Source organism: Heteronotia binoei, chromosome 9, assembly GCF_032191835.1.
Source record: "Heteronotia binoei isolate CCM8104 ecotype False Entrance Well chromosome 9, APGP_CSIRO_Hbin_v1, whole genome shotgun sequence".
Taxonomy (NCBI): domain Eukaryota; kingdom Metazoa; phylum Chordata; class Lepidosauria; order Squamata; family Gekkonidae; genus Heteronotia; species Heteronotia binoei.
In genome coordinates, this window is record NC_083231.1 from 80,282,773 (window position 1) to 80,354,861 (window position 72,089).

At 43.6% G+C, this 72,089-nt stretch overlaps 2 protein-coding genes and 1 pseudogene across 2 annotated transcripts in view; 1 reads left to right on the forward strand and 2 right to left on the reverse strand.

Moving 5' to 3' along the window:
- Positions 1-2,195: 2,195 nt before the first annotated feature.
- On the reverse strand, positions 2,196-46,748 carry REC114 (REC114 meiotic recombination protein). The gene is made up of 7 exons (XM_060246851.1): positions 46,617-46,748; positions 25,332-25,504; positions 24,849-24,938; positions 21,709-21,792; positions 18,940-19,152; positions 14,133-14,177; positions 2,196-2,772 (listed from the first exon to the last, which is right to left on the reverse strand). Exons 2-7 carry the CDS (start codon positions 25,494-25,496, stop codon positions 2,611-2,613), a joined length of 759 nt encoding a protein of 252 aa, XP_060102834.1. The 5' UTR covers positions 25,497-25,504; positions 46,617-46,748; the 3' UTR covers positions 2,196-2,610.
- Positions 35,041-39,199, reverse strand: LOC132577459 (kinesin-like protein KIF22; annotated as a pseudogene).
- A 17,213-nt stretch (positions 46,749-63,961) lies between the features above and the next one.
- The window catches only part of MAD2L1 (mitotic arrest deficient 2 like 1), an 8,453-nt gene continuing 325 nt past the window's right edge, over positions 63,962-72,089 (forward strand). Inside the window, exons 1-5 of the mRNA XM_060246852.1 lie at positions 63,962-64,314; positions 67,336-67,482; positions 67,989-68,109; positions 69,803-69,906; positions 70,931-72,089. The exon at positions 70,931-72,089 is cut by the window's right edge and continues 325 nt beyond it. Coding sequence (XP_060102835.1) covers positions 64,242-64,314; positions 67,336-67,482; positions 67,989-68,109; positions 69,803-69,906; positions 70,931-71,103 — 618 coding nt within the window. The 5' untranslated portion in view covers positions 63,962-64,241 and the 3' untranslated portion in view covers positions 71,104-72,089. The remainder of the gene's footprint in view (positions 64,315-67,335; positions 67,483-67,988; positions 68,110-69,802; positions 69,907-70,930) is intronic.

The following is a 72,089-nucleotide window of genomic DNA, read 5'->3' on the forward strand; positions in this document are numbered from 1 at the left end:
CCTGGGACAGCCCAGTCGCCTCTGCGCATGGCGCGTATGGCCGCCGATACACTACACCCCTCCCCCCCTGGTTAATAGTCCTTAAGGTACGCGGGAGGTCGGCGCTCTCTGGTGGACCTTCTGGGGAGGTCCGGTGGAGGCGGCGCGGCTTCCACTGCTGGTGCATCGGTGGGCCGTGGTGTGGCCGGAGGCTGCGGGTCTGGTTCCGTTGGTCTCTCGGGCTCTGTCGGTCCCGGCGCTTCGTGCGGCGGTGTAGCCGGTGTTGCGGCCGCGTCCTCTGGTCGGCCCTCGGTTGGCTCCTCCCCGGATCCCCAAGGGTTTGAACCACGCCAGTCCTAGCAGGGTGGTAAGCTGGCACTTTACCACCAGGATGTCCAGCGGGCCGTAGAAGGACCCCCGCTCAACTTGCACACGCGCCCACCCTGCGATTTGCACCGGGTTCTTCTGAAAGTCCCGGAGTATGAAGTCCGCCGGCCTTAGTTGAAGCCGCTGGCGGGGGCACAGTTTCCTCAGGGTCTCCTCTGCTATAATGGAAATGGAGGAACCTGAGTCCACCTCCATTTGGCAGGGGTTCCCTTCGATGAGGACCGCCATTTTAATTTTGTCGGGGGTGGCGAGGGGCAAGTTCAGTACCTGAAGGGACGTGGAGTCTGTGGAGTGGAACTCCGCTGACTCGTGATGCGTGGTCGGCCTCCGGCGGTTGGGCTTGGCTCGGCAAGCCCTGGCAATGTGGCCCATCTTCCCGCAGCTCTGGCAGTCCCAGGTCCGGTACTGGCAGTCTCTCCGGTCATGGGGGTCGCCGCAGCTGGCGCACTTGGTGGCAGGACCCCTCTCCGACGCTGGTGGTCGATCGGGCGCTCGGGGGCGTTGGGCTGCTCTGTTGGGTGGCCCAGCGGGGCGACGCAGCTGGTGGGCTTCTCCCTCCTCCGGGCGGTCGTGGTCCAGCTCCTCGTGGTGGACGGCGTCTGTCCGGGCCTTGGGAAAGGTCCTGGAGGTCCTCTCGAACGCCACTGCTTCGTTGAAAGCGCTCTGGAGGGTGAGCTCTTCCTTGGCGAAGAGCTTCTGCTGGAGCCTCTCGTCGCGGAGGCCCCACGTGAAGCGATCGGCCAGGGTGTCTTCCAGCTGGGGGAAGTTGCAGTTCCCGGCGATCGTGCGGAGGGCCGCCAAGTAGTTGGCGGCCGATTCTCTGGCAGCCTGGTCCCTTCTGTGGAACAGGAACCGGCGGGCCACCCGTGAAGGCTGAGGCAAGAAGTGGCCGGTGAGGAGTCTGCTGACCTCAGCGAAGGACTTCTCCGTGAGGCGGGCGGGGGCCGAAAGACCCTTGGCGATCTCGAATGTGGCCGCCCCGCAGACACTCAGGAGAATGTCCCTCTTCACGCTGTCCTCCGTGACCTTGTTGGCCCTCAGGTAGCATTCGACCCTTTCCAGGTAGGACTCCCAGGCCTCTGGATTCACTGGGTCGAACGGCTCAACGTGGCCGGTGGTTCCACCCTGGTTGGCCATGGTGGCTGCGGCGGCGGTCGTGGTCGGTGGTGCCATTGGTCTCCGACGAAGCCGGTGAGGCTAGCATCCCATCCTCGTCGCCAGTGTAACGTACTCAGTCTGGAGACGCGAGTCGGGCAACATTCTTTATTCGGAGCACGTTGCAAGAGAGAGAACACGCGGGCCGGGTCCCGCTTATGTACAATCCCCGGTACAGCCTACTGTTAAACTTCCCGCCACAGCTGGTGATTGGCGGGGGATTTCGCGCCCCACGCGGGAGGCGCCTGGGACAGCCCAGTCGCCTCTGCGCATGGCGCGTATGGCTGCCGATACACTACACCACCCAAAGACTGTGACATTGCTCTCTTAATATACCCTTTTCTTCCAGAGTCCAGTATGAGTACCATTGTTGATCTACATAATTCTCACACTGGTAAAAAAGGTAGGAAAATATTGGCTTCCAGGTAAAACAGCTGCTAGAAAACACAAATAAGACTGAAAGCAGCCATGTGGAATCATCCAATGAAGCAATAGCTAAAGTAGCTAAAAGGAATGTTTCTGCCGAGTTCACAGAACAGTGGGCTTTGTCTTTAGATCCATTCATAGGAAGACTCTTAACCAAGGTGATTCCCAAATGAAAAAGCAAATTAAAAACCTTGGTTTCAAATGCAGTTTAATAAAAATGGAAAACAAATATACAACACAATGTCAAGGGTTCAATTCCAAATTTCAAGTACAGATTATATTTCAAAACTTTGGTTAACATACAGAAAAAATAATGAGACTGAAGAACAGTGGATCTATATGCTTAAATGTAGGTCTGACCCAATCAGACAGAAATAAAAAGATAAGGAACACAAGATCCATACCATTTCCCTGCAAACATTTCCAAGGGCTTTTTTCCCACTCCCAAAAAACTTTCAATTACAGAAATATTGAGAAGAAAAGCACACAGTGGCTATATTGTGAGATTACTGCACATAGGGAGAAGAATTCTCTACTCCTCACCTGTGCATCTTTTTATAAAATACAGCTTTAATGAAGTCTGGATTTAGGTCTGTTTCTCAACTATATAATCATGCTGGAGTTTATTTTTAATACTGTATTTCCAGAAATAATAATTATTCCTTAACCCTCTGTAATTTTTTTCAGCTGCTTTTCCACTTCTTCCACAAATGCTGGAAAGCTCTGATCCAAGAGACATAAACGAATGAAACTGCCTAAATTTTCAGCACTCCATACAGATTGTTGAGATGCGAGAGGAAGTGCAAAACCTGATGTCAGTAAATCCTGCAGAAGCAACCAAATGTGATTAATTTCATTTTTTAAAAAAATCCAGAGCATTTAAAGGATTCTTTATACATATAAAATAGTATCTTTCAGTTAGCATTTGATGCTGACTACTCTTCTCTTGATGAAATAAAGGTGACATGCCAACTTTTGTGTTATGAAGTATACCTTTAAAACCATAGCTATTAGAAACACAATCTAGTTTGGACAATTCAACTAATTTATGACGATTTGCTATGGTTGGTTGCCCATTGCTCTTGTCTACTCTGTAGGGGGTTTTTTTAAAGTTTGTCCAGCATTGTTGTCAAATAGTTCTTTCACTAAGACTCAAGCCCCTGCAGGTTTGGGGGGGTGGGAGGTGGGATGGAATTTTCAGATTTTCCCATCACCTACATATATCTATGGGCTCCCAGATTGTTATGCTCATTTATATAATGTAGAACTTGAAAACCTGTTTCCTTTGCCTAGTTTATACCAAAAGATTGGTAAGACTGGGCAGCGTAGGCTGCTTCAAAACCGCACAAAGCCCAAAATGTCCTGATTTACAATTTTTCTCATATAATTTACAGGAACGACCATATAATATACTTTGCAACATATCCTAACATTTTACAGGTTGTACTCCAATAGAAGTGATTTTGGGAATAGCCAAACAATATCTTATACAATAGTGGTAAAGTCATCACCATGAAGAAACTGCCTTATCATAAGCAAATCAGAATGCAATGCCAAAGATTAATGCAATGGCAACAGTTATAAATGCGTATATTTCTACTCACAATATCAGAGTTGGGAAAAAATATAGAAAAGATCAGCTAAAATGATCAAGTGGATAGAGCTATCTGATTTGATTTCTGAAATCAAATCTCACTGAAAAAAGTGTATTTTTTATTCCAGAGGCAAATGTAATGGCTATCACCAGAGACCTTCCAGAGATATCTAGCTAACTGCTGTTGGAAACTTCTGGATCTTAATCTGATCAGTAACACAATTCCTACAAGTTCAAAAACAATCCATGAAGGAAAACTGCATGCTACCACATTCTGGAAAATGTTACAATAATTGTTTTTAGAATCCTATAATATGCTTCTTAAATGTGGGATTGCTTTCACAAAACCACTATAATGAAAACCCCAAGAGGAAATGTCAAGCTATAAGTGTGAATTAACTCCATATTAACTGCAAGCAGCAAGCATTCATGAAGTGGTGTAAAAGTTGAAAAGAAATGCAAAAAAAAAAAAAAATCAACAACAGATATAAGGGAAGAATCCCATTCCTCGCCATGAATTGGGGATGGGAAATGCTTTGGCCAATACCCCTTGATCATCAAGGAATGAAAGAGGTAAGGCACACAGTGGCCATTTGAAGCCTCATTTGCTCTGGCCCAGAAAGAGTGGGGAGGCAGTACTGAAGCCTGTCCTTCCTTCACTGCTAGGCTTTTGCTTAGTGTAATGTATTCAGAGACGAGACGTGCTGAAGGCAACATGTTTTATTGGATGGTACATCACAGAGCGGGGCAACGCTGGCCGGGACCCGCTTTATATACACTCAGCCCAGAACGGCCCCCCTGCTGGCCCAGACCAATCCTGGCCAGTCAAACTTCTTGCCACAGATCTTGATTGGCGGAGTCCTTTTGGCGCGCTGCGCCGAGTGACCAGGGAATTCCCCCTGGTCACCTCTGCTGCATGGCCGCGCGGTGCTTAAGCACAATACACTACACTCCTCCCCCCCTAGTTCAAGTCACATAATCCTGCAAGTAGGCTGGGGCCCGGCGTTCCTGGGTTGATCGCCTTGGGGTCGCATGGGGCGTTGGGGCGGCCCCCGCAGAGGGGCTCTCCTTTTGGCGATTTTCTTCCGGCAGCTGGCGGGCCACCTCTGGTGGTGGTTCTGGGTCGGCCGGTCTCAGGGAATCGTATGATGGCAGGGTCGGTGCCGGCGGGGCCGCTTCCAGTGGTTCTGTTGTTGGCTCGTTCCCGCTTGCTACTTCCCCAGCGCCTGTTGGCTCTTCCTGCACGGTGTGGCGGTGCAGCTGGTCGATGTGCCTCCGTAGGATCTGGCCCCCCTCCGTCGACACCTCGTACGATCGGGACCCCGTCACTCGCAGTACCTGGCCTGCTACCCATTCTGGTCCGCTTGCGAAGTTCTTCACATAGACTGGGTCGCCTGGGAAGAACCCCCGCGCTGCTTCCCTGACCTCAGGGGAGTTGCGGATGTCGGTGGCCCATCAGTGCAGCCTGTCCAGCCTGGTTATCAGTTTCCTCCCCATCAGTAGTTCCGCGGGGCTTGACCCTGTTGTGGGGTTGGGGGTAATCCTGTTGTGGAACAGGAAGGCTGCCAGGCGATGGTCCCAGTTCCCCTGCACGATGCGACCCAGGGCCTCTTTGGTGGTCCGCACCATGCATTCTGCCTGGCCGTTGGTGGCCGGATGGAAGGGGGCGGATCTAATGTGCTGGATGAGGTACCGACTGATAAACTCCCAGAATTCCTGGGAGGTGAATGCGGTCCCATTATCCATGACCAGGGTATCGGGGATCCCGTGCGTACAAAAGACCCTCCGCAAAACCCTGACAGCCGCTGCTGTGGAGGTGGTTGCAACCGGGATCACCTCCAACCATTTAGTGTAGGCATCGACCAGGATGAAGAATATCTGGCCCTGGTATGGCCCGGCAAAATCTAAATGCAGGCGGGACCATGGCCGCCTGTTGGACTCCCAGCGGTGGACGGGGGCGCTAGGCGGATCGGGCCGGGATTCTTGGCAGGGTTGGCACCTTCTCACCCACCCCTCAATCGCCTCATCCATGCCTGGCCACCATACGTAACTGCAGGCCAGGGCTTTCATTCTCACAATCCCTGGGTGGGTTTCGTGTAGGGCGTCTAAAACTTGCTTGTACATGGGGGGGGGGGGGGGGAACCACCACCCTGCTGCCCCAGAGTAAGCACCCCTTGTGAGTGGATAGTTCATCTTTGCGTGACGCGAATGGCCTGAACACACTGTTCACCTTGCCCGTAGGCCACCCCCTCCCCACCCAGTCCAGAACCCGTGCAAGGATGCGGTCCCTGCCTGTAGCCTGAGCCACCTCGTCGGCGTGGAGCGGCCACTCGGGCAGAGACTCTATGAGCATCACCTGGTGGGCTGGGGTGGGGTCTGGCTCCATCGAGGGCAGCGGCAGGCAGCTGAGGGCGTCCGCGTGTCCCATGGCTTTGCCCGGGTGGTGTACCAAGGTGTAGGAGTAGGAGTTAAGGAATTGGTTCCACCTCAGGACTCACTGGGACAAGATTTGTGGGGTCTGTCGGTCGGGGGCGAGGAGGCCCAGAAGCGGCTTATGGTCCGTGGCAATGGTGAAACGCCTACCATATAGGTAGTTGTTGAACTTGTGCACCCCCGCCACGATTGCCAGAGCTTCCTTGTCGATCTGAGCGTAGTTGCGCTCCACGGGGGCTAGGGTTCTTGAATAGTACGCCACCGGAACCTCCCTCCCGTCCGGGAGTTGGTGCCCCAGAACTGCGCCCACCCCGTACGGGGAAGTGTCGCAAGCCAGGATCAGCGGCAGGGCTTCGTCGAAGTGGTGGAGCACAGCGTTGGAGACAAGGAGGTCCTTGACCTCCTGAAAAGCTGCGGCTTGGCGCTTTCCCCAAACCCACGGGGCTTGTTTATCGAGCAGCCGGTGGAGTGGCTCCGCTATTGCCGCCTTGTGGGGCAAGAACGAATGATAGAAGTTCAACAACCCCAAGAAACTTTGGAGCTCCGCCTTACATGTGGGGGCTGGGGCTTGGACGATAGCCCTGGTTTTGTCCTCCGTTGGGTGAATCCCCACTGCGTCCACGGCGAACCAGGAACTCCACCCGCGGTACCCCTAGCAAGCATTTTTCTTTTTTGACTTTCAGCCCCGCTGCTTGGAAGCGGCTGAGGACCTCCCTCAGGCGGCTGCTGAATTCCTCTGCGTCTGGGGTGGCGATTAGAACGTCATCGAAAAATGGCTGCACCCCGGGGATCCCTTTAAGAAGAGAGTCCATTATACTCTGAAAGAGCCCTGGAGCTACGCTAACCCCAAATTGTAGCCTCCGAACCCTAAAAGCTCCCCAGTGAGTTACAATGGTCTGTGCCTCGGCAGTTTTGGCGTCGACCAGTAATTGCTGGTACGCTTGTGCCAAATCCAGCTTCCCAAAAATTTTGGACCCTGCTAGTGCCGCCAGTACGTGGCTGACCACTGGGACGAGGTAAGGGTTGTCCTGGAGCGCTTTGTTGATAGTGCACTTGTAGTCAGCGCAAATTCTCACCTCCCCATTTGACTTCACAGGTGTGACTATGGGGGTTTCCCAGGCCGCATAGGACACTGGTTCTAAGACTCCCTGGGCTGTGAGGCGGTCCAGCTCCGCCTCAATCTTTGGTTTTAAGGTGAACGGGACCCGCCTTGCATTGAGCCGGATTGGTTTGACCAGGGGATCGAGCAGCAGGGTAATGGGCGGCCCTTTGTAACTCCCCAGGGACCCATTGAAAATGGCAGGGAACTCCCGGCAGATGTCGCCTGTACTTGCTCTACCCCCACTAACTGGATCCCTAGTGGTTGGGACCAGGCCAAGCCCAGTAAGGTGGTGAGCTGTCGCTTGACCACCAGAATGTCCAGAGGACCCCTGAATTTCCTTCTCTCCACCCGTACCTGGACCCATCCCACAATGTGTACCGGGTTTTTTTGGAAGTCCCTCAGGACAAAGTCAACCGGCCTCAGTTGGAGGTGGCGGCGGGGGCACAGTTTCTTTAGGGTTTCCTCCGAAATTATGGAGATAGAGGAACCCAAGTCCACTTCCATGAGGCATGGGGTGCCCTCGATGAGGACTGTCATTTTAACCTTGTCGGGGGCGGAGAGGGACAAGTTCAATACCTGCAGGCTGGTTGACGCTGTTGTGTGGGCCTCGGTGGAGTCGTGATGCGCTGTCGGTCGCCGACGGCTGTTCTTGGCCTGGCAAGCCCGAGCGATGTGGCCCATCTTTCCACAACTACGGCAGTCCATGTTGCAGTATGGACAGTCCCTCCTCTCGTGGGGGTCGCCGTCGCTGGCGCACTGGATGGTGGAGGGTCTCTCCGTCGCTTGTTGCCTCGTGGTGGCTCTTGGGTCTGCTCCTTGTGGCCGCCGGAGCTGGAAAGCCTCTTCGTCCTCCCGGTCGCCCGGCGCCATCTCTTCATGGTGGACTGCCTCTCCACGTGGGTGGCTGTATGCCTTGGTGGCCCTCTCGAAGGCCGTCGCCTTGTTGAAGGCTTGTTGGAGGGTGAGCTCTTCCTTGGCGAAGAGCTTCTGCTGCAGCCTTTCGTCTCGGAGGCCCCAGACGAATTGGTCCCTCAGGGCCTCCTCCCGCTTGTCAAATCCGCAGTTCCCTGCGATCTGGCGGAGAGCGGCCAGGTAGACTGCCGCTGTTTCCCTGGACTTCTGGTCCCTCTTGTGGAAGAGGAATCTGCAGGCTACGATGGATGGTTGGGGCGAGAAATGCCCTGTGAGGAGTCTGACGACCTCCCCGTATGTCCTCTCGGTGAGCTTCGATGGGGCAGAGAGACCTCGTGCGATCTCGAAGGTTGCCTCTCCACAGACATCCCTAATTCGGTTGTCGTCTGTGATCATGTTGGCCCACAGGTAGCATTCGACCCGTTCGATATAGGTCTCCCACCTCTCGGGGTGGTCTGGGTTGAACTCAGCAAGATGGCCCGTCGTTACACTCAAGTTCGCCATCGTGGCGGTGGGCGTCGCAGTTTCTTGCGGTCCTGCGCCTTCCTCGTCTCCAGCCAGGTCAGCTGTTCTCCCTTGGGAAAACCTTCCTAGCCAGATCCCATCCTCGTCACCAGTGTAATGTACTCAGAGACGAGACGTGCTGAAGGCAACATGCTTTATTGGATGGTACATCACAGAGCGGGGCAACGCGGGCCGGGACCCGCTTTATATACACTCAGCCCGGAACGGCCCCCCAGCTGGCCCAGACCAATCCTGGCCAGTCAAACTTCCCGCCACAGATCTTGATTGGCGGAGTCCTTTTGGCCCGCTGCGCCGAGTGACCAGGGGATTCCCCCTGGTCGCCTCCGTTGCATGGCCGCGCAGTGCTTTACTCAAGCACAATACGCTACAATTAGCATTTAGATGATCTTGTCTTGACCCAGTGAGAGTTTTTGGCTGCAATGTGTGAGAATTTTCAGCTGCAAGTTTCTTCAGAGCATGGGAATGACACAATCTACTCAGTATTAGGGAATCTGTCATACTGGTTGTTGAGTTCAATAAGGAGAGGAAATAGTGGAAGTGGGTAGATCCTGTCCTGAGCAGGGAGGCCTTCCCCCTTTGAACACAGCTGTTACATCTTGCGCTGGGGCAATGCTTCAGCTGCAAGGTTTTCCATTTCAGGTGGGAAATGTTTTGTAAAGGTAGGGCAGCACCTCCAAGATGTTTCCTCTTGAGCCACCTGTTTGGTATGGGAGGCCTACAGTGAATGCAGTCTGAAGGGGCATACTAAAACATTTTGGCAGCATAGTTGGCCTTCCATTCCTGTTGCTATTTCCTTCCTTAATAGTGGACAGGGGAGACCTGGGTTGGCTCAGAAACTGGCACAATACAGAGCCTATTCCACACGCACACTGTTCAGGTGAAGTAGGATTTTCCTAATGGATCCAAGGGGCACTGGCAGGGTTGCCTGGACAATGCAGGGCAGTGATCCCACATTCATGTCTCATGAAGGAGTTTGTTCATTTGTAATGATAGCTAGATAGCTAGATAACTGTAGCAACCAAATAAATGCCTTGTTCTGGGTCTTGTTGGAAGGAGGCAATGACTGGAGTGCTGGAGGAGGAGAAGAGGGATAACTCTCCCAAAGGGCTCTTCTGCCAACATTTAAAGGACAAGGATATTAGACACTGGCTGCAGGACTCCTCTTTTCTTTGCAGGTTTGCCAGTCCCCAGGTCCAAGAGAGGGATCACCTGGTTTCAGGGGCTTCACCGTGCTGTGGACCAGCTGGCTGGTGGGGGAAACCCTGTCCCTAAACAGGAATGTCACTTTGCAACATCCCCAATACATTGGGGCACTTTGGCTTGAGGGTACTCTGTCTCTATGGTTTGAGGGTGAATATACCATAGAGTTTCATCCCAAAACCAGAGCATCACCCCCAGAATCACCAACATGATGATGTCGGTGCATCACACAATGTTGTGCGATGCTACCCCCCCCCCCCCCCGAAAATCTCCCAGATCCTCCCACCAGAGCAACGAGAGGACCTGGCAACCCTATTCCTTTGGCATCTCCAGATAAAAGCATTAGAAAGTAGGGTGAATGTAAAGCTGCAGAGTGGTCAAATTGGAACAGGATAGGTAAGCAGAATTTAATGCTCCTATTTAGGAGGAGACACCTCAAGTTTCAACTCCTAACAGCAAACCTGCTGCAGTGGTTCCTGGAAGTAGTTTGGGAACAAGAAGTGGCACAACCTTGCTGTGGAATAGAGAGGGGAATGGAGAGTGGCATCGATTTTCCTTTGTGGCCCAAGTGGGAATGCTATGGTGGGTTCCTGGAGGGTGCCTGGGCTATTCTCTCTATGGCTTAGTCTAGGGTTATTCCTTGTGAGGAAGTTAGGTATAGCCAATGAACAATGGTTCACCTGCCATGGTCCCAACTGGATCTCCATGCACACTTATTTAAAAGGGGGGAAAGGAAGATTCTTATGACAAGCCCTGCTCTGCTGTTTACTTTGAAACCTGCAGCTGGGATAAGAGGAATTAAAGGGAAATTTATTTTGGCTTATTCTGAACAGGTTTTTTTTAAGATTAGATTTCTATGTGCCTATCTGTGATTTTATTTTCTTTCAAAAATACCCTGATTAGGAATTACAACACTTGGATTGGATTCCATGGTTTAATGACTGGAAGTAGATGATTAAGTATTTAAAAATACATTTATGGTTCCATATATTCCAGTTCAACATGTGAACTCCCTCTCTCCCCTCCCATCTCACTGGCTGCCTTTCTTCACATTAATTTGCCCTCTTGCTTTTTAAACTTTTTATTATCATCATGAGCAGTGAGTGGATTTTGTCCAATCTGAAAGCAACAGATTATTTCACTTAGAGATCCCCCTTTCTAGTTCTAACAGATAAAATAATAATAATAAAATAAACCTAACAGCACAGCTTGCAATCTTTATTAGTGGAAGGGAACAAGAGTCCAGTAGCACCTTAATGACTAACAAATTTGTGGCAAGGCATGAGCTTTCACGAATCACTGCTCACTTCTTCAGGTACAGCAAGAATGTGAGTCCCTCTGTTCTTATATCTTGGAGAGTGAAATGATTTCAGATGCCAAATAAAAATAGCAGCCACTGGTAATGAGAGAAGAAACCTCTCTAGTGTTTTCACTAGACAAAAAATTTAAAGTCAGTTACAGCTATGGAGCAGGCAGTAAAGGAAAAGTTACAAAGCATTTAAGGAAGGAAGACTAACAGGATCCTTCATGTTTCATCTGCTGCCTGACCTGAATATCACTCATTTGGGAGAAGTGCCAAAGTTAACAGCTGATGAGTATCATTTGATTCACCACTTGCCTCACCCTAAGGGTGGTTCTGTTGGTGATTTGATCACCATTGTGCTTTGTTAAGTATTCTTTATTATATAGCACAGTTAGGATGCACAGGGCCTGAGGGAAGGAAGCAATGTGTGACATTAAGTCAGCCTCCCATCTGTTGCCTATATGCTGGAAGACTAGCCTCTTGGCTTACATTCAAGGGTTAGTATTATTCTAATAAGACCCTTCCCTTGAGATGTTTGATTTAATGTTCAATTTTTGAAAACTTTTGTTTCCTTTTTGTTCATTATTTGGAAGATAGATAGATATTTTTATTTATGTTTATTTTATCAAATTTATATCCCACCCTCTTCTAACGGGGGGCTAACAACAGTTAAAAACCACATCGAATATTTTAAAACAGAATATACAATAAAAACAATTCCATACATTTCCTGCCATAAAAATCCAAGATGCATGTCTGATTATCTGTATTTGTCCAATGAGATTGTCAGTGCCGTGGGACATTAGCTACCTCCCCTTAGATAGATAGACAGACAGACACCAAATGGACAAAAAGGAAGCAAATACAGACACACAACACATGATTTGACTTTTATCCTGCTGTCCCTCACAAGAGGGCTCAGGGCAGGTCACAACATTTCAATCAACAACATAATAACAATAAATAACAATGTTAGAGATTAAGTAGAAACAACCAATTAAACAAAGTTAACCTTAAGAGATAAATTTTAAAACTGAGTTACAGTCCAATCAAATAGACGACAACTAGACAAAGCAGATTCATAGTGCTTCCTGTGGTGATGCTCTATTTGCCTCTGTGAGTAGGGCAAATTGTGCTGAGCACTGTAAGCACTGCAGCAGTGCAAGCAGGGGAAGCCAAGATGGTTGGAAGACTGCCGCTTCAACCAAAGCTCCATTTTACAGGTCCTGCAAAATTGTAATAAATCCTGCAGGACCCTGGTTTTAACTGTTTCACCAGGTCAGGGCCAGAAAAAGCCCTGTCAAGGCTAAGTGAATGTCCTTTTGGCCAGGGATTGCCAGGAGGTGTTGCTCTGCAGAACATAAAACTACAATCCCGTAGATATGTTGGTCTTTGGATGCATAGGTCAGCACCATGACTTTGAACAGAATTCAGTATTCAATTGGCAGCCAGTGCAATTGGCACAACACCAGCAAAATACATACCTTCACAGACATCACCATCAGCAGGTGTGGCCACTGCATTTTATAATAGCTGCAGTTTCCAGGTCAGGTTCAAGGGCAGCCCAGCATAGAGTGAGTTACAATATTCCAGCCTGGAAGTGATCATTGTGTGGATCACTGTAGCTAAATCCTACAAGGTAAGACAAGGAACCAACTGCCTGACCAGCTGAAGATGGTAAAAGGCTGATCTGGCAAGTGTGGTGACTTGGGCCTCCATAGAAAGTGAGACATCCGGGATCACCACTAGGCTTCTCACCTTCACCCTCAGTGCTGGCGCTAGAAGGTAGGAGCTAGAGCATGGGATAATGTGCTTTCCTGACAGCACAATTTCCTTAGTTGTTGTATGGCATGGAGAAAAGAGGGGTGAAGCTCAGCACCTCTCAGCACTAATTTTTGTATAAGCAATTACCCTGGAGGTCCTTTCCAGAAACTAGATGACCCTGGACGTCCCTTCCAACTCTATGATTCTATGATTAAAAAACAAGTCATGGCAGTAATGCCTAAGCTGAGTTTTGAACCAGGATGAAGTTGTCCTTAATCAAAACCAACCTTTGAGGGGTGTTTTAGTTAACCCGCACAAGTTGAGAGTAAGGTAAGCAAGTTTAATTCATTCTACAAATCACATTAAAGAAAAACCCAGGCAGATTCCACATGAGGAGGGGTTGTCACAGTAGTCATGTTTCTGGTGCAATTGTTGCTCTGTTTGCACTGGCAACAGAGATTCTAAATGCACAGGGTAATCTGTTTTTGTACTCTTGTTTGCTGTGGTTTCCCTTTCACACCACATGTGGATTGCATCTCTCACCACTACCACCCACAGCTGCAGTTCGCATGCTGCTCTCCGCACTTTAATTTTTCAGTGCATGCATACATATCGCTGCTCAAAAGAAGTGCAAAAATACTTTTTAAAGCATGCATTTGCACAACACTGCTCCTGAATAATGCAATACTTGAATCTTTGGTAATGCTAATTATTAGAAATTACTGGGTCCTACTGCTTGGAGGAAAGGGAGAAATCAACTCAGGAACTTTTCAAATGTTTTATCTACAGAACAGAGAAAAACACTTGGCACTTATATTGGCATTGCCCCTCTCCAAATCACAATTTTTGTTGGAGTCAGCAATGCCACTATAGCACTGTGAAAATGCAGAGGAAAGGCAGAAAGGGGCCTTTCATTCAAATACATTCTGAACATGTGAAAATGATTGTCCCAATAGCACCATGCTTGGAAAGATCTTTTGTTCCCAGGATTCCTGCATGAGGATGATTTTGTTTGGAAACAAAAGTGCACAACTAGAGTTGATGAAACAAAGTTCCATATGACATTAGTCACAGTTTAACCCAGATTTATACGTCCCACATCTTCACTTCAGGATATGGGGGCAAATTGTTTGGAACTGAGGAAGAAGCTACACACAGGAATGTGGGAATTGTTACTAAACTGGGCAACAAAGGAAAAATAAAACAAAAACAAAAGGAATGTTCTGGCATGTTTGCCCTTTTGACATGTAAATTAAGTTGAACTTTCAAGCCGATAAGAACGTTTCCTCTACATTTAAGAAAAGTTAACTTTTTTGCCACAGGAATGAACTGTCATGTGTTCAGATATTTACCTTTGCTAGGTCTGCCACAGTTACTCTTCCTTGAGCTGGAGGAACCTGTAAAATATTGAAACTATATATAAACCAACTATATATAAGCCAACAAAAATAGTACAGAAAACATCAACAACAATGAGTATTAGTCCAATCTGATCATGTCAAAATATGGGGTAGCAAAGCCCTGTCAGCTCTCCCTGCTGGTTGCCTCTGGTTCTCAACACTACCACTGCTGGCCAGGACAAAGGCTAGCCAGCCATGCTGAAGGGGAGACAATACCTTCCTTTCCTATCATCTTACTCTGGTTCTGCATGCTGCTTCCTGGGAGGAGGCCTGACCATTTGGCTAGTTTTGTGTTTGTGTTGTATGTGTGTTTCTGCATGTGTGGGAAATTACACACACACTCACACAAGATTAGGTGACATGATAAGAACAAGGAAGGAGAAAAAATAGGAATCAGAAAAACCATACCAAGGTCCATCTGCAATTTTCTTCAGATTTACAGGCAAATTAAGGCTATTCTTACAATCCCTAACTTGGCTAACTAATACGATTTTCTGATGTTAAAAAGCATCTAGAATAGATCTTTACTGAAGTATTTTGTTTCTTTTTTATTTTAAGCTAGTTTGAAAAAGATATTCTGAATGTATGTAATATATTGTAAAATTATAACAGCCCTGCTGCATTGAACTGAAGATAGTTTTGTCTGACACTGTTCTCTGTCCTTGAATGTTCAGTTTAAAGTGATGCAAGGACTTCCGGGCGCCGTTATCTTGGCTTCAGAGCTGCTTGCAGATCACCTCTCTGCGGCAGCTCTGAGTCTGGCGGTTGGAGGGGTGTCACAGAAGTGATGCCCCCATAGAAAAAGCCCGGAGAGGCTTTTTCTTAGGCATGGGTTTTTTATGGGAAGAGAGGGGCTCAGCGGCAGCTGCCTCTGTGTTCCCTGTATGTCCCGAAGCTCCGCAGCCATGAAAGCTGGTATGTCAGTAGAAAAAGAACGCCCGATCGCTTTCTTGCTTTCATTTCCTCCAGTACGTCTTTGAAGTAGCGTTCCTCTACTCCTAAAGTGATGATTCTACTTAACTAGGTGTTTTTCTAATTCTACTCCCTGATGGGTCACTCTGCATAACAACAAGAGACTAGCTCAAAAGAAGAACAAGAGGCCTCAGAATGTCATGAGCAGTCTTAACTAATTAAATTGGACTGAATACATTTACTAAAATCGACCCGGATTATAATTGGACACATACTAAAGAGATTATTAAGAGGTCGCAATATGATCTGAACTCAAAGGAGATATATTTTAGAGAGATCTCTCTTTATCGCCTGACTGTATTTGAAAGAATGGCATTTAAAGCTTTCGATGGAGCTGTTGTGGAATGTGGATTAGCAGGAGCTTGAAGCGATTTTACAAGCTGATCTGGGTTTTGTTATCAGAGAAAAATGGAATTGCTTAGCGAAGTGTCTCATGGAAAAGATATCTGTTCAAATCTCGTTTCTCTGAAAGAAGATCTTATCTCATTTATGCAGCTCCTTAAAGACCAAATGAGTGGTTTTATGCGGACAGCTAATAAAATTGCAAATCTACAGGGGCTGAATGCTAAAGAGAGTGTACTGACGGCTCTGAAATTTGAAGGGGAAAGTGATACGATTCGAAACAAACAAAGGAAAATCAAGATGGTCTCCTCTGTCTCAGTTTTAAAACCAGGCTGGAAATCAAAAAACAGTGGAATTAGGCTGAGAAGGGAAAATGGTGTTGAATTCTTCCCCCCCGTGGTTGAGGGGGCAGGCCATGTTGAGAAGAGAAAAGTTGCACTCCAATCAACAAATCAAGATGTGAAAAGCTTTTCGGAAAAAGAATTTTGAATTTTTTCTTTTATTTTTGTGAATGGTTGGACATGGAACAGGTCACTGCAGCACCAGCACTGTGTCGCCTCATAAGGATGCCTCTAAGCCAGGCAACCAGGTGTTGCAGAGGTGGGAATTAGGGGGAAGCCATGCCTGGTGCACACCATGGAATGGCGGTAGGGTTTCAGCAGTAAGCCATGACAGCAGAGGAGAGGCAGGTTGAGGATCCAGTCTCTGGAAACCAGCACAAGTTGGACAAATAGCCTTTTGAAAGTTCAGAGAAGTTGGGGGCAGTAGGGAGGACAGCCAGACAGGGAAAGCTATTGGCCCATTAGCCAGGCCCTCATCACAGAAGAAAGGGCACTGGAAGAATCTGCTTTCCAAGGAAGACTGCAATTATACACAAACTGATTTTGGACTATATTCAATTTAATTTAGTGAGTCAATATGTTTTTCTTTCCTGATAATGGAAGAAAGAAAGGTAAAATTTATGGAGATTTTTATACTTGTAGGTAGAATGATTTGAATATTTTATTAGCAGGTAGAATTATAATTGATATATTTATACTGGTTTCTGTTTCCCTCACTCTGTTAATGCCCTTTCCCCCCATGTCTAACCGTTTGCACTTCACGCGTGTGGCACAGTGACATCACCTGGAAATGTCATTGCAACGGCATGCAGCACGCCTCTGCTCAGCAGCCCTGTCCTGCTTTGTAGGGAGCTGAGCAGGGGCCACAGGGGGGCGGGGGGCTTGCTTTTAATTCTCAGCAAAGTGGGACAGAGCTGCTGGAAAGGAGGTGCGTTGTTTCTTCGCTCCGATTGCTCAGAACGAAGAAACAATGCCCTGCGGGCCCCCTGCCCAGCTGACCACTTCCGCTTTGTAGGGAGCTGAGCAGGGGCAGTGGGGGGTGTTGTTTCTTCGCTCCGAGCAATCGGAGTGAAAAAACAACACCCACCGTGGCCACTGCTTAGCTCCCTACAAAGTGGGAGAGGCCGGCTGGGCAGGGGGTGCATTGTTTCTTCGCTCTGAGCGATCAGAGCAAAGAAACAACGTTCCTCCTGCCCAGCAGCTCTGTCCTGCTTTGGAGGGAACTGAGCAGGGGCCGAAGTGGGAGAGGGCAGCTGGGCAGGGGCTGTGTCGTTCTTTCTTTGCTCTGATCACTTGGAGTGAAGAAAGAACGCCTCACAGTATCAGGGTCAATGCGAGTGGGGACGGGGAGGGGGCGCCCACCCCTGCAGCGAGGTGGTGCCCCAGGTAGCTGCCTACCTCGCCTACTCCCACATGCCGGTCCTGAGTCCAGCTGACATAACAGCAATGTCAATTGGGAAAGTATATCATGCTCCACAGGAAGAAACAGAAATGGAAGTAACTGTTTTAGAGTGATGAGAAATTAAAGTCTTATATGAGAGATGAGAAATTTTGAAACTTAACAGATCAAAAATGTTTCCTTTGCTCAAAAAAAAGTGCAACAGAGGTTAAATCTTATGTTGGATCCATTTACCTTTCTGAGTCTCTCGTTTCATCAATGAAATACATGTATTTTATTTATTTATTTAATTTATATCCCGCCCTCCCTGCCAAAGGCAGGCTCATTCCAAAAAGAGATCATGGCTAACTGATAAACATTTGGAAGATTGCTAGGGACCTTGCATATTATCCTATTAAAAGTTGAGAGCCAGTTTGGTGTAGTAGTTAAATGTGCGGACTCTTATCTGGGAGAACTGGGTTTGATTCCCCATTCCTCCACTTGCAGCTGCTGGAATGATCTTGGGTCAGCCATAGCTCTGGCAGAGATTACCCTTGAAAGGGCAGCTACTGTGAGAGCCCTCTCAGCCCCACCCACCTCACAGGATGCCTGTTGTGGGGGAGGAAGATAAAAGAGATTGTGAGCCGCTCTGTGAAATTCGGAGTGGAGGGTGGGATATAAATCCAATATCTTCATCTTCTTCTATGCTCCCAATTAAGGAAAGTTGTCAGGGGAGATGCAGTGTCAACCCTCACACTTGTGAGTTGCGTTTTAATGTCTGTCAAAGAGCAAAAGGAGGTAACAGCTTGCTACCAGTCAACCCTCCTGCTACCAGCAATCTAGTATTGATTCAAATTGTAACACACTGAAGTGATTCTCTGACTTGGAACACGGCCTTTAGCAGCATAGTTTATCATGTATATTAGTTCAATATTTAAATTGTTTCACACTTGTGGTTTGCTTTGTTAGCTACTTTGAGTTATAGAGAGAAGGTAGGATGTAAATAAATAAATTAATAACAATACATATGTCACTGCTTTGGGTAGTAATGGGGTCATGTCTGATGGTGTCCTCCTGAGCTGAGGCCAAAGACAAAAAGGCACCTGGAAATTGTGATCGTGAGCAAAGAGGGCTTGACATCCTGTTAAATGGTGCTTCTGCCTGAAATCCTGAAGAGTTACTATCATCGTTAAGAATAATATCATTCTCTGACTCTTCGGTGGCAGTCATTTTGAGGTTCTCTCCACTTCCTGAAGGAGCTGTTTAGTTGGTTCTGCCTTGTATTCTTTTTTGTGCTGTTTCAATATTTATTAGTTTCATTTATTTATTACAGCAGTGATGTATTTTAATAGGTATATCTATATTGGATTAGAAGCTATGAATCCATCCTGCTAATGGAAGAACCCTCCTCCAGCAGAAGAGGAATGTTCTGATGAAGGAAAGCTGCCTCATTAGTGAAACCAGTTAATAGGATCTAGCCTACGGTTGTTAGCAATCTTAAGGATTCTCGATTTACTAAAAAATGAGGTATCAGTGTTTTAAATAAAAAGAGTACAAGAAAATTTTTTCAAAAAAGAATAATAAGCACAAGTTAAAATTTAAGTATTATTCAGTTGCAGCTGCCACAACTTAACTAAAGACAAACTGTAAATAGAATGAGAAGCTGCTATACTTCTGTTTTCTGTTCATCTAACTACCCACAAATACAAGCATCTCGTCAACTTACCATGTGTTGCTCTGAGAGATTTTGTTCCACATCTTTCACTTGACCTTCATCTTCAAGTGGCTGGCTGTGACTTTGCTGCAGTTCCTGTCCTGTTGCATCCATTACTTGAATGGGTACATACTCAACAAGTTTTTGTGCACAGTTGCAGCAGTGCTGCTCTCTCTGTGTTTTGGAATCTCCCGCAAATTGAACACGAAACATACGATGTTTGTTCTATTTCAAAGCCAGAGAGAAAAACTGACATTTAGTTTTCAAGCGCTTGCATACCCAGCAGAAACTGAATTCTGGGACTTTCAGGTACATTTTCAAAAACCTGTGCCAATGCAAACATATTTCAACAACTGCTATTATGCATCGTTCTCTTTTAATGGATACTAAAAAATAGCTATTAAAAAAAGAGAATACTGCAGATTTATACCCCGCCCACTCAGATTAGTTTATAATCTCCTGTTATCTTTTCAACCCCCCAAAACAGACACCCTGTGAGGTGGTGGGGCTCAGAGGGCTGTCACAGCAGCTGCCCTTTCAAGGACAACATCTGCCAGAGCTATTTTGGTCCATGACTTCAGGTCCATGACTTCAATTGGTTTAGAAGGATAGAACTCTGCTCTTGGAGCGCATAAAACCAGTCATGCCATTGGAAGGGGAAAAAAATCACAAAACTGCGACTGACTTATTTCAGCCATGTCATGCGGAAGACCTCACTAGAAAAAACAATTATGCTTGGATTGCTTTGCGGCAAAAGAAAACCAGGCCACTAAAGAACACCATGGTTAGACACCATAAAAGTCAACACCAGCCTGAGCATAGAACTCAAAGAAACAGTGCAAGATAGGAAAACATGGAGAGAGCTGGTCCACATAATTGCCAAGAGTCAGACTGAATGGTTAGCAGCAACAACTCTGCTAAGGATAAAACTGAAGCTGTTATCTTAGCTTTGATTCCTCTAACAACTTTCAAGAGAGAGAAAAGATGACTGTTTCATTGTGAAGCAAACCATTCCAATTTTGATACTGTCATTGTGTATCTTGCTGATAAAAATATTCCATTTAGTCACAGCTTCTTTTTAAAAAAAACTGAGAATAGGGTACAGATAAAAACAATCATATTAAACAATGGCTGCTGACTTGGAGTGGCTTCTTATGTTACTTTTTATCCACATGGCCTTTAATGCCAATATATTAATACCTTCATCAAAGCCATAGAATCATAGAATCACAGAGTTGGAAGGGACCTCCAGGGTCATCTAGTCCAACCCTCTGCACAATGCAGGAAACTCACAAATGCCTCCCCCTAAATTCACAGGATCTTTATTGTTGTCAGATGGCCATCTAGCCTCTGTTTAAAAACCTCCAAAGAAGGAGAGCCCACCACCTCCCGAGGAAGCCTGTTCCACTGAGGAACCGCTCTGACTGTCAGGAAGTTCTTCTTAATGTTGAGCCGGAAACTCTTTTGATTTAATTTCAACCCGTTGGTTCTGGTCCTACCTTCTGGGGCCACAGAAAACAATTCTGCACATCCTCTATAAGCCACTTTGGTGTAGTGGTTAAGTGTGCAGACTCTTATCTGGGAGAACCGGGTTTGATTCCCCACTCCTCCGCTTGCACCTGCTGGAATGGCCTTGGGTCAGCCATAGCTCTGGCAGAGGTTGTCCTTGAAAGGGCAGCTGCTGGGAGAGCCCTCTCCAGTCCCACCCACCTCACAGGGTGTCTGTTATGGGGGAGGAAGGTAAAGGAGATTGTGAGCCGCTCTGAGACTCTTCGGAGTGGAGGGCGGGATATAAATCCAATATCTTCATCTTCTTCTTCTATAATATGACAGCCCTTCAAGTACTTGAAGATGGTGATCATATCACTTCTCAACCGCCTCCTCTCCAGACTAAACATGCTCAGCTCCTTCAAGCTTTCTTCGTAGGACTTGGTCTCAAGACTCCTTACCATCTCTGTTACCATCCTCTGGATTCGTTCCAGTTTGTCTATATCCTTCTGAAAATGTGGTGCCCGAAATGGAACCCAGTACTCCAGGTGAGGTCTTACCAGAGCAGAGCAAAGTGATACCATCACTTCACGTGATCTGGACACTATACTTCTGTTAATACAGTCCAATATTGCATTTGTCTTTTTAGCCACCACATCACACTGTTGACTCATGTTCAGCTTATGGTCCACTAAGACCCCTATATCCTTTTCACACATACTACTGCCCAGACAAGTCTCCCCTATCCTATAACTATGCATGGGATTTTTCTTACCTAAATGCAGATTTTTACATTTATCCCTGTTAAAATTCATTTTATTGGTTTCAGCCCAGTTTTCCAGTCTGTCAAGATCATTTTGATCTGGTCATGTTTTTTTTTGGGGGGGGGAGGTTAAAATATTATTTCTAAATACATCGTCATGAGAAGTGTGAATTAGTGGATCACAATTTCACTCAGTAACAATTTTATGTGATTGTGGCAGACCCAGCACAATTGCTCAATAAGAGCTTCAGATCTAGATAAAACATTCTGAGGGAATATTAATTTAAAAGCATTCTCTAAAAAGAATTTTCTTTATGAATAGTGTATGAATAGTGTACACATACATGTGCACTATTCACAAAAAAGAAAGATTCTAAATGTCTCAGATAAATACACTAATGACTGATTTCCTAAACATAAATCTATTTTTAAAATGGTCTTAATGTGACTATATTTTATGCTCTAGATCTTAAATGTATGATTAATGTACATGTAAATACCTGGAAGAAAATGTGTCAGAAATAGCATACCTTTATCTTTGAACCAAACAGCATGGAGTCTGCTTTTCTTACTATCTTCAACCACTGAGAAGCATCAATTAATGAAAAACCTTCCTGAGATGTAGAGAGAAAATCCAGTGAAAAGCACAGAGAAATCCAGGGTGAAGACAGTGTAAACACCTCACCCCACTTAACGTGTTTGGGGAAAATAGGCTTCTGAACTGGAGACATGAATGATGTCATTAAGGAATGAATATTTGTTTGTATTTTAAAAGACATCTTTCTGATAGTCAATTTAAAAAATGTCTTTTAAAATAATGTAGCAGCTTGTGAATGTAGAAAATTTTTCAGTTTCTGATGCAAGATACTGAAAGACTCCTACATTTACAAATGGTGTTTGCCAAAAGTGTTCTGATATTTTTGAGATCACATTTCTTTTGCCATCTTTGCAGCTCTGCCTGCTTCATATGGCAACGCCCTCTAGCAAGAAAGGCAGGCAATAGTTGACCTTTCTTATTTTGCTGCTTTCAGCTGAATCTCAAGAGATGTCTGGTTTCCTTGTGAATGATCTTAGGCTGCATTCACATACACTAAATAATGTGCTTCGTAACTGGATTGTTACTTTGTAAGAACAGCAAAATCTATTTGCAAACAGTTGCTGTGTGAAAGCACCCCTAGTTTGTTCTACAGCTTCCATCAGTCTTGTTATACCTTTCAGTTCATGTAATGTAATCTTTATTTGTATTTATGATGTCAACTAACAGAATAAAATAAGGTTTTTGCCAACACATTCATTTCTTATAATATCTGATATAATATACTACAGATTATTTCAGAATTATTCTTGTTTAGAAACAACTGATCCTCAGACTTTGCTTTCTTCTTACACATTTCCAAAGAGTAGAAATGATTTTCAGCAAATGCAGCAGACTTACATGATCTTGCATATGTGGTGGGAGAACTGTTATCTTGTAATATAAATATTGTATGAACAATTTTAATCTGTACATTATATAGCATCTACATTGTATAACAGAGAGTGTATTACATAATATATTTTTCTAATGACCCTGACCTGGATATAGCCTAGGCTAGCCTGATCCTGGCAGCTATCGGAAGCTAAGCATGGTTGGCTTTGGGCCCCTGGCTAGTACTTGGAAGAGCAACTTCAGATTCAGATGTTAACACAAAACTTTAGTTAGTGTATCTCTTAAAACCCCAGTATGTCAATCAATCAATCTTTATTGCATTAGCAACAAAATAACATAGCAAAAACAACTAGACTTAACAATAGAAAAAAACTCAGTAAAACATTTAATACAACAATAAAATTTAGGCTGCATTATCAATAATAAATTTTAAGGGTTTAAAAATTATCCAATCACATCCTAAGAAAACAAACCGGAATGGTAAAAAGGAGAGTAGTCAAAGGTTGTTTTCGCACTCACCTTAATCAGCAGCGACGACCCTCTTCACCGCGCAGGATCTGCGCGGATTTCGCACTAATTGCCGCGGAGCACCCAGAAGAGCCGGAAAGTCCCGGCGCTTTTGCGGTGCAAACGGAAACCGCCAAAAACCAGTTTCCGTTTGCGCCGCAAAAGCGCCGGGACTTTCCGGCTCTTCTGGGTGCTCCGCGGCAATTAGTGCGAAATCCGCGCAGATCCTGCGCGGTGAAGAGGGTCGTCGCTGCTGATTAAGGTGAGTGCGAAAACGACCAATATGTCTCATTACTCTTTTTTTTTTTTAAATCTATAATGGCAGTCACAAATCTTGCCACTTCGAAATTAATATATTTATCTCTATCTGACAATAGGAATACTAATTTCTTTTGGCCCGACCCTCCAAGAAGGTGAGATATAATGGTACACAGATTCAGGCAATGGCAAACCACCCCTGAATGTCCCTGCCCTTGAAAACCCTATGCAGCTGCCATAAGTCACCTGTGACTTGACAGCACTTTCCACCACCATTTTTCTGGCTTTCACATTTTTATAGACAAGGCCTTTGTAAGAATGAATGAATAAGGTCTGAAGTATTAATTTTAAAATCTTATTTAGAAAGCTTGTACACTTAGACTCAATGATTTTAAATACAAAGCCAAGGGAGATGCCCCCTAACAAGTTACTTGAAATGCTGTGTTTCAGGAGTAAAAAAACTAGATATTTCAAAAACAGAACACTGACAATCCCAATAAAGCGCAAGAGATCTGACAGCAGACATTTAGAGACCAATCCTACTAGGTATTTTTAATGGAATTTACACCCAGGACAGTATTCTTAGGATTGAACTGTCAATCTACGGTGCTAAAAACCTTTTTCTGGGAATAAACCCCATCGAATAACATAGCACTAAATTCTGATTAGGATTACTTACTAAGTCTATATAAAAATAACAAAAAAGTATATACGTGGGCAGTGACACTATGAGAATAGTACATAGGATATCTGAATTAATAACGGTCCATATTATGGTGCTGCGCTGCTGAAAGAAATGCTACATAATTAATTTTATAACTTGATAGTGTTAATTAGATGCTATTTTGATCTTCAAAAAGAGCTCAAGATGACATCCCCAATTTTATGGCTGCAATAACTTTATGTGACTATGAGGCAGGCCTTGAATTCAGCAGGAGGTCACAGGAGCACAGCTCCTGAACCTTTCTGACAGTTCCCCCTCTTCCTTCACACCTAATAGTAGGTGCAGCTGCATAACAATCCCTGGATGAGCTCCACCACCTATTTTTCTAAAAAACGACCCCTGGTATTGACTGACTCATATCATGCTGAATAAGCTTTGGGAATCAGTGAAATTTGAACTTATAGGTACTTGTTCTTAGCCCCACCCTAACTACAGCAATGCGTTAGAGACTCTGTAACAGTATTTCAATAACAAAATTACTTAATGAAAAAACTTTCATGTCAGCAATATATTTTAAGCAGTTAGTGATTATTAAAATAACAGATCATCATGGTCTACCTATTTCAGAAAGAGGCGCTCTCTCCTCACTAGTCATTCCCTAATTAATACTGACAACTATATAATTGGAAACGTTTCAGCAAGGTGCTTTTACTTGTAAACTATGTTAATTTAAACAGTGTTAAATAAAACTCAGCAACCCTTCTATGAAGAATAGCAAACTAAAGAAGAAAACTATCCATGATGATACTTACCAGTACTTCTTTTCCTCTGGAAATGAAGAAGTGGCCCGAAATAACCATAGTGAGAACAAGAAAACCAGATTCTTCATTTGACTCCAGAACCTTTTTTATAATTAAAAAGGAGAGAACCACCTTTAGGAATAATATAGTATGTATTTTTGTTAAAGATTGAGGGGAATAAGGGGACTGCAAACACTAGCAGGTACCCAACAAGTCACACATATTTTAAACAGCTATATTCTACAATATGGAAGGCTTGTTCCCGAACTCCAGATACAGAGACATGCTAAAGTTACTGACAGGTGAGGAAATGCTTTCTGCACATGCTCAGAAGCAGTCATCAGGATTTTATTGTATTGGAACACAGATTGTGAGAGCTCTGATGCTCTTGCAAATCCTTTTTTGCACAAAATAGATTCTTGCACAAGATAGATTCAGCTACCAATTCAACCACATAAAGATGCCCTCCTTGTGGCCCAGATAAACCAAGCTCACCTTCCAGGAGCCTGAGGCGGTGGCCAAAGGCATGAATCGGCCATAACGTCTCAGTGGCCACTCTGTAGCACTGAGACAGGAGGAAGAGTCCCGTGAGTGTTGTGTTACTGGAACTTCAGAACATGAAGTAATGCACACAAGGCTTTCATCACCGCATGTCGCCATCTTGGTAGCTACAGGATATGCAGTAGGACAGAAAACAGGATAAGAATGACAAAAGTTGAAGCACATTCTGCAGTTAACCAAAGAGTGAGATTTGGACAATGGTGCAATGAGGTAAAGTGCACTAACTTACTCCAGGAAACTTGTTTTCAAATGACAGCTTTAAAAGGAGGATCACACTTCTTTCAATGAAGCCTACACGAGACTCCCTGAGCGACCCTAACAAATTCATACATTTCTAAATATTTCTGAGACATCTGAAGTGCTCTGTTGGGGGATCTCAGTCAAAAAATGGTTTATAGGTGGTTTACCATGCTTTTTCAGACATGAGGATGCCCTTTAAACACAACATTAAAAAGTAGGCTGCACAACCAAAAGTCCTATGTTTGCTGTAACATGTGAAACATCTCTCAGTTTTGTTTCTTAGGACAGCGAATCTGGTACAGTGGCTAAAATGTCTGACTAAGATCTGGGAGACCCAAGCTCTCTGGGTGATTTGTGAGCCAGTTGCAATCAGCCTAAACTAAAATGGAGCAGGAAAAAATGACCATATAACTGTTTGGGGTCCCTAGTGGAGAGAAACGTGCAGTATAAATATCTAAACAAAAATGATAATAATGATAATAATTAGATGCCTCAGATATTGCTGCAAAAACAAGTAAGCTCATTATTGTTATAAGGCATTGTGAGGGAGCCCGGTCAGAGCCTACTTGGGAGGGCGACCACTTTAAATTTCTCCTCAGTCACCTTCCCTCAGTCCCTCAGTCACACTCACAGAAATCCTGTCAGACTCCCAAAATAATAGGCACCAGATGATTTTAAAATTCAAAACCACAAAAATATTTATTAGATAACAAAAGGCAAGGGAGAGGGATAAAAATAATATTGATTAAAACTAATCAATAACAAAGAATCAGCTGGTATTATCTTGGGCCAGCCACACATGCTCACCTAACTTACCTCACAGCGTTTTTATGAGGATAAAATGGAGAAGGGGAGGATATTGTCTGTCACTTCAGATCCCCATGAGGAGAAAAATGGGGTACAAATAAATAGCGGTGTGAATGGCCTCCCTTGTACATTGCAACATTGTAAGCATTGCTTACATATAACATCAAAAACAATCCACTGTTCTTCCATTTGTAACAATCCTCATTTTTCAGGATCCAATTTGTTCCATTATTGTACAGATTAAAAAGCATAGTCTTTGTAGTGTATGATGATCTTCGGTGTGCTGCTGTTTAATAAGAACATTTTTCATCTTGCAAGCAATAAATCATACCCTTGCAATTGGGCAGCACAGTTGGTAACAATGTTCTAACATTTTAATTGGCACTATGATTCTACTAAGAATTAGTACTAATTCTTAACATATGGTTTCTAAGTCAAAAGCTTTAAACTGAGAAGGAAAACTTGCAGCCTCTAGCAAAAGGTAACTGAAACTTATGTGAAGCCTTGCTGAAGGGGTTGCATAAATAGATCCCTGAGAACAAGATTCAGCATAAATAAATTAACTTTTTAATAACAGTTCAGGGACAGGGGAATAATTATATGGTCCCATCAATTGATAGCACAAATGAGCTCAGATTTTTTTTAATGGGAGAAAATGTCATACTCTGTGATATTGGTAAACGGTGGAAGGAGGCAGAGACCTGTTCATACTAAAAGTATGCCTCCTGCATAAACTAAAAAATCTGGAAGGTGAATTATTTCAATAGCAAATATTCATCAATGTGTTGAAATTCTACATGTAAGTAAGCACTGGCTGGTGAGATCAGATTAGCTTCAGTGTTAAAATGGCTTGTGATAATACTTGTACTATGCTATCTTATAAGCACTTTCCCAATTATATGCCCCATTGAATAAAATGGAACTAATTTTATTATATAAAGCCCACAGTTTTGGAGTAGGTGAACAAGCTGAAATGGAATCATGACAAAACAAAGGTAATGCTAGTCAGGAAGGTGGAGGTCTTGAAGGACACTGCTTTTCTCATATTTGATGGGATCCAGAAGACATTTGCTGATTCAGTCAAACATACAGGTACTGCTGTATCCAGCATTACTACTGGAGAAACAAGGCGACACAGGTACAGAAAATGCTTTCATCTCCACTTGGTCTTGAAGATGACTTCCTACCTTGACACAGCCAATCTCGCACATTAATCCATGCCACAGTAAACTTGAAGCTAGATTATTATCATATACTATACATGGGTATGTCCTTAAAGTTAACTCTGAAACACCAGCTAGTGCAGAACTCTGCAGCTCGGGCAAACTAGATGTTTGCTTTTTTGAAAGAGTTAAGTCCAGGTTTCCCAGACCCATTTTGGGTTCCCCCAGCTGTACAGCATCTGTGGGGAATAGTTATTAAAAAAATAAAGCTGAGCCTGGTTGTGCTCAAATTACTGCTGTGGAGGGAGAAAGGGCTCCTATTTCCCATGCCAAAATAGCACTAATGTTGGGAGATTTTCTTGCTAAGCAAATCCCAAACCAGCTCTAAAAAAAAGGGAAGAACTAGTCTGGGCGAAGCACACTATGTATACCACATGCATTTTAAAGTCAACCCACATTACCAATAAGCATTATCACAGACAAAGCCCTAAATGGTTTTGGACCTACTTACCTGCAGCGAGTGCCTCTCCTTGTGCCCTGCGGCATGAGCTGCACTAACCTGAGCAAGGCATCTGAAGGCCCCACTTTGCAAATGGGTAAGATCAGCCACTGCCAGCACCCATGCACACCTCTACAGAGGCTTTCATATTAGAGTAATAATAAAAATATATGAACAAACAAGACATTTCTTGTTTAGGTTTGAGGAATTATAGTTGCATCCTACATACATCTAGATCTGGGTCAGGTCTATTCAGTGGGATTTACTGACATAAAAATGTTCTTAGGATGCACTATTAATATTCAGACTTTAAAACTGTTTAGGATCCCACTATTAAAGTATGAGATCTGATTATTCCACATCTTGCTGCATAGAATGAAGCACTATTCCTAGGGCTTTTTTTGAGCAGGAATGAACAGGAATGCAGTTCTGGTAGGCTTGGTATCAGGGGGTGTGGCCTAATATGTGAATGAGTACCTGCTGTGAAACAATGGTGATGTCAAAGGGTGTGGCCTAATATGCAAATAAATTCCTGTTGGTATTCCTAAAGCACAGAAAGAAACATAGACATCATTTTAAGGAACAGAAACACTTAAACAAATTACAGCAAGGTCTATAAGGAACTATATATAATAGGGCCATGGAGGAAGAGCCAGGCCACAACCTGAACTACAAGGGAAAAGACTGTAACCAAAAGAGAGGGAGGTGGATAAAAGTAAACCCTCTCCTTCTAAGGCCCTGCCACGGATAAATGGGTGCTGGAAGGTGCTACAACCACAGACTCCATCCCTGCACCAAAGGAGACTAACAATTTTTCAACTCCCAGCAAAGTTTCCACAGGAACCGAGGTTATGCCTATATTCCAGGCATCCACAAGACATCATTTCCCGAAGACTCACATGTAAGGTAAAGGTATACTTCAATTTATGGGGGAGAAACTGTTTCCAATGTAGCTTTATTAAGATGTTTGATATAGTTCTGAGTGCTGAAGAGCTTCCCCTTAAGCGGCAATAAATGGGAAACCCAAAGGGATTTGCGGGGGGGGGGGGGGGGATCTATTTTCCACTGTCTACACTCTCCTGCTATTTCCTTTCTTTTCCTCCATAGTTTCTTCCTTCTCTTCTGCAGAAGTCCACGCAGGGCCGAGGGACACAGACCGAGGGAGGAGAAAGGGGCTGGGGCAGCATTTGTGCCGTCGTCAACTCCGAGGACGGCGCAAACACCACCAGGACACCCTTACTTTCTCTTCCCCCAGTCTGTGCACATTCAGCAGGGGAGGTGAAAGGGGCGGGGGCAGAGTTTGCGCCCTCCTCAGCTCCGAGGACGGAGCAAACGCCACCAGGATGCCCTTACTTTCTCCCCTGGTCTGTGCACACAGACCGGGGGAGGAGAAAAGCGTGGGTGGGGTGGCGCCCCCCACGGCGCCCGGGCAGGCACCCCCTCTTGCCCCCCTTAAATCCAGCCCTGATTCCACCACCAAGACTACTCCTGGTCATCTTCAAGGCTCTGCTTTACAGAATCAGGTTTGGACAGTCAAGAAATACTGTGGTTGCCTAGCAACCTCCAAAAGAGACAGCTCAGTGGGCGTTTTTTTGAAGCCACATGTAATTCTGCTAGTATGGGGAGTTTCACTCTCCTGATTTTTGTTTCAAGCTTCTAGGCAAATTTGGAACTTCCTTCAGGTCTGCCCCAGCTGCATTTTGTGGGTGTATTAACTCATAGTCTATGCTCAGTTTAAAACTGGATATGTGATAGCTAGTCAACTTATTGTTGTGACTTATGGCCAGTTTATCAGAGTGTTTCACAGCTTGACAGTTATAATTTTTGATTAAAAAACAAGCCTATTTATGTACAGTGCCTTCTTACATCATATGTTTAGCAAGAAAACCAGGGTGCTAATGTGGCTGTTTTTCATGGTTAGTGCTCCTCACAACATGGGAATGGAATACCCCTGTTTATACAACAAAGGCTCAACAATTTTCTGTGGATAATAACACACTCCCTTGTCTTATCTCTGTGGATGGGATTGGAACTACAAGGTATGACCCTTGACCTGCTATAGAGGGGCTTTTAAAAAGAAGCAATGAAACAGGTATCCTGTGGAGAACATACATCAGCAGAAACTTTATGTACCGTAATAGTTTCAGGTAGGAGGCCTCTGTGTAGTATTTGCACTTTGAACTTGAAGATTTGTTTCAAGTGGTGTATAAACACAGCTCATGGGTAGACACATAATTCATGTGACTGATCTATGTATATAGAAAATATAGCCAATAAATGTGATTCATATTGCGTATTCAGTTAATTACAGTTGTATTTAATTTTGGATTTATAGTCAGGCCTCTACGATCTGTGATTTAATAGAAACTCTTCCCCACCACTGTTCAAATTCTTTTTTAAAAGGCTCTCTTGCTGCTGTGAAACAATATTGACAAACTGCTGAAGTTTTGCTTCCTCATTCTGGGCTACTTAATGTAGTCTGAGAGCAGTATTATTTTAAATGCATAATTAATATTTATTGTGATTTTATTCTTGTGAGCCATCCTGAGCCTGCTTCGGCGGCAAGGGCGGGATATAAATCTAACAAATCAAATTAATTAAGCAACCCTAATCAGGTCTACTCAGAAGTAAGTCCCATTTTAGCAAATGGAGTTCAGTTTCAGGAAAGTATTCTTGAGCTTGTAGCCAGATAGTGTGGAAGGTTCAGTTCTACTCAGCAATTAGGAGAAATGCCTGTTCTCTTTCTAAATTTTCTTACTCTTCAGGGAAGTTTTCACCTCTTTGCCTATAGGCCTGAACTTAAATATGCAACTGAATGATATAATAATGAAAGCAATTAAGTACTGCACCACTACAGACTTCAGGTGAGGGTAGGGTTGCCAAGTCCAATTCAAGAAATATCTGGGGACTTTGGGGGTGGAGCCAGGAGACTTTGGGGGTGGAGCCAGGAGCAAGGGTGTGACAAGCATAATTGAACTCCAAGGGAGTTCTGGCCATCACATTTAAAGGGACAGCACACCTTTTCGAATGCCTTCCTTCCATAGAAAATAATGAAGGATAGGGGCACCTTCTTTTGGGGCTCATAGAATTGGACCCCCTGGTCCAATCCTTTTGAAACTTGGGAGGTATTTTGGGGAGAGGCACTAGATGCTATACGGAAAATTTGGCACCTCTACCTCAAAAAACAGCCTTCCCAGAGCCCCTGAAACCCACGGATCAATTCCCCATCATTCCCTATGGGAATCGTTCCTGGAGGTGCATAATGGCTGTGGGGGTGGAACTTCCCCCGCCGGCCAGCTGGGGGAGGGGAAAGCCTGTAAAACCAGGGGATCCCCCGCTGGGACCTGGGGATTGGGAAGCCTAGGTGAGGGATTAGCAGCGCAATACTGAAGACAGTTATAACTTTCTAAGCCTACTGACTTAAATGGACAGAAGAGTATAACTGCATGGAATTGCACTGTAGGTTCCCTACTTCAATAATTCTATGTGGAAAACTAGTACAACATGTCAAGGGCTAGGTTAGAACCTCTGTTTGACAAATTAATCTTTGATGGGCAACCATTACAAACGTTCCTCTCCTAAGGTTGCCAGATCTGATTCAGGAAATATCTGGGGACTTTGGGGGTGGAGCCAGGAACAAGGTTGTGACAAGCATGATTGAATTCTGAAGGGAGTTCCGGCCATCACATTTAAAGGGACCACACACATTTTAAATGCCTTCCCTCAATAGGAAACAATGGAGGAGGGAAGCACCTTCTTTCAGGGCTCATAGAGTTGGACCTCCTGGTCCAGTCTTTTTGAAACTTGGGGGGTGGGGTTGAGGAGAGGCACTAGATGCTATGCTGCAAATCTGGTGTCTTAATAGCCCCAGATATGGGACCAGTCCCCATAGGGTATAATGGAGTGCCCAGCAGACATTCAACCTCCGCCCACCGCTTTCTGATAATCCAGGTAGAAGGCCTCCAAAGTGGGGGATCACTAAGAAGTTAACTTTTTGTTTTTTAAATATACATTTCATTTATTTAGAATGGGAAGAGGAGTTTTTGAAATGGATAAAAGCCACATAGTCAAATGTAAAATATAAGATGTAATGTAGATTGTCATCAATAAACTTCCCATTGTAAAGAAGCTTTTTGAATGTGCAAAGCACATAGACAGATCTTTGTAAATTGTCTTCTATTGAAAAATTAAAAATTGCTTTTCAGTCAGAAATTCTTCTAATTAGTGTTGATTGCCCCCCCCCGGTTCAGGATGCTTAAAGCTTTCTGATATGGAGGGGGGGGGGTTGTCCCATTCTTAGCTACTTTGAATTTCCCAAGATTGGACTTCTTCCATTACTGTTTTCATCCAGAAGAAAGGGGACATAATGAACTGGTCCAGTTTAGACCTTATAAGTAGTTCAAAAGTTTGTTATAAGAAAATTTTAGGCCAGAATCTCCTTGTTTGATTGAGGACATCCATTTCCCTGTCCTTCAGGTGAGTCAGCTTGCTATTCTCCCATGTGGGACTGTATAGCCACCATTACAATATAAACATGCTTGAACAATCTATAACTGATGTTCAGCAAGGGAAGGCTGGGCAGTCACACATCCCTGCTTTTGCACTTTGCTGTGATATCTTGACTTAATCTTACTTGTGACCTCTGGCAGCAGCTCAATGAACTAAGGGAAGTCATTCCACCCTCCAGCCCATGGCCACTGGAAAAGATGGGAAAGATCAGTTTGAGGGGAGAAGGAATATCTCATTGGCTGAGGATTTATGTTTTTTGCTCTCTGTGGTTAGCCTGTGCACGCACAGCTCCCTTGCATGATGGCACAACTCACTACTTAATGCACATCAGTTACAGGTAAGTGAAACCATGCTTTTCTAATTGTCTTCACATTCAGAAATCAGTCTGTCCTTGGGTTGCTTCATGCAAGTCACTAACTGCTCATTAGAGACTGTTCCCCTTTCCTGGCAGACATGTTTTGAATCTTCTTCCATGGCCTGTTCTTTTATTCTTTGTTTTAAATTGAATTTGTAAGTCGCCTTGAGCCCAAAGGAAAGGTGGGATATAATTATTTTGATAAATAAGCTTTGTGAAAAGAATTTGGCACACTTTCTCACCTTCAAATGTTTACAAAATATAGCTGAGTCTAGTTTTCATCCTGTCACAGAAAGTTATAGCAGGAAAATGTCTGAGCTGAGAAATAAACTCAGAAAGATTTAATTATTTCAGAAGTCTTGACAGGGGGGTTGGAAAGTTTCATAATCTATTTTCTGCTAATTTTACAAGGTTCCAGAGGAGGTTTAGATATCTGCAGTATGATGTGCTTCTAAAGGATAAGATTCCTGATGTTAGTTTTTAACAGGGCTTGAATTCAGCAGGAGCTCACAGGAGCACCGCTCCTGAACCTCCATTCAGGGTCTGCATGCGCGCTGGGAGTTCTCTCCCCACTGCACAGAGATCCTGGGGGCATATGCATATGAGATATGCTACTAAACTCCTGCACCTTTTTTCCTACAAAATGACCCCTGGTTTTTAGTACATTTTGTCAGTAATCCCTGATGGAAATCTTTGCTTTAAAAATTCTGTTTGGGACACCTTAAGTTTGTGAACAGCTCTTTTCAATTATGAATATAAGCAAGTGAAAACTATATTCTTAAAAAATTAAGAAGTCCCTTTGAAGAAAGGAAACTCAACAAAATGACACAGCTGAATACAGAACTCAAGACAGCTACAGCACAAACGTTTGCTCCACATTTTTATGCAGCAATCCAAACAAAGAGGTGCCAGCAGTAGTAAATAAAGCACTGTAAGAGTACTACTTCTTAGCCCAAACATTTCTTTTCAGTTAAAAAGAACATTTTAATCAATAAAGTGGTTTACGGCAGTGCCTTATATCTATTGTTCCTAGCATAAAATCAAGTTAATAATATTAATTAATAACAATTTAATTAGTATTAATAACAATTAGGACTTTTTTACATTTTGATAATCTGTGGTATGCCTAGTCTAACCAAGTTACACTTAAATCAGATCCAGCCCTCATAACAAATGAGTTTGGCTCCTTGCTCTAAACTGCTACAAAATACAATTTACCTGGGTCATTTACCACCAGTATTATTGCTATATGATATAATACTGTTTACTCCCAAGAGGAAAGGGGCTATCCTGTATGCCAGCTGTAATATTGTAGATTAGTAAAGTTTCACTTTTGTTCAAGTTTCATTATTACCAAGAGTTGATGAAAACAATAAAGATAATTTCATTGGGAATAATGTTATGTAGACAGAGGTGAGCCAGATGCATGAAAACAAAGCAGTTCTGTACCAATCGAACAGATGTTCTTTTGCTAATCGTTCCAAATACCCTTGTGATGAGAAACTCCTCGATCTGGAGAAGACAAGTATGTGAAAAAGAAGCACTACTCTCAAATTCATTCCCCTCCATTAGGGAAGGCATGGTTCTTCAGCCAAAATCTAATAAGAATATTTCAATATGATTAAAAGACACATTAAAAAAAAAGAAATGTTTACTCATGGGAGTAGGAAGACTGAAGTTTCATAAATCAAAGAGGAAGCCTGGCAAAGGTCAACATTCAACTAATTTATTAGTTAGCAATGGGGCTGGAAGCAAACACATGAAAGGAGTCCAAGAGTAAGAGTTTTACGAGAAAACAGACTCAGAGGTAAGCCATTGGAGGTTAAGTTATGACTTCAAATACAAAGCAATTGGAAGCTAGATGTGACAGAAGCAGATGAATTATAAGGTGTAACTGAAAGAAAGAAATGGCACTTCTACTGAATATCAGGAAGCAAGTACACAATCAGAACAAGCACACCTGATACGAAGGGCCATGTGGAATACAGAGGATGTAGTGAAATCTCCCATTTGATGAGGTAATCTTCAAATTAGTGACTTCAGCATGAAAAAGTCAGGATGGGACACAATCTAGAAGTCATACATGCACAACACTTTATTAACCTGGCCTGACATTTCCATTTCTGCTAAGGAACAGGGGAATAAGGAATATTTCCATTTCACAAATCCTTTGCCAGATAAACTGAAATGAGCAGGATGATGTCAACTGATATTGCCTTCCCGTTCTTCCCTCTTTAAGCATTCATTTAACTACGTTCTATGAGCACCTGTAGGTCTCACAGTCATCACAAACACATCATTGTATCTTACAGTTTACATACAAGTTATAGTAAGATGATTTTTTTTTTTATATGTGGAGAAAAATATGTGGACTGTAAGCATATATGCTGGTCATGTAAACCAGAAAAGAACAACCTCTTCTCTAACCAGCTAGACTCAAGTCTTCTCTAACGAGATGGAAAAGTCTTCTGAATTTTGCTGGCAAAATGCTCTCTGCAAAAGGCTTGAAACTAACTGTACCTAAAGAAAACTATTCTAAGTAATTTCATGCAGCTGCATGTTGGATATGTCTGTCTTAAAGGTATAAAGCACACTATAACACTGAGCAAAATTGTTGTGGATCATAGTTTATATTACAGGATTGTTTTTTCTGCTTCTGTTAAGGAGACTGGAACTATATAAGCTTTGGAATTTTTCTATGGAACAATGTTGGTAGAAGGTAGTTTCCCATTTAGAGATTGAGACCAATTAGAATTAGTGCCTTGGTAAACAGAGTTTAAGAAATCTATGGGGTTGGAAAAGATTAAGCTATAATAAAGATTCATAAATGGTATTCCATTAGATCCTCTGGTTTCAGCCCACAACTTTGCTCAGTGTTATATTGTTTTTTATACCTTTAAAAAAGACATATCCAGCTTGCAGCTGCATGGAATTACTTATAAAAGTCTTCTTTATAAGTAATTAGTTTCTTTTTGTAGAGATCATTTTGCTAGCAAAGTTCAGAAGGCTTTTGCATCTGGTTAGATACGAGGTTCCCACAAGTGATACTGAGAGGTAAGTTCTTAATAATATGTTCTTAATAAAATAAAACAAAAAATAACTTCTGTTCAGCTTCATATTGTGTCTTGTTTCAATAACCATGGTTGATTCCAAGATGATAATTTTGAAGAAAATAAAGAGGTTTGTAGAGAGCATTTTGCCAGCCAAATTCAGAAGGCTTTTGCATCTGATTAGAGAAAAAGTTCAGACATGGCCAGCTCGCCCACTAGGTAAACTAGGTAATTGCCTAGGGCGCTGGGAAGGGGGACACCAAATTGGGCTCCCTGCCCGCACCCAAGGGAATTGCCTGTTTGTCTCTCCTTCCTGCCTGTTTGTCCCTCCCTCTCCTCTCTCCCTTCTCTTCCTCAGCACAGCACAGTGCTGCGCCGTGCTCCGCCCCCTCCTCCGCCCTCGCAATTAGAAGAGCGACAAGGCTCAGAGTCGGCCCTACCCACTCCGACAGGGCCAAGGCTGATTCTAAGTTGTTTGAAGAGCAGGCTGCAGGAAGAGTTTTGCCCCCCACCCTCACTTCCTGAAGTGAGGGGGGGAGAAGCCTCCTTCAGCGCACTCTTCAAAAAACTTAGAATCATCTCGGGTCCTGTTGAAGTAGCCTGAGTCTCATTGCGGCACCCCTCTGATTGTGCCGGAGGGGGGGGGGGGCGATGAGGCTCGGCCCTACCCACTTCAACAGGGCCCTGGCTGATAAGTTATTTGAAGAGTGCACTGAAGGAGGCTTCTCCCCCCCCCCTCACTTCTGGAAGGGAGGGAGAGATGAAACTCCTCCAGTCTGCTCTTCAAGGTCCCCCTCCAGGTGAGACAGACTACCTGAAACTCAGAAGAACACTTACCAGGAAGAGCTAGGGTAAAGGCAGTGACAGTCCTAGACGTGAAAGCTGACTAGTTGGCTGGTGCTGTGCCACCCCTGAGGAGACAGGAGGCAGCAGACACAGCAAGCAGGGCCAGAAACACATTGCCAAGGCTGCTGGCAATGTCATCATCTGGTGATGGCCTTCTAGGGACCACACCAGCAATGGAGTTGATGGCCTTCTAAGGAGCACACCAGCAATGGAGAGTACTTGCCAGGGCCTGACAAGGCAGGAGGCAGCAGCCAGGTCAGGAAGGTGGAAGAGCTATGCAGCCTGCCTGGCATCAGTCTCTGGAGGACAGACTACTCAACAGGGATAACTACAAGTAATCCAAAGGAGGAAATGGAAAATAACCACTACTCATACCCTAGGGCTGACCTGTAAGGGAGAGGAAAAGTTAAAAGCTGAGCATGGTAGGAGTGGAATCTAGTCCTTAACCTTTAGTCCCCTTAGGTGAGGTAGGAACTGGGCAGGATTGAACGCAAGATTTGGAGCTTGTGGTTCAGTGATCTTTTAAAAGGGAGCTGTGTGTTATGGTGGCACTGGTGGGCGAGTGAGGGCCAAAGTGAGCCAGTCCTGGGAAGGAAGAATATCTGGGTAGCAGAACCCCCTCTCCTTCCCATTCTGAGGCCTGTGTGGAAATATGTTCAGACCTAACCATAGGGTTGCCAAGTCCAATTCAAGAAATATCTGGGGACTTTGGGGGTGGAGCCAGGAGACATTGGGGGTGGAGCCAGGAGCAAGGGTGTGACAAGCATAATTGAACTCCAAGGGAGTTCTGGCCATCACATTTAAAGGGACCGCACACCTTTTAGAATGCCTTCCTTCTATAGAAAATAATGGATAGGGGCACCTTCTTTTGGGGCTCATAGAATTGGACCCCCTGGTCCAATCCTTTTGAAACTTGGGAGGTATTTTGGGGAGAGGCACTAGATGCCATACGGAAAATTTGGCACCTCTACCTCAAAAAACAGCCCCCCCCCAGAGCCCCTGACACCCGCGGATCAATTTCCCATCATTCCCTATGGGAATCGTTCCTGGAGGTGCATAATGGCTGTGGGGGTGGAGCTTCCCCCGCCAGCCAGCTGGTTGGGGGAGGGGGGAAGCCTGTAAAACCAGGGGATCCCCCGCTGGGACCTGGGGATTGGAAAGCCTACCTAACCAGGATGGCTCAGGGTGGGGGAGCTGTGGGGCAAGCACATGTTCTTCATTCTGAGCAGCTTCAGCCTTCATCTCCAGCTATTCTCTTGGAGAATCTTTGTTTTTTTCTGTGTATCTTCCAGCTGCTTCAGAAGGCCTAGCCACTCCATGCATGGGGTATTGAGGAAGGGCAGCCTGTGACTCATGTGCTCTTTTTCCAGGGCGCCTAAGCACAACAATGTTTGGGCCATAGATAGCACAAAATTCTCCAGAGATATCAAGGAACTGAGCAGTTTCTCCTCCAACTCAGTTTGGTGTTGCACCTCAAGGCAGAGTTTCTAAGCATCTGGACTTGCATCACTAGAGTCTGTACAATTTCTGCTGGCTGTTGCAATTTCTGCAGGGTTTCCTGCGCAAAGGGCTTATTCACTACTTTTGACAGCAAAATTGAGGCTTGTAATAGAGTCAAAGTAGTATTTCTTGCTGGGGGCTATGTTTGCAATGATCACAATGAGAGCAGCAGCACCCAGAAATCTATTTGTTATCTCTGTAGGGTATTTGAGGCAGCTTATGGTTTAGGACATCCACCACCTTGCTGAGCACACAGAGCAAAGTGTTGATGGCTCCACTGTCCTTCAGACACAAACCTTTGTTGCTTGTCTGCCATGTCTTCCAAAGCAGCTAAATTGATGAGGCAGACTGGTGCACATACAAGGACTAGTCCTGGGTCTGATTCACCCATACCAGCAGCACAGCATGGCTGTGGATTGAACACTGATTCAGCTGCATTAGGACCAGAGCTTTTTTTGAGCAGGAACACAGTTCTGGCTGGCTTGGCATCAGGGTGTGTGTGGCCTAATATGCAAATGAGTTCCTGTTGGGCTTTCTCTACAAAAAAGCCCCGTGTGAAACAATGGAAACACCAGGGGTGTGGCCTAATATGCAAATGAGTTCCTGCTGGGCTTTTTCTACAAAAAAGCCCTGATTAGGACCACTGTCTGGTTACAAGTAGTGGGTAGGAAGAGGTTTTCAAGGTCAGAAAAGGTGGTGATCTCTTTCTGTGTCAGGTCAGACACCAGGAAGTGGCAAGTCATAGAGAGAGGGCTGGTGGAGATAGAAACCTTCTCTTGGTAGATTTTCAAATAGGACATGGAAATAGTACTTTCAGTGATCCACTGAAACATTCCTCATTATCTACTCTGGTAAGTCCATAAGCCAGGATGCTGACATTCTGCTTCTTCAGTAGATGGCACAGGACAGGCAGAACTAATCTCGTGAAGATGTTATTTTGGGTGGGTCTTTTGCCACGAACGGTATCAAACCGATATGTCATTGCTTCCATCTCACTTCTCCAGAAGTACATCTTCAAGTATTTGAAGGGCTGTCATATAAAGGATGGTGCAGAATTGTTTTCTGTTGCCCCAGAAGGTTGGACCAAAGCCAGTGGGTTGAGATTAAATCAAAAAGAGTTTTTGACTAAACCTTAGGAAGAACTTTATGACAGAATGGTTTCTCAGCAGCACAAGCTTCCTTGGGAGGTGGTGGGCTCTCCTTCCTTGGAGGTTTTTATGTAGAGGTTAGCTACCCATCTGACAGCAGTGCTGATTCTGTGAATTAGGCAGTTAATGAGAAGCAGGGTGGGAAGTTCTTATGGCCATTTCTTTCCTGCCCAGGGAAATGCTGATGGACACTTTGGGGTCAGTCAGCAATTTTTCTCTAGGCCAGTTTGGCAAGGGATCCTAGAGGTTTTTGCCATCTGGGCATGAAGCAGGGGTCACTGGAGATGTATGTGCATGGGGAAGGTATTTGTGAAGTTCCTGCACTGTGCAAGAAGTTGGCCTAGATGACCCTGGAGATACCTTCCAACTTTATGATTCTTATTATTCTTAAAAATTAGCATTATTGCATCAATAGATCATGTCAGCCATTAGTCATTCAAGCTGCAGGCATTTCTGTGGGTTTTTCTGTAATTGCTTGTCACTGGTGACATTTTTATTGGGGAGCAGTTCTTAGAACCTACCAAAAGTGAACTGCCTGAACAAGTGTAGGTTTGTTCCCAAAAATCCACAAAGATATAGTTTTAGCAATCAACTGACTTTGGTTTTTCTTGGAAGTTTGTGTCACATGTCTGCATACAAACTGCTTACTTTAAAAAATTCATTTACACAGATAATAGATGGCTTCAGAAAACCAGGATTTCCTCGCTGTATATGTGGTGTAGATAGCTGCCATATTACTGTGATTGTTCCATTCTAGCAGATGGAGAAATACATTAATATTTTGCCAGTCCTTCTACAGGGAACTTAAGACCATATGGTGCAATTTATATACTGGAAGTAGGTTGGAGTGGAAAGCACCATGATGCAAATAGCCTTCTTCTGTGAATTAAGTAGGGCAAGTAACGTTGCAGCATGTGGCCCTGAGTGATGGAAGGCCAGGTGCAGGTGTCTTATTGCCCATCTGCTGGTCATACAGAAAAACCTGACAGCTGACATCACTGCAATCTTAATATTTGTGTAAACAAGGATCAAAAGGTAGCATATAGGAGAGTAAGAGCTTATTTATCTGCCTGCAAATGATAATATAAAGGCAGGGAAAGAAGTTACAGAAGCACTGGCAAATCTTCTTTGGAGAAATCATTACACTATTCAGTTGCTTCACTTATACCCCACATCTTCCCTCAATAGGCACCCAAAGCAACTTACGTCACTGTCCTGTTCTCCATTTTATCCTCACAATAGCCCTATGAGGTAGATTAGGTTGAGAATTTGCAATTAGCCCAAGAAAAATATTCTTCCCACTATGAGCATTTCTTAAGCATAGTGGATGATCTGTCACAAAGCAGGTACATGAAAATGCATTAGGGCTGCCAGTTTCAGTTTGAGAAATTCCTGGAGATTATGGAATGAAGCCTGGGGAGTGGGAAGAGTGGGGGAGGGACCTCAGTAGGAATGAAAGCAATACAGTCCATCCTCCAAAGTTGCCATTTCTTCAAGGAGAACCGGCTGCTGTATTCTGGAGATCACTTGTAATTCTGAGGTCTCCAGGTCCCACCTGGAGGCTGGCAACCCTCAGATACATGGATAAGCACAATCAAAATTTGAAGGAATAAAGATTGATTACCTTAAGACCATGGATGACAATAACGGTCTACCTCCATTATGAGCCAGGTCACCTTTCTTTGGAGATATATTAAAGTACTGAACACCAATGAGTGACCACAACCAACAGACTGAGTGCCATTATGCAAGTTTGTTTTTTTAATTTCCCTTCTCCTACAGTTATTGTTGCCTTCTGTGGACTATATGTTGACCCCACCTGAAGAAACCTGCTGAATATGTAACAGGATAACAGTGCTTGGGGAAGCAGGGTTCCATACCTCCTTCCTTAATGTTGCTGGTTTTGCCAAAGCACACATGCCTGTTTTGGAAAAACAATAGGTAGTTCCATGTGCCCTGTTCATACAGAGAACTACACACATGCATACAAATCTGCCACAAACATTTCCTTAGCTTCAATCAAATTTGCTTGAGTTTACACAGAAATAGTTTGAATCATATTATATATAAATACTGCTTATCAGCTTCCTGTAGTGCTCAAATGAGATTGAATTTTTGCATTTCATACAGGAGATGGCCTCTTTTTTGCTTTTCAAAATATGGTAGTTTTACAGAATACATGAGCCAAGATCCCTTAGAGCGGTGTTTCCCATTTGCAGGGTCGAGACCTGGTACCGGACCACGGAAGCCTCACTACCGGGTCACAAGAAAAGCCAAAGCTAGCCCCGCCCCCAGCAAAGCATGACCTCTGCTCTGTTTCCTTCCTTCCCCCATCTCTCTGTTGTGCAGAGAAAAGCTAGCCTTGAAGACTGACACAGGCTGCAAAGCCTGCTCTCCATTTGGCTTCCTTCCTTTTCCCATCTCTCTGTTGGACAGATAAAAGCTAGCCTTGAAGACTGACACAGGCTGCAAAGCCTGAGCTCTATTTGGCTTCCTTCCTTCCCCTGTTTCTCTGTTGTGCAGAGAAAAGCTAGCCTTGAAGACTGACACAGGCTGCAAAGTCTGAGCTCTGTTTGACTTCCTTCCTTCCCCCATCTCTGTGTTGTGCAGAGAGGAGCTGGGCTGCCTCTCCTTCCTTCTCCCCCGCTCCCAGTGTTTGAGAGAAAAGCTGGCATCCACTGGCACTTTAGACCCATGAAGTGTTCTTCAAGGTATGAGCTTTCCTGTGCCTTGCAGTATGTTCTTTTGGGGAGATTTCCCCAGGAGGTCTGGGTGGCAAAGTAGGGTGTGTGTGTTTTTTTCAGCTGGGAGGGGCGGGGAGTGGGCATTACAGTAGCTTTTTTTTTTTTTACCAAACGACCCCTGGGCAGAATTGCTGCTGGCTGAGGTCATCTGATGGTGAGGAAGGCTTTTTTTCCTTTGCCCCCCCCCCTTCTTTCTTTCTTTCCCTGCAAGTGATGCTCTGTCTGTATTCTTGGTGCGGGGGGGGGAAGCAGCAGTGGGAGGGCTTCTAGTGCCCTGGCCCCACTGGTGGACATTCTGGAAGTGACATCACAGGAAAAGGTGGAATTGTGGTTTACTGTGCTCCAGAAGTGACATCACTTGGCCCTTGACACCACAGGAAATGACATAATTCCTGGCTCCTGGCTCCATCCTCAAATTTTAGCGAGTCACAAAGGAGGAGTCTAAAAATAACTGGGCCATGGGAAAGAAAAGTTTGGGAAACCCTGCCTTAGAACACTAAATCCATTTTTTACAATGATAGTGTTAACAATAAAGAATTGCTACATTGTGCTAGTTTGTAAAGCACAACTTGATGACTAAGTTTGGCTTTGTTAGTACAGCTGTGAGTAAAAGATGATGATTGTGTGCAAACACAGTTTCATTTAACCTGGATTAATTTCTTGATATTCATTTCAATGTTTATATTCTTATTTATTTGCAAGCAAACAACACTCCCCAATTTGTACTAAAATAGATCATTTTCTGCCAACAGTTGTGGATTTTTAAAGAAAAGTTGGCTGAAAAGCTCCTATAGTTCATACATATATATATTTCTCCTTACTTGGACATACTCTGAAAACAATAAGAGAACTTAGCCAGTATTTCACTCTCACTTTTTGTTTTAGGAAGCAGTGTTGCCAACTGTCAAGAAGCATATAAACAGTTCATTAACTGTAAGCATCCCCTTGTCAGGCTGTTAGGAAAGCATAATTGTCTTATTTCTCTACCTTAAATGGCTTCATGAAACAAGCACGTTTCATCAGAACTCTGTTAAAAAAAATACAGCTCATAAAAAAGGAAGAGTAAGAGCACCAATTTAATTTTATTTAGTTAAATTCCACTTTAAATCCACTCTGATCCGGATGCAATTATTTTAAATAACAAGCCTAGGGTGCTAGTGGTACCATCTTATCCAAGTTTGATAGATATTTTCTTACTGATATTTCTGACTGATGTGGACAGAATCCTAAGGACTGTGAAACTTGCTGCTTGTAAACTGGATCTGTGCCTAGCATGATCAATCAAAGCTTGCATCCCTTCAGTTTACTTTTGGATTGAAAGAACAGTTGTCCTCATTATTTAAGATTTCACTTCAATATTAAAGTGGGCTGTCATGATCCTTACCTGAGTTAGGGAACAGAGAACCTCATAAGCCTGGAAGCAGCTTTCCCAATATAGGCAAGCCTCAGGCCTGGCTGCCAGTTTTCCTGGAGGCCCATATTTCCCAGGCACCTTCCAAAGATCAGGATTGGACTAGGGAAGGGGGAGGAGGGACATGTTCCAATCGCAGAGGTGAGAAGGAAGAACTCTAACATAGGACTTCCTGGGTCTGTTATATCAAGAACTTCCGGTTTCAGGATTCTTTTTGCATAGGTAGGAAGGAGATTCAAAAACAAATATTAATAGAAGCTGCCAGATGGAAAGAAATATTGGAAAGATTGTTGGATGTTACTTTATTTCTTGCCTCAAGAGGTTTGACATTCAAAGGAGGTAATTATCTTATCTGATAGGTTACCTGGATGATGATAACGTTCTTGGAATAGGTCACAAGAGGGAACCCAAAAGGACTTGCAGGAGGCATCTCATTTTCCCTGCCTCACTGTTTCCTTTTTCTCTTTCCTGAAAGTCCCACAGCCTCTCCCCTTTTCCTTCTCTCCTTCTAGGATTGCCAACCTCCAGGTGAGGCTTGGAGATATCCTGGAATCACAACACATCTCCTAACCACAGAGATCAGGTCCCCCAGTTAGGGTTGCCATACCAGGTTGGGAAATTCCTAGCAATTTGGGGGAGGGGCCTTGGGAGGGCAAAGTTTGGGTAAGGACCTCAGAAGGGTATAATGCCATAGAATCCATCCTCCAAAGCAGCCATCTGGAGAGCAGTTGTAATTTTGGGTGATCTCCAGCCCCCACATGGAAGTTGGCAACCCTATTTCCCCTGGAGGAGATGGCTGCTTTGGAAAGTCTGAGGTCCTCCCTTCCTCAAACATGTACATCTCTCAGGCTGTGTGCTTACTAAAGCCAAGTCTGGCATGTTTCAGAAATGTAGAATAGCTAACAATTTTAGAATTAAAATAAACTTTTTAATGGCTTGTTGTGAGACTATGTATGGGATGAGGGACTCTGGTGTTGGTGTGGAAGTGCGGAGCATCAGAAGTCTAGAAGGGCAAAACAAAAATATAGGTTCAGTCCAACTGCATTTCCATGTAACCATGTGTTTGTGTTTCTTTGCTCATGTATAATCATCTGCTTTTCAGTTGCTTTTTAAAATGTATTCAGTTACTCTCCACCATGTCTGCAATTTCTCAACCTTCCTGTCAATCTTTTATCCTCTTATCACTGCAATATATTATTCACCCTTCCTCATACTGCTGTGTGAAGTAAATGTCTTAACTCATTTCAGTTAAGCTATTTGTTTTATTTAATACATTTGTACCCTGTCTTTCTCCCCAGTGGGGACACAAAGTGGCTTAAACTGTTCTCCTCTCCTCCATTTTATCATCACACAACAACTCTATGAAAGCCTCAAATCGCCCAGTGAACTTCTATGGCTCAAGTGGGGATTTGAATCCTGGTCTCCCAGATGCTAATCCTTGACGGTTAACCACTACACCACACTGGCTTTCTATGCTATGCTATGTTATGGATTTAATCTTCTTGACTAGACCAGCCTTTGCTTACTGAGGCAATGTAAGGACTTTATTACCTATCAAACATACAGAAGGGAAATTCGCGATACCTGCTTGCTTAATCAAACCCAGTTTGGTGTAGTGGTTAAGAGCGGTGGACTCTAATCTGGACAAACAGGTTTGATTCTCCATTCATCCACATGCCACAGTTCTCTTAGACCTGCTCTCATGCCACAGTTCTCTCAGACCTCACCTATCTCACAGGATGCTTGTTGTGGGGAAAGGAAGGGGTAGAGATTGTAAACTGCTCTGAGACTCCAAGTGAAGGGCAGGGTATAAATCCTCCTCCTCCTCCCTTGATTCCATTTATATATTGTTCTAGCATTGTCTACAATCTGCTGGTTACTTAATTATATACACAATTAGTTTAGGTGTCCTTCCAGAAATCCTATGCCTCATCTTGTTTCCATACAATTAAATTCAAGTGTGCTTGAAGGGGTTCTTCTATCCTTCCCCTACATCACATTTCAGAGTAACCCATATAACAAGTCTTAATCATCCAGCAATCACATCTTTGCATCTGTTTAGATAAATAAAGGTTGCATAGTAAAACAGTGGTTTCCTCAGCAGGGATTCACAACCCACACCACACTCCATGAATTCTTATTAATTTTTTGATGAAGAAACAAAAATTACAGCAACAAAATATAGTTATGTGATCATCATTACCTTGTAAATAGTATAAGCATAAAATTGTAAATATGTCAAGTATGTTCCTACGTGCAAATATTGGCTATTCACAGCAATCTGAATACATTATGCTTTCATATACATTTTAGTGCACAAAATAGTGGGGTTTTTTACTATATTAATATCCACATTATTACTTGACATGTTGAACTCTACACTCTGATCTGCTTTTGATTTGCAAGGAAAGTGCCAATAGTTAATTACAAAGCAAGGCTTCTGTGACTCAACCATTTTGCATTTATAGGCTCTTGATGTAGTCCAGAGAAGGAGGCTAAACCTTATTTAATTTAACCAACACGTATTTGGTTAAAACACCATCAAAAGAGTGACTGGAATCCCTCTGAGTCAGCTGGAAAAGTCACTTTGAAGAAGGCATTTATTAGCAACATTCTCCATAGGCACAACAAGGGGCTGAGAAAGTCTGGGGAAAATCAGCTGCTACTTATTATAGTCAAAAGTAGTCATTCCCAACAGGGTAAAGTGTCAATAAATAGTGTTGATGCCAGGATTGGAATATGTTTTACAGAGAGCATAAAATTAAACAAAATGAGCTGATATCTATATGTATCAGCCATTAAAAGAACCTTTACATTTCAATCATTATAGAAATTATTCTTGAACAATCAGCATTGGTCCACTATGATAAACAAAAGGATTAGGAAATGTCAATCTTTAATGCCTGATATTACCTCTTCATTAAAGTTTAGGAAAGAAAGACCATACCTTCCACAGGTTTATTTATATGCAGTTCACTCCCAAAATCCAGAGCAACAGGGCTTCTGGATTCAATGCTGCACTCTGAGAAAAGGATTTCAGAGGTATGGGGGTGCCCACACCTGTGGCTGCTCCCAGAAGTTCCACTTTAAAAAAATACATAATAATTAAGCACAGCTCCAATTTGATATACATTAAAGGCAGTCTTTAATTAATTAGCGGATACAAGATCAGCAGTCATGCAAATGAACATGGCACTTAACAACTGCCACCACTTTGAGATGTGTAAATAAATGCCCAGTAAAAAAAAAGTGCTTCAATTCCCTTGGTACAAAAAAAGAATGTTTTCCTGTTACATTTTCCCTCTGATTAGCAATGTAGCACTGTATTATTGGCAATATATTAAGAATATTACCTTTTGATTAATTAATGAGCTCAGTAACAGTGAAGTCACTTTATTAGCTTCCATGCCAAAGCTAATTTCTTCACAGCACAAAATCTGGCAGTTATTCTGTGCATCTCAATAAAGTATGGAATATTTTAAAGCATCACATTTCTGAAGGGAGGGAAAGGAAGAAGTCTTTATCAGTTATGCCAAGGGGGGCCAAACTATGCCCAGGGTGGCTCAATGTAAGAGCCACATCGAATAAATCTCAGATGTTTGAAAGCCTCAGGACATGAATATCAGATGTTTGAGAGCCACAAGGGAGGAAGGCAAATAGACAAGGGAGATAGAGGTAGAAAGAAAGCAACTTTAAATGTATTCTCCAAGCTGCCAGCTGGCTTGGTTTGGAGAAGCAATTTAAAGAGACAAATGACTTCTCCAAGCTGACCAACAGGGCAATAGGGGCTTTGAGAGCCACACAATATATGTAAAAGAGCCACATGTGGCTCCCGAGCTACAGTTTGGCCATTTCTGAGCTAAATCATCTTGCTGAGGATTCTACCTCCTTTCTGTTAAGGTAGCTAGAAAATGTGGATGACCTTCAAGCAGCCAATAGGTGAATCTAGAACCACTCCCAAGATGAAATCAAGCAGTGCAAGAGGAGAGCAATAGAACAGCTTGTTTTCCAGGCACATTTGAAAAAGCAGGATAATTTGCCAGTGGCACAAGTTGAAGGGCAAGAGTGAGAGGCCTCTGAGCCCTTGGCTCTTAGATTGTGGCCCTGATTTTCTCAGCACCACAAGCAGCAGCACATCACATGGGAATACACTACTATTAACAGGAGCAGTGCTGGGGGTTCCAGAAGACTGGGAATGAACTGCAGATAACCATGGAGAAGACCTTCATGGCTTACTATACTCCCTTGTGATACATCAACAGTCGTGTGCTGCTGTTACTGGGATTTTAAAAATTCTGTGCTTGGGTATATGAATGTCAGGGAAAAGACAACGTATTGCTACTAAAGTCCTTGGGGCTTTCTCATACAGTAGTGAGATGACTTGTCACAAGGATAAATGCTCACAAAATTTATGCAGTAGTCATATGAGTTTACTCAATAAATTATTGATATCAACTATCTCATTATTCAACGACCTGTGGCCCCAGAAACACCCAGGGCTGTATTTGCAGCCATGGGGCCAGGGGCAAGTAAAAAGGGAGGGTTTTCCCCTCCCGCTGCTTGGCAGGAAGGGAGGAAGCCTGCCAATTGACTGGTTTTTTGAACAGCTGCCAGGTCAGCTGCAGGGGGCAGAAGCCTCATTCTTTCCCTTGCTCCAAGATTGCAAATGCAGCTGCTTAGACCTGCAGAACATTCACCAAGCTGAATAGTTAAATCTGATACTGCAAAAAAGAAACATTTTCACCATAATCATTATTTCACTATTGCAGAAACTGGAATTTTAAAGTCTGTAGAAGGAAATTTTTTCACTTATCACGCAAGTTGTCCTATAATTGACTACAAGAAGAGGTCAGGAGATCATTATGCTGACTTTTAGAAGACACTGCCAGACAGGGCTATTTCAAATAACTTTTTTGTTAAGTCTGCTATAGATAGGTGGTGTGAAATGACATGATGGTGTGAAATGACATGATGAACACGGGTTATTGAGGAAGACTCAGCATGGGTTCTGCAAGGGAAGATCTTGCCTCACTAACCTGTTACATTTCTTTGAGGGGGTGAACAAACATGTGGACAAAGGAGACCCGATAGATGTTGTTTACCTTGACTTCCAGAAAGCTTTTGATAAAGTTCCTCATCAAAGGCTCCTTAGAAAGCTTGAGAGTCATGGAGTAAAAGGACAGGTCCTCTTGTGGATCAAAAACTGGCTGAGTAATAGGAAGCAGAGAGTGAGTATAAATGGGCAGTCTTCGCAGTGGAGGACGGTAAGCAGTGGGGTGCCGCAGGGCTCGGTACTGGGTCCCATCCTCTTTAACTTGTTCATAAATGATTTAGAGTTGGGAGTGAGCAGTGAAGTGGCCAAATTTGCGGATGACACTAAATTGTTCAGGGTGGTGAGAACCAGAGAGGATTGTGAGGAACTCCAAAGGGATCTGTTGAGGCTGGGTGAGTGGGCGTCAACGTGGCAGATGCGGTTCAATGTGGCCAAGTGCAAAGTAATGCACATTGGGGCCAAGAATCCCAGCTACAAATACAAGTTGATGGGGTGTGAACTGGCAGAGACAGACCAAGAGAGAGATCTTGGGGTCATGGTAGATAATTCACTGAAAATGTCAAGACAGTGTGCGTTTGCAATAAAAAAGGCCAACGCCATGCTGGGAATTATTAGGAAGGGAATTGAAAACAAATCAGCCAGTATCATAATGCCTCTGTATAAATCGATGGTGCGGTCTCATTTGGAGTACTGTGTGCAGTTCTGGTCGCCGCACCTCAAAAAGGATATTATAGCATTGGAGAAAGTTCAGAAAAGGGCAACTAAAATGATTAAAGGGCTGGAACACCTTCCCTATGAAGAAAGGTTGAAACGCTTAGGGCTCTTTAGCTTGGAGAAACGTCGACTGAGGGGTGACATGATAGAAGTTTACAAGATAATGCATGGGATGGAGAAAGTAGAGAAAGAAGTACTTTTCTCCCTTTCTCACAATACAAGAACTCGTGGGCATTCGATGAAATTGCTGAGCAGACAGGTTAAAACGGATAAAAGGAAGTACTTCTTCACCCAAAGGGTGATTAACATGTGGAATTCACTGCCACAGGAGGTGGTGGCGTCCACAAGCATAGCCACCTTCAAGAAGGGGTTAGATAAAAATATGGAGCAGAGGTCCATCAGTGGCTATTAGCCACAGTGTGTGTGTGTGTGTATATATATATATATATATATATATATATATTTGGCCGCTGTGTGACACAGAATGTTGGACTGGATGGGCCATTGGCCTGATCTAACATGGCTTCTCTTATGTTCTTATGAAAGGGTATTCTACTGCTGTATTGATGGGGTTTGGTTTTTTTTTTTTTTTTTAAAGTCTGGCTGTGGATTTAAGACTGCATTTACATAATATATGTAAGCTACTTTATAAGCTTCTACATAAATTTTGTAAGCTACCTTGGACTTGTATGGTTGCGTGTTTTTTTAGGGGAAAATGTCAATTTAATTAATCCACTGTGCTGTTGCACATGTCCCATTCATTTCTATGGATCCACATAGCAGAACTTGCCTTTTGGATTGTGGCCAAATTGCTACACACATTACACATAAGCTATGCGCAAATTAAAGTTCAAAGAAAGAAGGCAGCAGAAGAAATGCAATTAGTGTCAAACAGCTTCTCATATTACTAGCCCATCTGCTTTCAATTAAATTTACCATTGGCAGTGTCATATCAGGAAGTATGGATTTTTTTTAAAAAAAATATCCCATTTATTGTCTTTGCCACAGTACAAATATTCACAAATCAAAGGATGTCTGTCAAAGTATGTAAACAAGTGCCCACAGTTGTCCCTATCCAATATCAGGAGGTATGGATGATGCCATTATTTCAAAAATAAACAGATAAGCATCAGCTTTCAAGCTCAAGTTAGACAAAATAAACTCTCTCTGAAGGTGATCAACATCTGTTACTACTGCAGTCTGATTTCAATGAAATGCTCTCCAATGTTCAAATATCACCTGCAAGATAACATGACATTCAAATTGTCTTGGCATTTTTTCCCTTTATGCATTTTTGTTTGTATATGTGTGTGCCCATGCCTGGAAGTCATTGTGATCTCTGGCAACTCCTACTGGGGCATGGAGGACATTCAGAAAAGTGGCTCGATAGCCACTTCTGCCTCCTGACCCTGGTATTCTCTGGAGGTCTCCCATCCAAATACTTGTCAGGGTCAGCAGTGCTTAGCTTCCAAGGCTATCCAGGTCAGGGTGGCAAATCTGGTTTTATGTATTCATGTTTATTGCCTTGCAAATGTTCCAACCAGTTATGCATAATCGGGTTTTTTTAATACTAAAAGAATAAAACATTCCAAATGTACTTACCAAGTATTATTACTGTTGCATTCTCCTGTATTCTGGCTGTGGTATTCCAAATGATGGCGATTCCTTCTAAACGCTTGCTACTCCTCCACTCAGCTACAATGGCTTCCTCAGTTCCATGCAGTCCAACAACCCTGTCCCTCTTGACTGAACCACCCTCAGTTTTGACACTGGCATTCTCCCACTGTGTCAATAAAAAATAGAATGTTACATATGTCACACACACCCCGACCGCCTCCCCCGATGATGATGCCCCCTCCCTCCCTCCACAGTGTAGCAATGTGGCATGCGCTCCACTACCCCCAGGCGCGCTCAGAGGAGCGCTGCTTGGCTCAGCCCTACCTGCTTCGAATCAACACGGCACAAACAGCTGAGCATTCTCTTAAGAGAGCACTAGAGGAGACTTCTCCCCCTCCTTTCTGGAACTGGAAGGGAGGGGGAGCGAAGCCTCCTCCAGCACTCTCTTAAGAGATCGTGGTCTATATCTGTACATTTCTGCTTCCCAGATGCCCTGGCTGCATTGAAGCGGATAGGGCTGAGACAAACAGCGCTCCTCTGAGCGCACCCAGGGGAGTGGCACTGCACAAGGGAAGGGAGGGAGGGGACAGGTGGTGGCAGGGGGAGAGAAAATTAGGCATTTGTCTTGGGCACCAGGGGAGGGAGCCCAATTGGCACCGCTCTCCTGGCGCCCTAGGCAACTACCTAATTTGCCTAATGGGCAAGCCAGCCCTGTATATGTGGTTGCTTCTGAGCAAGCGTACCTCTGTTCTGCCACCACAGTTCCATTACACTACTGAAGGCTACACAACTATATCATCTGAGGTTAACTGTATGCTAATCTGTGGCTGTCCCTCAGCCAGCCATAGTCACTGATTTCTTCCTGTGACAAAACGTTCAATAGAAAAGCCATGCTCAGTTTTGAAATCATGTTTTGCGTCATTTTGAAGTTGTTAAAATGTATCAGCAATCTTATACTATTCTGTGGAGTAAGGAAATCCATATGCACTATTTTGATTGATTAGATTTTCTGCATTTCTGCAGCTTGGCTTCTAAATTGCATCATTTCTCCCCCACCATACTCATAGTATTCACTTGCAGGTCCCCATTTTCCCCCTGTATTTACCCCCTTATCACTTTGTGCCACCTTTGTGCCCATGTTTCAGAAAAGAATGCACCTGAATGAAGTTTTCTGGAGTTTGTAATGTTTGCTGCACTTTTATTTCTTCATTCACATTTCTATCCTGCCCTCCCCAAATGCCCTCACATCAAATAAAACAAAATACATATTTCTAAAGCAACTAACTAAGCATAAAGGTACTCAAAAGCATTAAAGGTACGACTTAATCCAACCACTTCCCTGCCCCACTTCCTATCCTCTTTTTTTTTTTTAGCCACCAGTATCTTCACTTGCAGTGTCCACCTTTTCATTAAAAAAAAACACCTTGTGTTTATATTGATATATTGCTATAGCAAAAGACCATATACAGAAGTTTAGGGGGATTGTTTTATTTTTTAATTCCAGTCCAGCCGGTGTTCATATCTGTCTTGATTGCAGAAAATCTCTTATTTTGAATTAATCAGTCCTATTGAACACAATGATTCTTACTCACCAATAAGTATGTGTTGGCAGAGTAATTTAACACAGCAACAGTGCACAAACTGGTTAAAGAGTATATTAAAATTTATTTAGGAACTAACAACTGATAGGAATAGAGACAGTTCCTAACTACATTCCTACGAGCAGGACTTTCTTTGAGTAGGAAAGCAGTTCTGGCTGGATTGGCATTGGGGGTGTGGCCTAATATGCAAATGAGTTCCTGCTGGGCTTTTTCTACAAAAAAGGCCAGGCTAAGAGACAGCGGGAGGACTGAGTGAAGCACTTCTTAGAAGGGGGAAACTGACCTAAAAGTAGCAATCTGGAGATAGACAAGGAATGTCACTTAACAGGAGAGAGCAGATGCTGTCCTCAACTATCCTATCAAATGTCTTTTGCTGCCCCCTTCAGGGTCTCCTTCTCTTCTTCTTTGTACTTCAGACATTGCCTTTTCCAACAGTATGCACAGGTTTTTTTCAGGAAGGGGGGGGGGCAGCTGGGACATTAACAAAGACAGGGAAACACCAACCTTGTTTGCTCTTTCCCTGCATGTTCTGCATTTTTGTCCCGCACCCTCATGTTCAGTGGGGCCATGGGTGGACAGTAATTGGTGTCTATTCTAATAGCTACAGCAGGGAAGTGAATTCATCCAGTGGTTTTATATTAAGTGTGCAAAGCAGTCATCCAATAAATTCAATTTTTTCAAAAGCAGGAAGGGAAATTTTTAAGAGTGGTGCATTGCCACCTCAGAAGTAATGAAAAAGCCAACTGAACAATAATGTGAACCTTCATCAGAGCACATGCAAGGGGAAACCAACACACACACTAAGACAACAATATAAAAACTGGAGGAAAGCTGTCATGAGAATGAGCACTTGTTGGAGGCTTCAGCTGGAAGCGCAGCTGCATTTGAGAAAGTCCAGTGGAGAATATGTGTTTAGATTGTGAAGAACAGATGTTGTAAATACAGCATATGAGGACTGTCATCACTTTAAAAACAAAGCTTATTAACTTCTTTGCTTTCCATTTTTTAACCTGCTGAATCCAAATTTTGTATATTCCTTCTTGATAGATTTTAAGCTTTCACTTTAATGTCAAATGGTGCCTAAAATGTTGTCATCAATGGCCTAGCAGCACAAACACCTCCTGCAGCTGCATCATTGTATACCTTTTGATGCAGGTTAGAATTAGATGTCTCATTCTAAGTCTTTTTAGAGGCTTCTGCCCAAAAGTTACTCAAAAGAGCATGCAACTGAAATTGATTATTTTGGAAGGCAACAGGATGTAGAGGGACTGTGCCCCCCCAGCAAGACATCAGTGCAGGATCACTTTTCTCCATCAAGCAACACAGTTTCCCTTTCACCAGGATGAAGACCACCATAGCATGGGTCTGCCCTCTTTATTTAGCATGTTAGCACTGCCAGGCAACACCAGGCAGACATCAGCTGTCTGGCAGTACCCTCAGGGAAGCCCAGGATGCAGCTATATGATGCAGCTATGGTGACAAAGATGCCTGCTTTTGCAAAGAGTGATGAAGCCTTGCTTAACACTGGCAACTGCATAGTCTATGCTCATGTATTTAGAAAGACTGTACTCTTCTGTAATCTAGATAAGCACTGTCTGCTCTGCTTCCTTGTGCCTGAATACTATAATCTTACTGCACTTTATTTTAAGGCATTCCAGCAATAAGGGCAGCATCAGAGGAAAGGAAAGCCTTGAAAGTACCACACTAACAGCACAATTCTAAGAACCAGGCCTCAGATTCAGTGGGAGCTCCCTGGAGTGTAGCTCCTGAGTCTTTCTGAGAGTTCCACTCCTCCTTCTGAGAGTTCCACCTCCTTATCCATTGAATAGTATGTGCAGCTGCATAACAATCCCTGGATGAGCTCCACCACCTATTCTTCTACAAAATGTCCCCTGCTAAGAACACTTTTCTGGGAGTAAGTCCCATTGAACAGAGTATAGTAGAATTCTGAGTAGACCTGTTTAGGATTGATCTCTTGAGTGCTTACTCAGATACTGTCGCTTTACATGTGCTTGGTCTATAACTATTTGATACAGTGATGTTTGTGGCTAGACATAATCAATAGCTTATTTCAGGGTTTCCCAAACTCCCCCACCTCCATGGCCCAGTTATTTTTACACTCCTCCTTTGTGGCCCACTAAAATTTGGGGGTGGAGCCAGGAGACTTTGGGGGTGGAGCTGGGAGACAGGAAATGATGTACAAATAAGTAAAACTCTTGCAATATTTTGTTTAGGAAACGTAGGAAAATAGTGGGATTTTGCAATGCAATTTTAAAAATAAAACATCAAGAAAAAGCACAAGGATCACACAGAAAACAAAAAATATAAAATGCTCTCAGCCTGGGAAAACATGAAATGGCAGGGCATTTCAAGCTTCTCTCCCCACCCCCAAGGAAAGGAAGGAAGGAGGGAAATGGCAGCGCTGGGGAAACATGAAATAGCAAGGCATTTCAAGCTTCTTCTTCCTCCCCACCTCACTTTACTCAGATTAGCAATGGCAAGGAAGGAAGGAAATGGGAAAAAACTGACAGAAAGAGAGAGAGAGGGGAAGGAAGATGGGAAAAGACTGACTGACAGAGAGAGAGAGAAGGAAGAAAGACAAGGAGAAAGACTGACTGACAGAAAGTGAGAAAGAAAGAGAGAGAAGAGAAAGAATGAGAGAAGGGAAAGAGAGAAAGAGAGAGAAAGGAAGGAAATGGCTTCTTTCTTTCTTTTTCTTTCTTTCTTTCCTGGGGGGGTGGGGAGAGAAGCTTGAAATGCCCTGCCATTTTCCCTCATTGGCGGGGAAAACCACGCTGAGCGCTGACTCATTGCTCAGGCAGGCCACTGGCAGATTGAAGGGGTGCCATCTGAAAAGGGCAAGTGTGCGAGCAGGAGCAACCACAGTGCCCTTTTCGGACGCCGTCCCTTTGATCTGCCACTGGCCTGTCTGAGCGATGAGTCAGCACTCGGCACAGTTTTCTCCACAGATGAGGTGGTCGGTGGGGAGAAGGGGATGGAGGGCTTTACACAGCCTGAAATTGACCTGGGGTGGGGAAGGGAGGGAGGAGGAGACGCGGGGGTGGGTGCAATGCCACGGGGGGGGGGGGGGAACCACCAGCTTATTTGAATATTATTTGAGAAACTTAAAAATTAAAAATGGCCACCAAAATTACTTATTTCAAATGGAGATTTATGTATTATTTCTCTATTATTTCTTAATTGAAACAAAATTGCTTCAGATTTATTTATTTATTACTTTTAATTTTTATCCTGCCCTCTCTGCAAGTGGCTAACAACATTCATTTTTACAGATTAAAAACCAATAAAAATAGCTACAGTTTAAAATTATTTAAAAACATTTCATTTCATGGTGCTGTATCACTACAATATAATATAAACGGTATTCATATGGTACTCTATAATGATGTAGGGTGGCAGCTCTCTCCCGGTTAGATCTCAAAGGCCTGTCAAAACAGTTCAGTCTTACAGGCCCTGTGGAAAGTAGAGAGATTCCTCAGGGCCCTTATGGCCTCCGGGACAGCATTCCACAATTCTGGTGCTGCCACCGAGAAGGCCCTAGCTCGCGTCAGCCGCAACCTAGCCTCCTTTGGTCCAGGAATGGACAATAGATTTTTTTGTCCCTGAACACAGTGCTCTCCAGGGAACATGGAGAAATGTGGAGAATAATCAGATATTATTCTGTTATTACAAAATGGCCTGCACAAAAAGTAGCACACCTGCCAGCAAGGAATGCATTCTGATGGTATGTTGCCCAGGGCATGGCATCACCTGTGATCAGCTGGCAGATATTTTGAAGAAGCAGACCACCTATATCAAGTGTGACAAACTTTCTTAATGTAAGAGCCACAAAGAATAAACATCAAATGTTTGAGAGCCACAAGACATGAGTGTCAGATGTTTGAGAGCAGGCAAGAAAGAAAGGAGGGAGAGAAGGGAGAGGTCAAAAGAAAGCAATTTTAATTTTCCAAGCCACTGGCTGACTTAAAGAGTGATTTAAAGAGAGAAATGCCTTCTCCAAGCCAGCTGACGGGGCAGTGGGGGCTTTGAGAGCCACAGGATATTTGTGAAAGAGCCACATGTGGCTCCCCAGCCACAGTTTGGCCACCCCTGACCTATACCAAAAGCAGAAACAACTAGCCTATCGACACATGAGTATTCACAACTCATAAAAGAAATCACAATTAACTTATTTCACCAACTTTATTGCATTTCAGAATAAGCAGCCTGATATTCTCAAAATGCTACCAACACATGTGAAGCTCACCATTAAAAACTCCAACTGATAGAAACAATGTTTGGTCAATAAGAATAGATGGAAACAAGTGGGCATATGCAATACTCATAGCGGGGGGGGATCCCCCCCATCACTGCCCATTCCCCTTATGGTTGAGAGGGTACAGGAGGCTCGCTGGGTAGGGTTGCCAAGTCCAATTGAAGAAATATCTGGGGACTTTGGGGGTGGAGCCAGGAACAAGGGTGTGACAAGCATCACTGAACTCCAAAGGGAGTTCTGGCCATCACATTTAAAGGGACTGCACACCTTTTTAAATGCCTTCCTTCCATAGGAAATAATAAAGGCTAGGGGCACCTTCTTTTGGGGCTCATAGAATTGGACCCCTTGGCCCAATCTTTTTGAAACTTGGAGGGTATTTTGCGGAGAGGCACTAGATACTATACTGAAAATTTGGTGCCTCTATCTCAAAAAACAGCCCCCCCAGAGCCCCTGATACCCACGGATCAATTCCCCATCATTCCTTATGGGAATTGTTCATGGAGGTGCATGATAGCTGTGGGGGCGGGGCTTCCCCCGCCAGCCAGCTGGCTGGGGGAAGGGGGAAGCCTGTAAAACCGGGGGATCCCCCGCTGGGACCTGGGGATTGGGAAGCCTATCGCTGGGGGATGAACCCAGCGTCCTTTCACTGCTTCCACTGCTGCCACAAAGCCTGGTACAGCTGCCAGGAGCCCTCATCCACCACAGTGGGGCCCAGTGTGGGGCCTGTGGCCTCCACCACCCAACATGGCTGCCAGGTGTCCTCCACTGTTTTGGCCAGGCCTCAGCGGCTGTTGGGAGTCTTCTTTCACTGTGGCCAGGCCTCAGCAACTCCCAGGTATCTTCTGCCACTGCAGCTTGGCCCAGTGGTGCTGTTGGCATGCTCTGAAACCGAGGCCCTGCTCAGCACAGCTGGTCGCAGTTGCCACTGTGCTATCATCAGGTAGGAGCATTGTTTGCACATGCACAGATAACACAAATGTATTTGGAGGGGGGGTTAAATCCCCCATATATTTTATATTTACCTGGAAAGTACCCCAAGTTTGATGAAAAATCTGTTTAGTTTTGGTATGTCCCCAATCCATGGATGTGGGTGTGTGCAGACAGAGGCCACATGTGGCTAGTAGTCTACAAAGATGGCCTTGAAATATTACAATCAAGTTTGTAAGATGAAGGACAACTTAGAAATCTTCAAATTACTCCAAAGGGAGAGAGAAAAGAGTTTTAGATTAGCTGGGAAACAGGATCCTCAAATGCAAAACTGAAGATATATGCCCTATGATACAATATGTTATTCAAATAAAAATACCAGTTCTCACCACTTTACTTGCTATCTCCAGATGAATATGCTTCTATATGTAGACTTGCATCAAAGCTACCAGAAATATACAAAGCCAGTGTAAATATGTTAGTAATGCACAACTGAAAATGCAATAATATAACTTCCATTTACTTCATGAAATATTTTTGTTGATTTTTTCCAAATGTTGTTTCATATTCTAGCGCAATACTCAGCAACCTAAATTAGACAGCTGCATTTCTAACAAAATTAAGTGAAATTTCCATGCAACACTGACATCTGGTGGTAATTAAGGTAAAAGCTACAGCCAAAATTCCTTGCTTTGGATGTTGTTCATTTCCCCCCCTAAATCCTTTGCTGTGAAATGACAGTAGTATTTACTAATGGTGTTTTAATGAGGATTGAGGAGGCATCTGTTTAGCTACAGGCCTTTATATTCTGAAAGGGTTGGGAAAGGGGCTGCTTCTTTATTTCAGATGTCTTTGGCACATCTTAGCACTTTTGGGCTTTTTGCATCCAGCCAGCACCAACTATTTCAATTAAGTTTCTAAGTCATTCTCTGTTCCCTTTTGACTGTAAAAGCTACAAATTAGAGGTCATATCCCAAAGCCTTTTATTCATTCCCCTGCCCCCACACTTTTTAAACAGAACATTTAGTTTGATTTTAAAATTCTGGGAAATGCAAGAACTCGCCTTTTTTGGGGTGATATTTTGGATAGTCACTAATAAAACTACCATTGTCTTAGAACACGTTTATGAATTACTACCCTGTAAAAAGAAGTTTTCTTCCAGAAAAGAGAATTCCTACAGAACAATCTGAGGCAAAAAAAAGACAGGCCCAAAAGAGACAATAACAGAACACCTCTAGTAGTCACATTTAGCTCTTAACTCAGAACAGTTTGACACATCATCAGCAACTTACAACTTCTACTGGATAATGACAGCTCTCTTTCACAAGTACAGGGGGGGCAAACCTTTTCCAGCACACAGACAGCCCCTCCCTCCAATCTTAAACTTCTCACCCATAATAATACATCTAACTTGAATGTCGACCAGAGCTTGCAATAAACCCAGATTCCCAACTTTGCTGCTATGTTATTTTGCCATATATGCCATATTATTGTGGGCAAGAGACCCATAGAAGAAATGGTGTGGCCTTTATAGTTAACAAGAGAGTGAGGAAGGCAGTAATGGGATACAATCTCAAAAATGACAGAATGATCTCGGTCCGTATCCAAGGCAAACCATTCAATATCACAGTAATCCAAGTCTTTGCCCAAACCACTGATGCAGAAGAGGATGAAGTTGACCAATTCTATGAAGATCTACAACACCTTCTAGAATTAACACCAAAAAAAGATGTCCTCCTCATCATAGGGGACTGGAATGCCAAAGTTGTAAGTCGTAAGGTAACCGGAACAACTGACAAGCTTGGCCTTGGAGAACAAAATGAAGCCGGGCAAAGGCTAATAGAGTTTTGTCAAGAGAACAAACTGGTCATAGCAAAACCCTCTTCCAACAACCTAAAAGGCGACTCTACATCCTGGAGTGTGAAGTCAAATGGGCCTTAGAAAGCATTACTAACAACAAAGCGAGCGGAGATGACGGTATGCCAGTTGAGCTATTCAAAGTTTTAAAAGAAGATGCTGTTAAAGAATTGTTCACATTATGTCAACAAATTTGGAAAATGCAACAGTGGCCACAGGACTGGAAAAGGTCAGTTTATATTCCAATCCCAAAGAAGAGGTAATGCCAAGGAATGTTCAAACTATCGCACCATTGCACTCATTTCACATGCCAGCAAGGTCATTTAAAGATCCTACAAACTAGGCTTCAGCAGTATGTAGATTGGGAACTACCAGAAGTTCAAACTGGGTTTCGGAGAGGTCGAGGAACTAGAGATCAAATTGCCAACATTCGCTGGATTATGGAGAAAGCATGGGAGTATGAACATATGAAGCTGCCTTATACTGAATCAGACCTTTGGTCCATCCAAGTCAGTATTGTCTTCTCAGACTGGCAGCGGCTCTCCAGGGTCTCAAGCTGAGGATTTTCACACCTATTTGCCTGGACCCTTTTTTTTTTTTTGGGAGATGCCAGGGATTGAACCTGGGACCTTCTCCTTCCCAAGCAGATGCTCTACCACTGAGCCACCGTCCCTCCCCAGAAAAACGTCTTATTTCTGTTTCATTGACTACGCTAAAGCCTTTGATTGTGTGGATCACAACAAACTGTGACAAGTCCTTAAAGAGATGGAAGTACCAGACCACCTCACATGTTTCCTGAGAAACCTGTATAAGGGTCAAGAAACAACTGTCAGAACAGGATATGGAACAACTGATTGGTTTAGAATAGGAAAAGGAGTTCGACAAGGATATATAGTGTCACCCTGTTTATTTAATTTATATACAGAATACATCATGTGGAATACTGGCCTGGATGAAGCACAAGCCGGAATTAAGATTCCCAGGAAAAACATCAACAACCTCAGATATGCAGATGATACCACTCTAATGGCAGAAAGTGAAGAGGACCTAAAGAATCTCTTGTTGAGGGTGAAAAAGGAGAGCACAAAAGTAGGCTTTAAACTCAACATCAAAAAAACTAAGATCATGGCATCTGGCCCCATCACACCTTGGCAAATAGAAGGGGAAGATTTGGAAGTAGTAACAGACTTCACATTTCTGGGATCCAAGATCACTGCAGATGGTGACTGTAGCCATGAAATTAAAAGACGTTTGCTCCTTGGGAGGACAGCTATGGCAAACCTGAGCAGTATAATAAAAAGTAAAGACATCACCCTGCCAACAAAAGCGATGGTATTCCCAGTAGTAACGTATGGCTGTGAGAGCTGGACCATAAGGAAGGCTAAGTGCAGAAGAATAGATGCTTTTGAGATATGGTGCTGGAGAAGAATCTTGAGAGTCCCTTGGACTGCAAGAAGATCAAATCAGTCAGTCCTAAGGGAAATCAACCCAAACTGTTCCCTGGAAGGTCAGATGATGAAGCTGAAGCTCAAATACTTTGGCCATTAAATGAGAAGGGAGCACTCCCTGGAAAAGATCCTGATGCTGGGAAAGACAGAAGGCAAAAGAAGAAGGGGATGGCAAAAGATGAGATGGCTGGACAGTGTTACTGATGTAACAAACACGAATTTGAGCAGGCTTCGGAGGATGGTGGAAGACAGGAGGGCCTGGTGTGACTTTGTCCATGGGGTCGCAAAGAGTCAGACTCGACTGTGCGACTGAACAACAACAAACACTCAGACAACACAATCATTGGACCTAACATCATCAACTACACCAGGGGTGTCAAACATGCAGTTTGGGGGTTGAATCAGGTCCTTGGAGGGCTCCTATCAAGCCCCTGAGCAACTGACTGCCATCTGCTTCCTTCTCCCCCTCTCTTGCTTCTTTCTGCATCTCAACTTGCTTTGAAAGGTTTGCTCAATTGCACAGGAGCTACAGAGCAAAACCTCTATTTTCTCCATTGGCTGAGGCCCCTCCGTTGGGGAGGAAGATGGGAGGAATAGCTTGCTTTGCCAGGCTCTCTCAATTGCACAGCAGAGCTACTGAGCCAAGCCTCTCTTCCTTCTATTGGCTGAGGCTCCCCCCACCCAGTCCCCTGGGGAAAGCCAGAGCTTTCTTTGCCCAGTTTCCTGGATCCCATGGGAGAACAAAGAAAGCACCTTTAACATCAATGAGTACTAATGTTTTAAGCATGTTTTACATTTAAAAAAATATATATTTGTGTTCTTGATAAAATTTATCTCTCTGCTACCTAATCTTAAATAGGTACACACATGCCCTGGCCAATGTCAGATCTGGCCCGCATAATAAATGAGTTTGACACCCCTGAACTACACCATCTCAACCTCATTTACTTGCTCATCTTCTAACATGCCATTAAATGCTAACAATACCCCTCAGTTCTCTACAGAGGGCAAAGAAGTCAAAACCTACATCAAAGGACACAAATATGACACCAAGAACCACAAAACTGCAAGTCTTCCATGACATTCAATGAGGGACCTCAAAGTAGTTGTTTTATTACAAAGGAATTTCAGAAACAGACTTGAATGGGAGATTGCTAAATTAAGTTATCACAACACTTAAGACAATGGACCCCCCAGGTAAGAGGGGGGGTCTCCCACTCGGTATCAGCTCTGCAGTATATGACGTCCTGCTTTGCAGAGGCTGCCAAGCTATTCGGCCTAGAAGTTAGTCTGAAGAAGACAGAAGTTCTCCACCAGCCTGCACCCCAGGAAGATTATCACCCCCCCTGCATCACTGTGGGTGAATCAGTTCTGAAGACAGTCCAGCAGTTCAGCTACCTGGGGTGCATCATCTCCTCAGATGCCAAGATCGACAAGGAGATTGACAACAGGCTGGCAAAGGCAAACCGTGCATTTGGCCGACTGCACAAAAGAGTGTGGAGCAACAAGCATCTGAAAAAAGGCACAAAGATCAATGTTTACAAAGCGGTTGTGATGACAACCCTCATCTACGGCTCCGAATCGTGGGTTTTATACCGTCATCACCTGCGACTCCTTGAGCGCTTTCATCAGCGCTGCCTTCGCACCATCCTCAACATCCACTGGAGTGACTTTGTGACCAACACTGAAGTCCTCAAGCGGGCGGAGGTTACCAGCATTGAGGCACTGCTGTTGAAGACGCAGCTGCGCTGGGCAGGGCATATTTCTAGGATGGAAAACCACCGCCTTCCCAAGATTGCCCTGTATGGCGAACTCTCCACCGGCCATCGAAATAGAGGGGCACCAAAGAAGAGGTACAAGGACTTCTTGAAGAAATCCCTTAGCACCTGTCACATCAACCATCACCAGTGGTCTGACCTAGCCTCAGATCGCAAAGCATGGAGGCACACCATCCACCAGGCTGTCTCTTCCTTTGAGAACGCACGCATAGCTGGTCTTGAGGACAAAAGGAGATTGAGGAAGAATCGCACTGCTACAGGACCAACCCTAAATCAGACTTTTCCCTGCAGCCGCTGTGGCCGGACCTGCCTGTCCCACATTGGTCTTGTCAGCCACCAGCGAGCCTGCAGCAAACGTGGACTATTGCACCCTTCTTAAATCTTCGTTCACGAAGCCAAGCCGAGACAAATGCTGTCACATTCAGTTGACACATCTGCTTTTAAACTTTTATTGTGTTGTAATTTGCTGCTATTCACAGGTATTACCAATTGAATTAATCCAAACAGCTATATTTATTGCTCAGTTGCTTATGTATCTTGACTATAATGAGCCCTTCCTGGCAACACCCTCCTCACTATATGTAATGGTTGGGGACTTCTGAGTCAATGTATTTGAAAAATACAAACGCAGAATTAAAACTTTGTTGATCTCAAACTTCCTTCTACACTACTGTAAAGCATGTTCAGAATACAGAACAGTGTTTTAAATTCAGCCAAGCCATTTTAAACCAGAGTGCTGCTTCCCATTAGTTAATTTGTTTAGTGAAACTATTGTAACAAGAATTAAGAAAAATTTATTATAAAGATTTAAAGATGAATTTAAAAATCAGGGAAGCCCTGTATGGCCACCTACCCCACCCACGACCGGTTTGATTCCTGTATCTCAGTGTACTTTGAATCCCTGAATGCTACTTGTCTGTGCAACAAAACGACCATTTCAGAAAACCCCCGCTCTCCCCGTCTTCCTCAGCGACATAACAAAACCGATGACATTCACGCATGCGCGATAAAGACGACAGGTAAACAGCCCTCTGGAAGCTGACGGAGAAACAGCTTGCGTCGCTTTCCCATAGTGCGCCTGCGTTGTGGGAGCTAACGTGTTGCGTATTACGTTATCTTACGTGCGTGTGGGGGAGGCGGGGTCAAGAGTTTGAATCGGCTGGCGGGAACGCCTCTAGTCTACTTTTTAAAAAAAGCACGCGGAGTTTAGAAAAGGGCTTCCTGGGCTGCGGCTTTGCGTGAGATTTTGCCTCCTGTTTTCTTTAAATCCAAGTGGTGCCTCGCTCGGCCTCGTGTTCCCGATGGCGAAGCAGCAGAGCCGGGAGCAGGGTATCACTTTGAGGGGCAGCGCCGAGATCGTCGCAGAGTTTTTCTGTGAGTAGCGGGGAAGGAGGGGTGGGGAACTAGGAATCCATTTCCTTTGAGGCAGCAAGGAGGAAGGCGGCTGTCGTCGTGTGCCGCCGCGAGAACGGAGAGGGGAGGACGTCCAAGATGAGGGCTTCATGGGGCGAACTGCCGAAGGGCCTCGGGCATCTTTCTACGATTCTGTTTCTCGCCCTGTCCTGCAATAATGAGAGAAACCGCCTCTGAGCATGCACTGCGAAGCCAGGCGTCCCCCTGGGTCTCGTCCTCGCTCTGCTGGTCCCTCACGAGGAGACCCCGTTTGGAGCTGCCGGCTCAGAAAGGGAAGCTTTCTTGTTCAGAAGCGGCGTACCTGGTCCTCACCTGAGGGTAATTCCAGACGGGTTGTTTGAAAGCGACCAAATAAATCAGGAGACCGTAAAGGCTAACAAAAGCTGTTCAAGGAGTGCACGGCCACACTTTCCCCCGGGATGATTTTTCTCCTTTGGGATCACCTTTTCACTTTCGGAATCCCAAAGGCTGATCGTTGTCGGGAAGCAAAAGTGCTGAGCGAGATTAACCATTTTCTTCTGGTCTAGGAATGCATTTCATTGTTTTTGCCTGGGGGTGGGGAGCATGTGATGTGCCTCCAGTAACAGCTTCTGCCATTAAAAAGACGATCTCTGTTGAGTTTGGGAGTCTAGAATGGATGATGCCATTTTTAGCTACAGATGGTGGATTCCAGCTTTAAGTATGGGGGAAAGCCCCCCCACACACACAAATTATCACTGCAGGGCAAAAGTGTATATGAAGCTGCCTTATGCGGAGTCAGACATGCATCTGTTAAAGTCAGTATTGTCTACTCTGATGGGCAGTGGCTTTCTAGGGCCTCTGGTGTCTTTTTCATCATCTGCTGCTTTATCATGTTGAGATGACAGGAATTGAACCAGGGACCTGCATCCAAAGCAGATGGTTTATTTCTGAGCTATGCCCTTTCCCAAAATGAGATCTTTCCTTTCATGCTTGTGTGAACCAGGTCTGAGCCTTGGTGTCCCCCCCCCTGGGGATCTAGAATTTACAAACATAGGAGATCATGTGAGAGAACACAATTACTTGCTTTACATTTATTTGTTTATTGAATGTATCAACTGCCCTCTGCAGTAGAACCAGGCTTGGGGTCCAGCATGATCCTATAAAATCAATTCAAAGCAGATAAAACAATAAAAACAGCAGTGTAACTAAAAATGACAAAAACCCTTGCAACATTGCTATTTTGTGTGGGAAAGGGCAAGGAGGTGGGAATGCCCAGACAGGACCACTGCTGTCCTCAACCAAAACACCTAACAGAACATCTCTGCCTTGTACACCTTATGGAACTGTAGCACATCCCACAGGGCACGGATGTTGTTTGGCTGAGAGTCCTATCAGGTAGGAGCCAGGGCAGAGAATGGCTTGGCTCTGGTTGAGGACAGCTGGACTTCTTTCAAGCCAGGGACCACCAGTATGTTCTGATCTGTTGAGCGTAACATTTTTCTGGGGTATACCAGGAAAGGTGATCCCAAAGGTGTATAGGTCCCTGAGTGTTAAGGGCCTTAAAGGTCAATACAAATCTTATCTGGTACTCTACCAGAAGCCAATCTGATTTGGTATCCTGCAGTTCACAGACCACAGGATGGATATGGGCTTTGTATAGAATTCTAGTAAGGACCTGTGCTGTTGCATTTTGTACCAGTTGGAGCTTCTGGGTCAGCCTCAAGGGTAGGCCTACATAGAGCAATTTACAGTAATCCATTCTGTAGCTGAGTCGTTATAGGGGAAGATATTTGGGATGTACAGTAAAATGTCCCATATCTGAGTGATTTTGTTTTGAGAAACAGCTACAAACTGTCAATGTATCAAAAGAGAGAGGCTGTGAGGTTTTGAAGAGATCTCTTATGTTTTTAAGTTATTTCCTTTGATTTACCATATTAAATATAGAAGACTTCTTGTTGTTTTTTGTTATGCTTCAGGATTGAGATTATGCTGTAAACTATGCCTGTGGTGTAACAGATAGAATGGCAGATGGGCTGGATAGACGCATAGATTCAAATCTCTATTCATGCTTGAACTTCACTGGGCAACCTGGGTCCAGTCACTGACTTTCAGACCAAACTGCTTGACTGCATGGTTGTGAAAATAAAACAGGGGCAGTTAAGCCATATATACTAGCTTTAGAAGGATGTGTTGAAAGTGAAATAATAATGCATTACTGCACAGATATTGCCTATAATTATGATGTGTTTACAAGGAAGTAGTTGCTGCAGAATATTTCTAATTCATAGTATGGATTGTAGAGCTGCCTGGCCTTTGCAGGTTGAGCCACTCAATAGGCTAGTTTGCCATAGATTTTGCTCCAAGAAAACAAGATCATGCAGTATTTATAACTAGAAATAGGTGACTTGTTTAAATTTACATGCTGCCCCTACAGGAGTCTACTGATTAAAAGAATAAAATAATTATGAATCATCCACATTAAAATGAGTATAAAAGGTAGTATCTACTAGGAAGATAAAAAACAATATTCAGCAGCATAAATCAATCATAAACCTGCCCTCAGACTAGAAGAAGGCCATAAAAGCAGTAACTTTAAAAGATGGAACCCTTCACTTGAAAGCCTGGGTTTAGAGCAGTGTATTTACCTGTAGCCTCAAGGTAGTAAAGAAGGTGCTGGGCAAGCTTCATGGGGGAGGAAATTCAAAGGTGAAGTGCTGCCACTGAAAAGCCCCTGTCTCCATTTGCCACCTGCCACATTTCTGTAGAGGGGGGGGACATAGAGAGCAGGACTTGAAGGAGGATCTTACCTTGTGAGATTGCATAGTGATTGGAACAGGCAGTCCTTCAGGTACCCTGGCCTCAAGCTGTTTAGGATCTTAAAGGTAAGAACCAACATTTTCACAATGCCCAAAAACTAACAGGCAATTGATAGAACGGAAAGGGAACATAGAACATAGGAAAGGGAACAGTTCTTCTGTATTGTAGCATGTGAAAAAGTTCCTCATATGTTCTTTATTTCAGCCTATGGCATCAACAGTATCTTATACCAACGTGGGATCTATCCAGCTGAAACCTTTACGCATGTCCAGAAATATGGACTGACTATGCTTGTAACTGCAGACTCTGAGCTTAAAAACTATCTGAACAATGTAGTAGGACAGCTAAAAGGTACTTTGGTTTAAATTATGGTTAATCAGTAGGTTTTAAGCAGTGACCTGCCTCAGCTGTGACATCTCATTTATAAATTCTGTAATTCAGTTTACCATTTAAATGTCATCTGTATGCTGAATGGTGAATCTTAAGAAAATGTGCATCAGTAATGGAGACAGGTGCTTCATAAATTAATTCCAGCCCTTGGAATTATTTTTATGGCTCTTGTTGTCCTAACACATTCATCATTGTATGGTAGGTATGAGATTGTATTTAAATTTCTCACGGTTTCCCTGGCGGGGGGGGGGGGGAGAATTGTGCCCAAAATTTGTATGAGATGGATGCAACAGTTTCTTCTTATCCATAACCACAGCATGAAATCTTTACTGCTGTAATACAGGTCCTGATCACATGTGGGAAATTAGTGGGATTTCTGATTCAAAGGAACAATTGTTAGATAATAGAAATGTTCTTAAAATCTTGGTTTGTGACTTCCAGAAAACTATTTTTCCTTTCCTTCTCAGAATGGCTCACCGAGTGCTCAGTTCAGCGACTAGTTGTGGTGATCTCCAGTAAGGAAACCAGTGAAATTCTTGAAAGGTGGCAATTTGACATTGAATGTGACAAAGCTGCAAGGAATGAAAAGTAAGTGTGATTGTGGTGGTGGTTGTTTGAAACAAAGGAGAAACGTGGGCATTCATTTGGCTTTTTCTTCAGATCCCCCTTCCCTGATGTCTTAAACTGCAGAAAAACCATACTTGCCACATTTAAGGCCTTTACTTTACAAGTATTGTTGGGTCTGGGTCTTAAATGTATTTGTTTGTACTTATTTATCTTGGATTTTATAATCTACCATATGCAGAACAGTGCTGGGGGGGATAAAAAAAACATATAACAACATTTTCTCTCAAGTTTAAACAAGTCAGTATTGCTATCATAAAGAGGAACGGATTAAAGAAGCATGACACTGTAAAGAAGCAGCAATTAACCCTAAATGCCTTCAGCACAGGGAGCAGTAATTTGTTGGACATCTTAAGGGTAAAATTTTATAACAAAGATACATTTATTGATAAGGTTCTGCTCCTTGGGTTCCATCACTCAGTTCAACAAATGGAATGAATAGTACTGCCTCCTCCAAACTTGATGTATAGAATAAGAAAACCATATATTTATACCCCACCCTTCTCTCTGAATCAGTCTCAGAGCTGCTTACAATTTCCATTATCTTCTTCCCCCACAACAAACACCCTGTGAGGTAGGTGGGGCTGGAAGAGCTCTCACAGAAGCTTCCCTTTCAAGGGCAACTCCTGCGAGAGCTATGACTGCAAGCTGCATTCCAGCAACTGCAAATGGAGGAGTGGGGAATCAAACCCAGTTCTCCTAGATTAAGAGTCTGCATACTTAACCACTACACCAAACTGTACCTAGGAAGGTACAATCCATAAGAGATTCTCCAGAAGCTACCAGTTAGGCACCTGACATGGATAATAGTGTTTGTCGGTTGGAATTTGCTAGCCAAAATTTGACAGCATGACTCTAGTCCCCACTTGAATCAGTGGGCATCTTTGAATTCTGGAACAGGGTTGTGGCGCAACCACAAAATGGTCACCACAGGAGGAAGACACACACAGGAAGCCCAAGTGCAAGGGGCAAGAGGAGTAATTTTAAACAATCACAACAGGAAAGAGGAGAGAGAGAGGCAATAAGCCAACACTGTGCTGGCAGCAGCTGCTGAAACATTATTTTAATTTGCACAGCAGTCAGATCTCCAATGGCCAATCAGAAACCCTGCTGCAGAAGAGGCCCACAGAGTCATGCTGGCTTTCTAAAAGCATTTGGTCGGTGCCTTGGCAACCATTGGCCCAGTGAACACTGAAATTCAGGAAAGCTGTATGTGTACAACATGTACAGCAAAGATGGTTTAGCTTGGAGCACTGAGTCTCATACAGAGAGTTGGGGCTGTATGTCTTTGAGAGTTCTTTAACATTATAAATTGCATATTTTGCATATCCTGTCCACCTACACAAACACACAACTGATCTCCAACTTGAAAAGCTCAAAGCTCAGTGGGAACACCTGTGTGCAATAATTTAACAACTGGCACTCATTCTATATAGACAACTCCCATGAAAGGAAGCTCAAACCAGAACTTTGATCCTATTAATCAGCAGTAGGAAAAGCAAGAAGTCACATGGCAGTTTAAAGATTAATGTGTTGCTTCATTAACTTTCATAAACCTGAGAGCACATCATCAGAGGCAATGAAGTAATACAGAGATAAGGGCGAAAATCCATTCATCTTGTCAAACTTTATTGACAACTTTGTATTGTTATTTTAGTGCACCAAGAGAGAAATCTCAGAAGGCTATTCAGGATGAAATTAAATCTGTTATCAGACAAATAACAGCTACAGTGACATTTCTTCCATTGTTAGAAACTACTTGTAAGTATTTTGTCATTTCATGCTACTGACATACCAAATGTCTTTGGGGACTTGTTCATGGCTATAAAGCAAGGAAAATAGGTATTGCATCTTGGTATCTTTTCACATACTAGCAAGTACTTATGACTAACTGCTTTAAGGAAGTGTCTCAACAAAGACCTCTGTGAAAACATAGATCATTGGTCTGCATTGGAACCACTACCATTTAACTCATTCATAGCTTATCAGCAGTCAGGTAGACAGTGAGGTAGCAAAGTCTGAAACCCATGCTATTCTGTAAGGATAAATCCAAGCATATTCCGGAAGCTTCAAAGACCATCTCAAACTGTTTGACAGGTGAGCTAATAACAATACGCCAGCGCTGCCACTGAATTGGATTACAATTTAAAACATGGAATTAAATGGGGTTACTGAACTCTGAGATGTTTATATTTTACTTAAATATACTTATTTATATTTTGTTAGAAAATACAATATCTAAAGCAAGTAAATGCACATTGGAAGAAAAAATGAAATCCAAATTTTAAGTAAGTCAACGGGATTATGTACATGCTTTGAACTACATAAATGGTAAAAAATATAATTCTAAAAAATCTAGAAGGGGTCACATTCCAGATAGCCCTGTTAGTCTAAATAAAAGTCCAGAAGCAATTTACATAATACCTTTACATTATGTCCAGCAAAAGTATAGTAAAACAGCACGTGAGTTTCATCAGAAAGGATGCTAAAAAACAAAAAGAGAGGAGGGATAAAACATGTTTCAGCCATCATAAGACCAGTTATCTTCATCTGCTAGAATATGCTGACAGTTGGTTATTAGGCAGTGCTGAGTAGAGCTAGTATGAAGTTACACTCTAGGCTTCTGGGAAGAAGGGAAAAAGGCGGTCTCCAAAGGATCAATCTGAATAGTTTTCTCTACAATTTCACATTTTACACACTTATAGTAGAAGCCAGTGCAACTTGCTTTTATACTAATCATCAAAATACAGATGCAGTAATAGTAGAATAGGTGTTTTCCCTACAGGTGCATTTGATTTACTAGTTTACACAGACAAAGACTTGGAAGTTCCAGAAAAATGGGAGGAGTCCGGTCCACAGTTTATTGCTAATTCAGAAGAAGTCCGTCTTCGTTCCTTCACAACTACGATACACAAGGTCAGCAGTACGGTGGCCTACAAAAAGGATTCCTTTCCTTGACTGGGCAAATGTCTCCATTATATATGTTGTCTTTCTGTAAACTATCATAGCCAGTTGTAATCATATTCTGAGCAGATCCTGGGGAATTTACTGTAGTCCAGTTTGAATAATGTCAAGAGCAAAAATGCACTTCATACATGTCTACATTTGGTAAGTGGGGCATTGCTGCTTATACCACAGAGACTTTTTGCCTGGAGCTATCTTCCCGATGCATGCTTAGTTGCTTCAGATTTGATAATGAAAACACCTTTCTCTTCAACCTGGATTAAGCAATGGCAACAAAGAAATTCCTCAAGAACAAAACACAGTATAAGAGCTGAGTTTTTACCCTGAACCACATTGGTGGAGAAATACTGTGGATGTATAGGCTAACAGTCCTGGGGGCTGTGTTTGTTTCTCATTGTGGCATTTGCACAATATAGAAGCAGCATAATTATTTGAGAGGGAAAAGTGTTACAGGAGTTAGGGTGTCTGCTCTAATTCTGTCTACTAAACAGCCTGGGTTTTTCCCTTCCTCTTGAACAGGGATGCTTTATTGTAAACGTTGGCCAAATGTCTTTTTTAATGTTTGCAGCCTTTTGTAGAATAAAGCCTTTAAAATCAGAGTTTTCAACTCGTCTATCAACCAGTGATGTATGGGGACTGCTTCTTGTGCTTCTGATCATTGCATCTACTTATCCTGTGTGTCATAACTAAACACAGCAGCAATTTAGCAACAATATCAAACGTAGAGGGAAGAATATGTCTTGTGTAGGGGGTGGTAAGTGCTTGCTGCTCTTCTATGGTAACCTAGATGTTAGAAAGTGAAGCGGCTGATAATGCTTACCATGTAAATATTGTTTTCAATGCTCTATGATGTCTTTCAGCTATTTAGGGAATTTATATACATCCTCCCCAGAGACCTGCTTGAGATGACTCACCAGTGAAAACAGTATGACAAAAACCACCACCAGTTCTCTTCCTAGTGGATATGTGGGTTGAGAGAC

Bases quoted from the DNA above. Each gene is read 5' to 3' on its own strand.
- REC114 (XM_060246851.1), bottom strand. From the start codon at position 25,496: ATGGCGACATGCGGTGATGAAAGCCTTGTGTGCATTACTTCATGTTCT. The intron at 21,793-24,848 runs GTAAGTATCATC...TCTACATCTCAG, and splicing joins CCAGAGGAAAAGAAGTACTG to GAAGGTTTTTCATTAATTGA. The intron at 19,153-21,708 runs GTATGCTATTTC...GCTTTGAAATAG, and splicing joins TGTTTGGTTCAAAGATAAAG to AACAAACATCGTATGTTTCG.